This window comes from Somniosus microcephalus, chromosome 6 (genome assembly GCF_052327205.1).
Source record: "Somniosus microcephalus isolate GS21.2 chromosome 6, FLI_Smic_1.0, whole genome shotgun sequence".
NCBI classification, from domain to species: Eukaryota; Metazoa; Chordata; class Chondrichthyes; order Squaliformes; family Somniosidae; genus Somniosus; species Somniosus microcephalus.
The window spans coordinates 266,723,466-266,795,554 of record NC_140992.1 but is presented as its reverse complement, the minus strand read 5'-3'; positions in this window follow the sequence as shown (position 1 = coordinate 266,795,554).

The window sequence follows — 72,089 nt, the reverse complement described above, 5'->3', positions numbered from 1 at the left end:
AGGGACTGGGAACACTGAAAGGAATTACGGCAAACATCAAGGTTGAAGAACATGCAAACCCAAAATTTTTCAAAGCCAGACCGGTACCTTATGCGATACGACCTGCTGTGGAAGCAGAGCTGGAAGGGCTAGAACGTTCAGGAGTACTGTCAAAGGTGGACTGGAGCGAATGGGCCACGCCCATTGTTCCCGTCATGAAGCGTTCGTTGAGCAACAAGCCGGGGGAACCTGGGAAGGTTCGCATCTGTGGAGATTTCAAGATCACTGTTAATCCGGTTCTTCACACGGTGCAATATCCGCTTCCGCGGATTGAGGATATCTTCGCTTCGCTGTCTGGCGGGAAACACTTCACCAAGATAGACCTGGCGCAGGCGTACTTACAGATGGAAGTTGATGAAGCGTCACGCCAGTATCTCACGATCAACACACATAAGGGCTTATATCGGTATAATAGACTGGTTTTTGGAGTGGCATCGGCTCCAGCGATTTGGCAAAGGGCCATGGAGCAGGTATTACAGGGAATTCCAGGCACACAATGCTACCTGGACAACATTCTGATTACAGGAGATGATGATAAGGAACACCTCGCGAATTTGGAGCAGGTGCTCACCAGATTGAAAGAATATGGACTCAGAGTTAATCGCCAGAAATGTGAGTTATTTCAGAAGCGAATCTCGTACTGCGGTCACGTCATTGACCAGGAGGGGCTTCATAAGTCACCTGACAAGATCGAAGCTGTTGTGAAAGCCCCCGCTCCAAAAAATGTATCCCAGTTGAGGTCGTTCCTTGGGTTGATTAACTATTACCACAAGTTTCTTCCAAATTTATCCACGGTGTTACACCCGCTGAACACTCTTTTGCAAATGGGAGTACCATGGAAGTGGAGCGAGGACTGTAAGCGGGCTTTTCAAAAAAGCAAGGCACTGATCACCTCTAAGGAAGTGTTGGCTCACTTTAACCCAACGCTGCCTATTCGTTTAGCTTGTGATGCTTCTCCATATGGTATCGGGGCAGTGCTATCACATAAGTTGCCAAATGGCTTGGAAAGGCCAGTCGCGTTCGCATCCAGGTCATTGACCTCCACTGAGCGCAACTATGCTCAGATAGATAGGAAGGCTCTCAGCCTCATGTGGGGAGTTAAGAAATTTAACCATTACCTGCAAGGCCAAAGGTTTACGCTGCTGACAGATCACCAGCCGTTGGTTTCCATTTTTAACCCTAAGAAGGGTGTTCTGGTTATGACGGCACAGAGGCTTCAGAGATGGTCCCTTTTCCTAGGGGCACATCAATATGATATTGAATTCCAAGGTACAAAGCAACATGGTAATGCTGATGGGCTGGCGCGCCTGCCACTACCTACAGCGGAAGAGGCACCGGCAGTTGAGCCTGTCGAGATATTTCACTCGGCCATCATCGAATGCTTACCAGTCACCAATGCGAGTATTGAGAGAGAGACCAGAAACGACCCGACACTGTCTCGGGTCTACGATTTGACAGTGAAGGGATGGCCAACACATGGCGAACCACTATTACCTGCATTCTCAGCCAGACGAGAACAGCTGTCCGTCTGTCAAGGAACATTGATGTATGGAACAAGGGTGATTATTCCTCCTAAATTAAGGGAGAGAGTTCTGAAGGAACTGCATGAAGGTCATCTGGGGGGAGTCAAGATGAAAGGCCTTGCTAGGGCTTATGTGTGGTGGCCAGGTATCGACAAACAAATAGAGGATCTGACTAAAAGCTGCTCAGGGTGCCAAAAAGTTCAAAATGCACCTCCAATTGCACCGCTGCATCTGTGGGAATGGCCTTCAACCCCATGGCAACGTGTGCATATTGACTTTGCAGGCCCATTCATGGATTCCATGTTTTTGATAGCGGTAGACGCACATTCTAAATGGCCAGAAGTGATTAAGATGTCGACCACTACCTCTGAAAAGACGATCGCAGTTCTAAGAACCATATTTGCAAGGAATGGATTGCCGGAACAAATATGTTCAGACAACGGACCACAGTTCATGTCAGAAGAATTCCAGAAATTCATGAAGAAGAATGGGGTGAAACACTATACATCTGCCCCATATCATCCGGCTACAAATGGGTTGGCCGAGAGATTTGTACAAACGTTCAAAAAGGCGATAAAGGCCATGAGCGAAGACCATATTCCACTACAACACAAGGTGGACAATTTCCTGATGGCATATCGAAATGCCACGCATGCAGTGACAAATCAAAGCCCTGCCATAATGTTCTATAACAGGAGGTTGCGGTCCCGGTTGGACTTGTTAAAACCCAATTTGCGTAGGGAAGTCGAAAACAAACAATTCCAGCACGTAAATAACAAGGCCACTCGGAGTTTCGAAATAGGACAACCAGTGTTGGCCAGGGACTATAGGAATGATAAATGGCAATCCGGAACAATTCGTGCCCGACAAGGACCCTTGATGTACACGGTAGACGTTGGTGAGAACGTAATACGACGTCATGCTGACCAACTTGTGGAATCGAGAACAAGGGTCGACCCCATGTCTACGGCAGAGACACCAGTTGAAGAAGTTATTGAGCCTGTAGCATCTACCTCAGACTCGAACGTACATGATGATGTTCAATCCATAAGAGATCAAATGGATGAGTCACCCCAGCAACGAGAACCAGAGACCCCTGAAAGGCGTTATCCGGCCCGGATCAGGAGGCCTCCTCAGAGACTGAATCTTTGAACAGTTTTGTATGAAAGTTGTATATATGTTATCCATGTTATGTTTAAATTGGGGTGTACACTGTTAAGCTAAAAGGGGAGGAATTGTAGTGTATGTAACCTGTACCACCTTAAGAGACTACCTTAAGGTGATGAACTACTTTCTGATGGCTCCTGTATATTGTAGTACCGGTGGTGACCACACCGGTATATAAACCCTGTGGAGCAGTTTGTATTTCAGTTCAGCCCTGACCCTCAGTTACTAAAGACCTGTTGAAGTATTCTGTTGTCTGTGTCCAGTTATTCAGCATTACTACACTTGGGAAACACAGACTCAACAAATTTACCAATGATGTCCTTGCACAACTGTGACCAGGGCTCACTGTGCCTCTCCCTCTCTCAGATTCAGCTGTGTGGCACCTGTGACTCAATGAGTAGCACCCTCGCCTCTGAGTCAGAAGGTTGTGAGTTAAAGACCAGCTCCAGAGACTTGAGCACAAAAATCTAGGCCGACACTCCAGTGCAGTGCTGAGGGAGTGCTGCACTGCCGGAGGTGCCGTCTTTCAGATGAGACGTTAAACTGAGGCCCCGTCTGCTCTCTCAGGTGGACGTAAAAGATCCCACGGCACTATTTTGAAGAAGAGCGGGGGGAGTTCTCCCCGGTGTCCTGGCCAATATTTATCCCTCAAACAACATCACTAAAGCAGATTATCTGGTCATTCTCACATTGCTGTTTGTGGGAGCTTGCTGTGTGCAAATTGGCTCCCGCATTTCCTATTTTACAACAGTTACTACACTTCAAGAAGTACTTCATTGGCTGTAAAGCGCTTTGGGATGTCCAGTGGGTGTGAAAGGTGCTATATAAATGCAAGTCTTTCTTTCTTTCTATTCGAGCCCAGAGCTTCTAAGTGAAGTAACTTTCACTCAGTAAGCAATAATGACGAATTACGTGTCCAATTCCCAAGTTTGTCACTGTAAATCAATATTATAGGGACTCTTCACAAGTAGTCAGATGCATGTTAATGAGGTGGAGGGGAAGGGGGTTCCTGGCCTCCTTCCTCCTTCCCCTTTTTGACCATTTGCTTGTCACTCAAAGAGCATGGCACTTTGGCCTTCCCCAGGCCCACCACTAAAGGGCGTGTGAGGATTCAAGGAGAAATCCGAAGACTTCCACGTGAGGGCTTTATTCTTTTTTTAAATTGCCTCCAACCCACAAATTTTTCAGTTCAATCAGGACGCCATCGGCAGCCAGAAGGCCCCGATATCCCAGGAATGAGAGGCCTGAGCTGTGCCCTGCTTTCCTGCCCCTTCCGCCAGCGCTGGCCTTCAAGGACCTGGGGTCTGTATCGGAGTGTCCCTTGGGCCACATAAATGGACTGGGACAGGAATTCCCAGCGATCCTGGTTTGGATGGCAGCAGCAGACTTCAGTGGTGGACAGAGCGGGGCGTGAACGGTGACAAAAATATACCCTCATCATTTTAAAGTAGAATCGTAGAATCATAGAATGGGTACAGCACAGAAGGAGGCCTTTCAGCCCGTCGAGCCCGTGCCGGCTCTCTGCAAGAGCACTTCAGCTAGTCCCTGAAAATGTTTTCCCCTCAGATACTTATCCAATTCCCTTTTGAAAGCCATGATTGAGTCTGCCTCCACCATCCTTTCAGGCAGCGCATTCCAGATCTTAACCACTCGCTGCGTTCCCTCATGTCGCCTTTGGTTTTTCTGCCAATCACCTTGAATCTGTGTCCTCTGGTTCTCGACCCTTTCGCCAATGGGAACAGTTTCTCTCTATCTACTCTGTCTAGACCCCTCATGATTTTGAATACCTCTATCCAGCTTCTCCAGTCTATCCAGGTAACTGAAGTCCCTCATCCCTGGAGCCATTCTTGTAAATTTTTTCTGCACCCTCTCTAAGGCCATAACATCCTTCCTAAAGTGCGGTGCCCAGAGTTGGACACAATACTCCAGTTGAGGCTAAACCAGTGTTTTATAAAGGTTCATCATAACTTCCTTGCTCTTGGACTCTATGCCTCTATTTATGAAGCCCAGGATCCCGTATGCGTTTTTTAACTGCTTTCACAACCTGCCCTGCCACCTTCAATGATTTGTGCACATATACCCCCAGGTCTCTCTGTTCATGCACCCACTTTAGGATCGTACCCTTTAGTTAATATTGCCTCTCCTCATTCTTCCTACCAAAATGTATCACTTCGCACTTTTCTGCATTAAATTTCATCTGCCACGTGTCCGCCCATTCCACCAGCCTGTCTATGTCCTCTTGAAGTCTATCACTCTCCTCCTCACTGTTCACGATACCTCCAAGTTTAGCGTCATCTGCAAATTTTGGAATTGTGCCCTGTACACCCAAGTCCAAGTCATTAATATATATCAAGAAACGCAGTGGTCCCAGTACCGACCATTGGGAACACCACTGTATACCTTCCTCCAGTCTGATAAACAACCGTTCACCAATACTCTCTGTTTCCTGTCACTTAGCCAATTTCGTATCCATGCTGCCATTGTCCCTTTTATTCCATGGGCTTCAACTTTGCTGGTAAGCCTATTATGTGGCACTTTATCAAACGCCTTTTGGAAATCCATACACACCACATCAACTGCATTGCCCTCATCAACCCTCTCTGTTATCTCATCAAAAAACTCGATCAAGTTAGTTAAGCACAATTTGCCTTTAACAAATCCTGGCTGGCTTTGCTTAATTAATCCGCACTTGTCCAAGTGACTGTTAATTTTGTCCATGATTATCATTTCCTAAAGCTTCCCCACTTCCGAGTTTAAACTGATTGGCCTATAGCTGCTGGGTTTATCTTTACACCCTTTTTTGAACAAGGGTGTAACATTTGCAATTCTCCAGTCCTCTGGCACCTATCTAAGGAGGATTGGAAGATTATGGCCAGTACCTCCGCGATTTCCTCCTTAACCTCCCTCGGCATCCTAGGATGCATCCCATCTGATCCTGGTGACTTATCAACTTTAAGTACAGCCAGCCTTTCTAGTACCTCCTCTTTAGCAATTTTTATCTCACCCAGTAACTCCACTACCCCCTCTTTCACTATGACTTTGGCAGCATCTTCTTCCTTGGTGTAGATAGATGCAAAGTACTCATTTAGTACCTCAGCTATACCCTCTGCCTCCATGCGTAGGTCTCCATTTTGGTCCCTAATCGGCCCCACCCCTCCTCTTACTACCTAATTATTATTTATAAGCTTATAGAAATAAGTTAAAACCAATGTACTTGTGAGTTTCCTGCTCATGAGTTATTCAATAAGGTTTAGAACTGTGATATCTTCCGTCGAGATCTCCCGTGCCCCAGCATACTCCCCATCTATAACACACTTATACTCACTGGACAGTTAAAGAAGTGAATTTTAGGTAGTGCTCCAGTATGGGATGTTGTCAACAACAACAACTTACATTTATATAGTGCATTTAACCTGGCAAAACGTCCCAAGGCACCAACAAGAGCAATATCAAAAAAACATTTTGACACCGAGCCACTGAAGAGATCGCAAAGTGTCTATTTGAAGAATGGACTCAGTTGAGAATATTTTTGTGGACTTTAGGAGCTGAGGGTGTTTTCCCTGTGGTGGGATCGCCCTGTGCAGATGCGTGGGGGGCTGGTTTGTTAAAACTCCAGAGAACGCATGGCAGTTGGCTGTGACAAAAGAACTGTCAGTCATCCAGAATGTATGGGTTCGCCCGACAGTCCTGGAAAAGGGACGGGGGCCATTGAACTTGAACTTATTAAAAGGTCACTCTAATATGCAAAAGCACTTCTCACCTCCATCTCAGAAGAGAAGCAGAACAATGAACCCACTGGCCTCTGCCAGCCGAAGAGGAGCCAGTTTTTCCCAACACAAAGACCAAAGATATGTCCCAGACTTAGGGCCATTAATCCAATTACGGAATACTCATGGGCCCGATGATGACCCATCACTGATTAAGCACCGGAGTGCTTAGAAACAAAAGGATTTTAAAGATTGGCGGGAAAGATAGGGGTAGCCAGACTCCTATAAAGATACGATAGCAAAATACTGCGGATGCTGGAAATCCAAAATAACAACAGAAAATGCAGGAAAAACTCAGCAGGCCAGGCAACATCCGTGGAGAGAAAATAGAGTCAACGTTTCGGGTGAAAACAAAGTCCACCATAGCAACAAGGGAATTACTGCATGTTATAGTCCCCAGTTTTGTACTGTATGTATGATATTTGTAACCTGGATTTTATTCTCCACAGAGACAGTGATTTCGTTCAGTAGTGCATGTTTTAGCCAGTGTATGTTAGACCAAATAAATATAAATTTGATTTTTCACTGAAGCATTCCTGTCCATGACTTATTTCATTTACACTCTGAATAATAATTCCTGGGTATAGAACTTTCGTAAAGCGGGGGGCGATTCAAACCGTCCGTCTAGCAATTGGGCTAGGATCAAAAACCGCTTACACCACATAAGGAGATATTAGGGCAGGTGACCAAAAGCTTGGTCAAAGAGGTAGGTTTTAAGGAGCGTCTTAAAGGAGGAAAGAGAGGTGGAGAGGCGGAGAGGTTCAGGGAGGGAATTCCAGAGCTTAGGGCCCAGGCAGCTGAAGGCACGGCCACCAATGGTGGAGCGATGAAAATCAGGGATGCCCAAGAGGCCAGCATTGGAAGAGCGCAGAGATCTCGGAGGGTTGCGGGGCTGGGAGAGATTATGGAGGCAGGGAGCGCTGAGGCCATGGAGGGGCTTGAAAACAAGGACGAGGATTGTCGGTGAATTCGTCATTTTCAGGCTGGTTTCGATAATGTGGCCCACTATACTATGAATTCCCCACTGGACCAGGGTGCTTTTTGTTTCAATTCTGACAGCGAATAAATCACGTAATAGAATCTGATCAAGAAATATAATAACAAATATCCAGCGTTTCTGTGCCAAGGGTATGTCACCACTTTCTCTTTCTTTCTCCATTTCACTGGATGATGTTGTAGGTTGAACAGCTAACATCAGGATCGTGGCTGAGATTCAATCCCTCATATCCTTACGACGTCCCAAAGTGCTCACAGCCAATGAGTTACTTCTGAAGTGTAATCACTGTTGTTTTGTAGGCAAATATGTCAGCCAATTTTGTAAAAGGGGATTGAGGGGTGATCTGATGAAGATGTTTAAAATGTTAATAGGATTTGATAGGGTAGACACAGAGAAACGATTTCCTCTGGTGGGGGAATTAGGAACGAGGGGAAATAATCTTAAAAATAGAGCCAGGCCGTTCAGGAGTGAAATCAGGAAGAACTTTTCACACAAAGGGTAGTAAAAGGTTTGGAACTCTCTCTTCCAAAAGGCTGTGGATGCTGGATCAATTGAAGCTTTCAAGACTGAGATTGATCGATTTTTGTTAGGTAAGGGTATTGAGGGATATGGAGCAAAGGTGGGTAACTGGAGTTAAGGTGCAGATCAGCCATGTTCTAATTGAACGGCGGAGCAGGCAAAACAAGTAATTTGTTTTGGTGGTATTGGCCAGGAGGCACATAGATCACCCCTGCTCTTATTTGAATAGTGCCATGAGATCTTTTACATCCACTTGATCAGGCAGAGGGGACCTCCGTTTAATGTCTAATCTGAAAGGCGATGCCTCCAACAATACTCCCTCAGTACTGCACTGGAGTGTCATCCAAGATTTACCTGGAGGGGAGGTTTGAACGCACAACTGTCTAACTCAGAGGCAAGAGTGAGACCATTGAGCCAGGGCTGACACTGTGGCCTAGAAATTCACTGCCCTTAGCACCGATTTTGCGGCGCTAGAGGGCCTAGCGCTGCAATTGGCGCCGGTTCCTAAATTGCCTGGGGCCCTTCCGCGGCGGTAGACCGGTAGCGCTGCGCCGGCACCGATGACGTCATCGGTGTGCGCAGCGTCCCGGTTGCCATGGTAACCCGGCCCCAAGCCGAAATTCAGTTGCGGCCGCCTCGCCAGTGGCAGCCGCAACTAAGACTCCGGCAAACGAGTGTTGCCGGAGCCTGCGCTGGCGCTTTAAGGAGGCGCGGCGGCCGGCCGCTTTCCCGCCGGCCGCCTGCCCGCAGCTCCCTCCCCAGACTTCCCCGCCCCCCCCCCCAGAACAGATGCAAGCCCGGCACTTGTCCGAGGTGCCGGGCTCATTTTTGAAGAGATTTGCGCGGGCCGTGGCCGGGTGCAGGCAGCTCCTCCTTAACGGAAGGAGGAGGCCTGCACTTCCCGAGCCTGCCGCACCGCAGCGGGCGCCGCAGCGCTGGAATAGCGCCGCAATGCGGCGCGTTGTGCCAGTTTTCAGGCGCTAAAACCCTTCAGTAGCGCCGGCAGCCGTTTGGGCGCGGCGCTACTGAATTTTTGGCGCGCGCAAAGGGACTTAGCGCCGGCGCTAACTTCCGGCGCTAAAGCCCTGGCGCAGCGCAAACTCAATTTCTAGGCCTGTGGGCCAGAATTTGCGGTGGGTAATAACGGCAAACTAACAGCGTTCGCCATTATCATAATCATAATCATAATCATAATCAACTTTATTGTCATTGTGCAGTACAATGAAATGTAGGCTTGCGGCTCCTGAGATTGTACATTTAGATTAAGACATTTAAACATTCAACATACATTTGGCTTGTAATACATTAACATAAACATAACCATAATAAAGTGCATTGGCAGATGTGCAGGCTTTAGAGTTTATTTGTGGAGTTCAGTAGGATGACAGCCCTGGGAAAGAAGCTGTTCCTAAATCTGGTCGTTCGGGTGCAAATGCATCTGTAGCATCTCCCAGATGGCAGGAGGGCGAACAGACTGCGTGATGCGCTATCAATTACTCATAAAAGACTGAGAGTTAAGAGAGTAACTAAAGGCTTTTATTAACAAAAGAATGAAGGTCTGCCTCGAGTGGTCGACCGGTCCAGAAATACAAAGGGCTGGGGAGCAGTCACCTTTATACTAGGACTTGTGGGAGGAGTCAGCCGAGGCATGTCCAGGCATGTACACAGTGGAATACAAACAGTGGTTTACCACATTCACCCCTTGTTTAAAATTGAGTCCGGCGGGGTGAAGTGTATTAAAAGTTAGTGTATTGGAGTCTCTCCGGAGGTCTTGTCTGCCGCTGTGATCGGCGTGGCGACAGCAGGGGTAGTGAAGCTTCCGGCATCGAGTCCTGCGTGGGCTGTGGCACAGGCGTGTCGTCCTCGTAGATGTCGAGCGGGTCGCGGGGCCCAGGCCTGCCGTCTGCTGGGGCTGGATATCGGATCGTGGGGGGGGGTGGTAGTGAGTAGTGGGTTACTGCGGCCCCCGAGGGTGCAAGGTCTCTTATGGAGACTGTGTCCTCCCGCCCGTCCGGGTATGCAATGTAAGCATACTGGGGGTTGGCGTGGAGGAGGCCGACCCTCTCGACCAGGGGGTCCGTTTTATGGGTCCTCACGTGTCTTCTCAGTAGGACCGGCCCTGGGGACGTCAGCCATGGCAGTAGCGATGTCCCCGATGTGGACTTCCTTGGGAAGACAAACATTTTCTCATGAGGGGTGGCGTTAGTGGCAGTGCAGAGCAGTGACCGAATAGAGTGGAGCGCATCGGGGAGCACATCCTGCCAGCGGGAGGTTGGAAGGCCCCTAGACTTTAAGGCTAGCAGGGCGGCCTTCCAAACTGTCGCATTTTCTCTTTCCACCTGTCCGTTCCCCCGGGGGTTGTAACTGGTGGTCCTGCTTGTGGCAATACCCCTAGTTAGCAGGTACTGACGGAGTTCGTCGCTCATAAACGATGAGCCCCGGTCGCTATGGATATAGCTGGGGAAACCGAACAGGGTGAAGAGGTCATTCAGACATTTAATGACCGTGGCACTGGTCATGTCCGGGCAGGGGATGGCGAACGGGAAACGGGAGTACTCATCAATAATATTGAGGAAGTACACATTGCGGTCGGAGGAGGGGAGAGGCCCTTTAAAATCAACGCTCAGGCGCTCGAAGGGGCGAGTGGCTTTTATCAGGTGGGCCCTGTCTGGTCTATAAAAGTGCGGTTTGCACTCAGCGCAGACTTGGCAGTTCCTGGTCATGGTCCTGACCTCCTCAATAGAGTAAGGCAGGTTGCGGGCCTTGATGAAGTGGAAGAACCTGGTGACCCCCGGGTGGCAGAGGTCATTGTGGAGGGCCCGCAGTCTATCGATCTGCACGCTGGCGCAGGTGCCACGCGATAGCGCATCCGGGGGTTCATTGAGCTTCCCGGGCCGGTACAAGATCTCGTAATTGTAGGTGGAAAGTTCGATTCTCCACCTCAAGATCTTGTCATTTTTGATTTTGCCCCTCTGCTTGTTGTTAAACATGAAAGCAACTGAACGCTGGTCAGTGAGCAGGGTAAATCGTTTTCCGGCCAGGTAGTGCCTCCAATGACGCACAGCCTCCACAATCGCCTGGGCCTCCTTCTCAACAGCGGAGTGTCTGGTCTCCGGGCCTTGGAGGGTTCGTGAAAAGAAGGCCACGGGTCTCCCCGCCTGATTGAGGGTAGCGGCCAGGGCAAAGTCGGACGCGTCGCTTTCCACCTGGAAGGGGATGGATTCGTCCACTGCGTGCATGGTGGCTTTGGCAATGTCCTCCTTGATACGGTGGAAGGCTAAGCGGGCCTCTGCCGTCAAGGGAAAAGAGGTGGACTTGATCAGCGGACGGGCCTTGTCCGCATAGTAGGGGACCCACTGGGAGTAATAGGAGAAAAACCCTAGGCACCTCTTCAGGGCCTTGAGGCAGTGGGGCAGTGGGAGTTCCATAAGGGGACACATCCGGTCGGGGTCGGGGCCGATGACTCCGTGTTCCACAACACAGCCAAGGATGGCGAGGCGGTTTGTGCAGAATATGCACTTCTCCTTGTTATATGTCAGGTTCAGGAGTTGGGCGGTGCGGAGGAATTTTTCGAGGTTTGCGTCATGCTCCTGCAAGTCACGGCCGCAGATGGTCACATTGTCCAGATATGGGAAAGTGGCCTGCAACGCATTTTGATCTACCATCCGGTCCATCTCCCTTTGGAAGATGGAGACCCCGTTGGTGACGCCAAAGGGAACCCTAAGGAAGTGATAGAGGCGGCCGTTTGCCTCAAAGGCAGTATACTGGCGGTCCTCAGGGCGGATAGGGAGCTGGTGGTACGCTGATTTCAGGTCAATGGTCGAGAAGACGCGGTACTGCACGATCTGGTTGACCATATCAGCTATGCGGGGGAGTGGGTAGGCGTCCAGCAGGGTGTAGCGATTTATTGTCTGGCTGTAGTCGATGACCAGGCGCTGCTTCTCGCCGGTCTTAACGACCACAACCTGGGCTCGCCAGGGGCTGGTGCTGCCCTCAATAATCCCTTCCTTCAGGAGCCGCTCTACTTCGGTTTTAATGAAAACCCTGTCCCCGGCACTGTATCGCCTGCTCTTTGTGGCGATGGGCTTACAGTCGGGGGTGAGGTTAGCAAACAGTGGGGGGGGGTGACTCTGAGTGTGGAGAGGTTGCACCTGGTGCGCGGCGGGCAATTTGGAAGCTGCTGGCTGCGGACTGTGAGTGGGGGTAGGGGTCCACCGTACGCCATCGTAACACTTTTAAGGTGGCACTGAAAATCTAACCCCAGCAGGACGGCAGCGCAGAGGTCGGGCAGGACCAGAAGTTTAAAATGATCGTACACAGTCCCGTCTACTACGAGTGTCACCACGCAGTAGCCGCCGATGTCCGCCGACTGGGACTCGGAGGCCATAGAAATCCGCTGGTGCGCAGGCAGGACTGGGAGAGAGCAACGCCGCACCGTGTCGGGGTGGATGAAGCTCTCCGTGCTCCCAGAGTCAAAAAGGCAGATTGTATCGTGACCATTTACCTTAATGTCCATTGTGGAACTGGCCAGCTGGTGCGGTCTCGCTTGGTCCAGTGTAACGGATGCCAGCGTAGGGGTCGGTGTGTCGCTGCGGGTATCAGATGAGGCGGTGTTGGGGGCCTGCTGCATTCCGGCTGTCGTCCAAGATGGCGGCGTCCATGATCCCCATGTGGCTGGAGGCGTCCAAAATTGCTGCTGTACCGGTGGTTCGCACATGGCCGGGGAGGCCCAAGATGGCGGCCCGCATGGCCCACACACGGCGCTGCTGGGGTTCGGGGTGGCTTTGACCCTGCAGACGCTAGCGTAGTGTCCCTTCTTCCCGCAGCCCGAGCAGATCGCGTTTTTCGCCGGGCAGCGCGCTCTGGGGTGTTTTGCCTGGCCACAGAAGTAGCATTTCTGGCCTTGGGGCACTGCTGTCTGGCCTTGGGACACTGCTGCGGTATTTGGGCCGTTGCTGGGGTGTGGCTGGGGTGGCACGGCGCTATGAGGCGGTCCTACCGTGTCCCAGGCTGTCATTCCCCGCGGCGTCCATGGTGCAGAGGAGTAGGCATCCATGCCCCGGTAGGCTGCATCCAATGATAGTGCGAGTTCAGAGGCCTTGTTGAGGTCGAGGTCACTCTGCTCCAACAGTCGCTGTCAGGTGTAATTGGATCTGTGGCCCGCTACAAAAGCGTCCCGGATAAGTTCCTCTGTGTACATGGCGGTCTTTACATCCTTACAACCACAGGCCCGGCCAAGCACAGACAGTGCCTGAAGGTATTCCACGGTCGATTCCCCAGGTTGTTGTTTACGACTCCCCAGAAGGTGCCTGGCGTACACTTCGTTCACTGGGCGCGTGTACTGGTCCTTGAGGAGCTTGATAGCGTCCGCGTACGAGGTCGCGTCTTGGATGACCGAGTACACTCGGTGGTTCATTTGGAGGTCAGGACATCTAGTTTGTCCTCGTCCGATTTGATTGCTGCGGAGGCGGTCAGGAATTTTTCGAAACATTTAAGCCAGTGAGTAAACTTGATGGATGAGTCCGCCTCCCGAGGATCTAAGTCCAGGCATGCTGGTGTGAGGATCTTCTCCATTATAAAAATTTTGTTAATAAAATTGATGCGCTATCAATTACTCATAAAAGACTGAGAGTTAAGAGAGTAACTAAAGGCTTTTATTAACAAAAGAATGAAGGTCTGCCTCGAGTGGTCGACCGGTCCAGAAATACAAAGGGCTGGGGAGCAGTCACCTTTATACTAGGACTTGTGGGAGGAGTCAGCCGAGGCATGTCCAGGCATGTACACAGTGGAATACAAACAGTGGTTTACCACACTGTGGCTGGGGTGGGTAGGGTCTTTGATGATGGACCGTGACCTCCGTAAACAGCGTTTCTGGTATATGTGCTCTATGGTCGGCAGCCGGGTGCCAGTAATGCGTTGGGCAGTTTTGACTACCCGCTGCAGGGCTTTCCGGTCATAGGAGCTACAGCTGCCATACCATACTGTGATACAGTTCGTCAGGATGCTCTCTATTGTGCAGCGGTAAAAGTTAGAGAGGATCAGGGGTGACAGGTTACATCCCTTCAGCCTCCTTAGGAAATATAGGCGCTGCTGGGCCTTCTTCACCAGAGAGGAGGTATTGAGGGACCAGGAGAGGTCTTCCGTGATGTGGACTCCGAGGAACTTAAAGCTGTCCACCCTTTCCATCACAGCCCCATTGATGTGGATGGGGGTGTGACTTCCGCCTTTAGATTTCCTGAAGTCCACAATGATTTCTTTGGTTTTCTTGATGTTAAGGGCCAGGTTGTTATTGCCCCTTTGAAACTGACCGCAACTTCACGATGCAGCGTATGCGCATCTAAACGCGGAAATCCTGAGTTGCGGTCAGTCATTCACCGGCTGCGCTATAGCAACAACATTTTTACAGCACGTTCATGATCTTTCAGCTTCCACCTTATCCCATGTGAGAACCCCAATCTTTGTTTCGCTCTCTGTAACGTTTCGCTCTCTGTAACATTTTTAAAAAGTCCGGATAAAAGCAGCTTCTCATTTCCTGATTCCCTGTCTGTGAGAATTTTTGCAATGTGATTGGCTGCTTCGACAGCTTGTGGACGTCACAGCAGCTTGCACTAGGGAATCCCCACTACACTGCACTGAAATCACTTACGCGTCGAACAAGGCAAGCCTCTCGCCACAGAGGTCGCGAGATCTTTGTGGGCAGCTTTCTTCGGGACCAGCGGCAAATACGTCTGCTTCGCCACTGACTGCAAATTATGGGCGATTGTATTGTTTCTGGAACAGCCCAAGGAGAGCAGAGGGAGCAAAAATAAATATGACAATTAAAGTGAAGGTGCATTTTTTTCAAATTTGAAACCTAAACATGCCCGTTCTTTTTTTTAATTATTCATTCCTGGGATGTGGGCGTCGCTGGCAAGGCCAGCATATATTGCCCCTCTCTAATTGCCCTCGAGAAGGAGGTGGTGAGCCACCTTCTTGAACCACTGCAGTCCGTGTGGTGAAGGTGCTCACACAATGCTGTTAGGGAGGGAGTTCCAGGATTTTGACCCAGCAACGATGAAGGAATTTCCAAGTCAGGATGGTGTGTGACTTGGAGGGGAACTTGGAGGTGGTGGTGTTCCCATGCGTCTTGCTGTCCTTGTCCCTCTAGGTGGGTTTGTGGGTTTGGGAGGTGGTGCTGAAGAAGCCTTGACGAGTTGCTGTAGTACATCTTGTAAACACTGCAACCACGGTACGCCGGTGGTGGAGGGAGTGAATGTTTAAGGTGGTGGATGGGGTGCCAATCAAACGGGCTGCTTTGTCCTGGATGGTGTCGAGCTTCTTGAGTGTTGTTGGAGCTGCACTCATCCAGGCAAGTGGAGAATATTCCATCACAGTCCTTACTTGTGCCTTGTAGAATGGTGGAAAGGCTTTGGGGAGTCAGGAGGTGAGACACTCGTCGCAGAACACCTGGCCTCTGACCTGCTCTTGTTGCCACAGTATTTATGTGGCTGGTCCAGTTAAGCTTCTGGTCAATGGTGACCCTCAGGATGTTGATGGTGGGGGATTCGGCGATGGTAATGCCATTGAATGTCAAGGGGAGGTGGTTAGAGTCTCGCTTGTTGGAGATAGTCATTGTCTGGCACCTCTGTGGCGCAAATGTTACCTGCCACTTATCAGCCCAAGCCTGAACGTCGTCCAGGTCTTGTTGCATGCTGGCATGGACTGCTTCATTATCTGAGGATGTGGGGCTACACAGTGAGTGTTGAAAAGAAATTTAACAATAGCCGCATCATAGCAAAGAAAGAAAGACTTGCATTTATATAGCGCCTTTCACGACCACCGGACATCCCAAGGCGCTTTACAGCCAATGCAGTACTTTTGAAGTGTAGTCACTGTTGTAATGTGGGAAACGTGGCAGCCAATTTGCGCACAGCAAGCTCCCACAAACAGCAATCTGGTAATGACCGGATAATCTGTTTTTGTTATGTTGATTGAGGGATAAATATTGGCCAGATTGTGTCCTCACCTGATGTACATACACGTAGGAATATAGGAACAAGAGTAGGCCATTCAGCCCTTCGAGCCTGTTCCACTATTCAATGAGATCATGGCTGATCTGTATCTTAACTCCATCTACCTGCCTTGGCTCCATATCCTTTTATACCCTAGGCTAGCAAAAACCTATCGCTCTCAGATTTAAAATTATGTATTGAGCCCCAGCATCTACTGCTTTTTGTGGAAGAGAGTTCCACACTTCTACCACCCGTTGCATGACGAAGTGTTTCCTAACTTCTTTCCTGAACCCCCTGGCTCTGATTTTAAGGTTATATTCACCTTGTCCCACTCCCCCAACCAGCGGTGAAAGATTCTCTCTATCTACCCTATCAATTCCTTCCAAAATCCTAAAAAAAATCTCAAACAAATCATCCCTTAACCTGCACATCAAGTTTGCAGACGACACAAAGCTGGGTGGGCATGTGTGATGTGAGGAGGATACCAAGAAACTCCAGGATGATTTGGACAGGTTGGGTGATTGGGCAGAAGCGTGGCAGATGAAATACAACGTGGATAAATGTGAGGTTATCCACTTTGGTGTCAAAAACAGAAAGGCAGATTATTATCTGAATGGCAATAGATTGGGAGAAGGGGAAGTGCAACGAGACCTGGGTGTCCTTGTGCACCAGTCGCTGAAGGTAAGCATGCAGGTGCAGCAGGCGGTGAAGAAGGCAAATGGTATGTTGGCCTTCGTAGCAAAAGGGTTTGAGTACAGGAGCAAGGATGTCCTGCTGCACTTGTACAGGGCCTTGGTGAGACCACACCTTGAGTACTGTGTGCAGTTTTGGTCACCTTATCTGAGGAAGGATGTTCTTGCCATGGAAGGAGTTCAGCGAAGATTCACAAGGCTGATCCCTGGGATGGCAGGAATGACGTATGAGGAGAGATTGGGTCGATTGGGTTTATACTCGCTGGAGTTTAGAAGAATGAGAGGGGATCTCATCGAAACTTATAAAATTCTGACAGGTCTGGACAAACTAGATGCAGGTAGAATGTTCCCGATGGTCGGAGAGTCCAGAACCAGGGGTTATAGTCTAAGGATAAGGGGTAAGCCATTTAGGACAGAGATGAGGAAGAATTTCTTCACCCAGAGAGTGGTGAACCTGTGGAATTCTCTGCCACAGAAGGCGGTTGAGGCCAAGTCTTTAAATATATTCAAGAAGGAGTTAGATATATTTCTTAGAGCTAAAGGTATCAAGGGATATGGGGAGAAGGCAGGTACGGGGTACTGAGTTTGGATGATCAGCCAGGATCTCATCGAATGGCGGAGCAGGCTCGAGGGGCCGAATGGCCTACTCCTGCTCCTATCTTCTATGTTTCTATGTTTCTATGGTCATCAGATAGCGATCAGGAGCACGGACTGTGGCTAATATTTTCCCCTTTTCCTACGCCAAGGATTCTGCAGTCCAGTTTTAGCAACCCTATCACCATCCCAGCGGAAACCATCTGACTCAGCACATGGCCAGGGATCGAACCGGGGGCTTCCTGATCTGCAGTGCTCAGTTCCACGCTGGGGAAATGTTCTCATTTTGCGAAAGGATTCATTTCTTTCCAGATTGAAAACCACCCTGTAATTTTCACTTGCAGTGTAGAAATCCTGTCACAGCGCCAAAGAGGAAAATTGACATCCCCAAACTAAATAAATGATGGCAAACTCCTTCAGAGGATCAAGCACAATGGACAGAGTAGGTTGTGTATAGTTATTTGGAGGCAGCAGACTCCACAGATAGAATATCAGTTTCTTGTGCTATGCGTTGAAAGAGAAAATGTGGGGAGCATTTGAAAAATTCATTCTTGGGATGTGGGCATCGCTGGCAAGGCCAGCATTCATTGCCCATCCCTAGTTGCCCTCGAGAAAGCGGTGGTGAGCCGCCTTCTTGAACCGCTGCAGTCCGTGCGGTGAAGGTACTCCCACCGTGCTGTTAGGTTTGGCAGTTCCAGCATTTTGACCCAGCCACGATGAAGGATCGGCCGATATATCTCCGAGTCGGGGTGGTGCGTGACTTGGCAGGAAACTTAGGAGGTGATGGTGTTCCCACGCACCTGATGCCCTTGTTCTTCTAGGTGGTGGAGTTCGTGTGTTTGGGTGTCACTGCCGAAGAAATACTGCGGGTTTGTTAGCATCTGAAAAGGGTAAATTTTTGTGTGGCTCCCGACACAGATCAGCTTTAATTAATTCTTTGATCCACTCCACCCCCATCAAGCGACTTCTATTCCAGGAGCCTTGTCTCACAAAGGTTACTCCTACATCTCCACTCGGAATGTTGACCTATCTTTCAGTTTTTCAGATGTTAATGGGCCTGCTGGGACCTTCGTGCTAAGTGTGGCAAAATCGTCAACATGTTCTTTATGAATGGGATTTCATGTTAGCCATGGCCCAGTGGGTGGCACACCCGCCTCTGAGTCAGAAGGTCTCTGGGTTCAGATCCCACTCCAGAGACTAGAGCGTCAAAATATCCAGGCTGACACATCAGCGCAATACCGAGGGAGTGCTGCACTGTCAGAGGTGCCGCCTTTCGGATGACGCGTTAAACCGGGGCCCCGTCTTCCCGCTGAGATGCACGTGAAATATCCCACGGTACTGTTCAATAGAAGAGTAGGGGAGTTCTCTTGGTGTCCTGGCCAACATTTATCCCTCAACTAACACCACTAATCATCTGGTCATCCAACAGTGCAGTCATTCCCTAAGTACTGCCTAGGTTACGTGTTCAAGTCTCTGGAGTGGGTCTTGAACGCAAAGGGTTAAGGCAGGATTCCCTGAGCCGAGAGCACCCATATTGCAAGACAGCATTCATCAACATGAACTAAGGTCTTATAACCAGATTTGCTCTGAAGTTTATTATTCTATAATAATTGATGCTTTCATGGCTGGACGCTGTAAATTTTAAAAGATTAAAGTAGAGCCAAGTTGTGTCTGCCTTTTACTTGCATAACGTAATGTTCTCAGTCAGAGTATCAATGTAAAGGGGAAAAAATGCCAGTTTCATAGGAATATGAAACGTGAAAGGAGAAGCCAGAATTACTTCTTACAGCTGCTGAGCAGAATTGCTAAATGCCTGGAGACTGCACTCACACCTGTCCTTGTTTTCAAAGGCTTGCTGTTATAGTTCCTTGTCTGAACTGTTGCCTAGACAGTCATTAAAAAAATCAGAAGCAATTCACTCTTTAATTAGTCAACCCAATCTAGAGGAAAATCGTGGTACTTTCAGAATTGTGTTGTGTTGTACTCAATGAACTATTTGTTCTCGCTAAGTTTTTCACCATAAATCAAAGGCAACAAGCACACGTTACAAATTATGTTATAAACTATATGGGGTTTTGGGGCAAAGCATATTACAGTGTAAATTGTGATTTTACAATCAGTATAATTTCAATGGACTCAGCAGCTCGGTATTCTGTTGCCTGGGCCCTAAGCGGTGGAATTCCCTCCCTAAACCTTTCTGCCTCTCCGCCTCGCTCTCCTCCTTTAAGACGCTCCTTAAAACCTACCTCTTTGACCAAGCTGTTCGCCATGTGCCCAAATTTCTCTTTATGCGGCTCGGTGTCAATTTTCTTTGTCTCATAAAACTTCTGTGAAGCGCCTTGGAACGTTTTACTACGTTAAAGGTGCTATATAAATACAAGTTGTTGTTGTTGTTGGTATTCTATAGAGGGCAGGGTGGTGGGAGGTCAAAGGGTTAGAGCATGTGCATTTGGGGGATTTTATAATCTTGGAGAATGTTGTCCTGGAAACCGTTTAAAAAAAATTTTTTATTCGTTTGTGGGATTTGAGCATCGCTGGCAAGGCTAGCATATATTGCCCATCCCTAACTGCCCTTGAGAAGGTGGTGGTGAGCCGCTTTCTTGAACTGCTGCAGTCCGTGTGGTGAAGGTACTCCCACAGTGCTGTTAGGGAGGGAGTTCCAGGATTTTGACCCAGCGATGATGAAGGATCGGCGATATACTTCCAAGTCAGGATGGTGTGTGACTTGGAGGTGGTGCTGTTCCCATGCGCCTGCTGCCCTTGTCCTTCTAGGTGGTAAAGGTCGCAGGTTTGGAAGGTGCTGCCAAAGAAGCCTTGGCGAGTTGCTGCAGTGCATCTTGTAGATGGTACACACTGCAGCCACGGTACGCCGGTGGTGGAGGGAGTGAATGTTTAAGGTGGTGGATGGGGTGCCAATCAAGCAGGCTGCTTTGTCCTGTATGGTGTTGAGCTTCTTGAGTGTTGTTGGAGCTGCACTCATCCAGGCAAGTGGAGAGTATTCCATCACACTTCTTACTTGTGCCTTGTAGATGATAGAAAGGCTTTGGGGAGTCAGGAGGTGAGACACTCGCTGCAGAATACCTTGCCTCTGACCTGCTCTTGTTGCCACAGTATTTATGTGGCTGGTCCAGTTAAGTTTCTGGTTAATGGTGAACCCCAGGATGTTGATGGTGGGGGAATCGGTGATGGTAAGGCCATTGAATGTCAAGGGGCGGTGGTTAGACTCTCGCTTGTTGGAGATAGTCATTGCCTGGCACTTTTGTGGCACGAATGTTACTTACCACTTATCGGCCCAAGCCTGAACGATATCCAGGTCTTATTGCATGTGGGCATGGACTGCTTCTTTATCTGAGGAGTTGTGAATGGCGCTGAACACTGTGCAGTCATCAGCGAATATCCCCATTTCTGACCTTATGTTGCACCCATTGTCAACTTCAACACTTGTGGGTTATAGTGGACTCAGGGGGCTGCAGCTTGGATTCACTTAGAAAGCATCTTATCTCGTCCTTAAGATGTCCCAAAGCGCTTTCCCGTAAAATGAATTACTTTTGAAGTGCAGTCACTTGTTTTGCAGTCAATTCGCATACAGCCAGGTCCACAAACAGCAAATGAGACAAATGACCAATTAACCTGTTTTTACATCGAATTACATTGTAGTTTACAGTGCAGTAACAGGCCATTCGGCCCAACTGGTCCATGCCGGTGTTTATGCCCTACACGGAATGGAGCTTGGACCTTCTGAAGCAGAGGTAAGAGTGTTGCCAACTGAGCCAAGCTGACGTTAAGAAATAGGACTAAACGTAAGAGTAGGTCCGAGTTACCTCATCCAGGAACTCTCAGTTTTCAAGTGCAAAGCAGAAGGGAATAAAAAAGGGACAAAGACCCATTAGGCTGGGGGGGGAGGGGGAGGTGAGGGGGGAAGAGTTATACCCGGTGTCAGAATCAGGGGAACTTATAATGGGAAACAAGGAAATGGCAGACCAACTAAATACATACTTTGGTTCTGTCTTCACAAAGAAGGACACAAATAACCTCCCAGAGATGCCGGGGAACGTAGGGTCTGATGAAAGAGAGGAACTGAAAGAAATCAGTATTTGTAGGAAAATGGTGTTAGGAAAATTGATGGGACTGAAGGCCGATAAATCCACAGGGCCTGATGGTCTACATCCCAGGGTACTTAGGGCGTGGCCCTAGAGATAGCAGATGCATTGCTGGTCATCTTCCAGAACTCGATAGACTCTGGAACGGTACCCATGGATTGGAGGGTAGCTAATGTTACCCCACTATTCAAAAAAGGTGGTAGAGAAAAAGCAGGGAATTATAGACTGGTAAGCCTGACATCGGTAGTGGGGATAATGCTAGAGTCTATTATAAAAGATGTAATAGCAGAGCACTTGGAAAGCAGTGACAGGATCGGACAAAGTCAACATGGATTTACAAAAGGTAAATCATGCTTGGCTAATCTACTGGAATTTTTTGAGGATGTAACTGGTAAAAAAGATAAGGGAGAACCAGTGGATGTGGTGTATTTGGACTTTCAGAAGGCTTTCGATAAGGTCCCACATAAGAGATTAGCGTGCAAAATTAAGGCACATGGGATTGGGGGCAAGGTATGGACTTGGATAGAGAACTGGTTGGCAGACAGAAAGCAAAGAGTTGGAATAAACGGGTCATTTTCCGAGTGGCAGGCAGTGACTAGTGGGGTACCGCAAGGATCGGTCCTAGGACCCCAGCTGTTCACAATATATATTAATGATCTGGACGAGGGAATTGGATGTAATATCTCCAAATTTGCAGATGACACAAAGCTGGGTGGGAGGGTAAGCTGTGAGGAGGATGCCGTGAAACTCCAGTACGATTTGGACAGGTTGGGTGATTGGGCAGAAACATGGCAAATAGTGTGGATAAATGTGAGGTTATCCACTTTGGTGGCAAAAACAGGAAGGCAGATTATTATTTGAATGGCAATAGATTGGGAGAAGGGGAAGTGCAACGAGACCTGGGTGTCCTTGTGCACCAGTCGCTGAAGGTAAGCATGCCGGTGCAGCAGGCGGTTAAGGAGGCAAATGGTATGTTGGCCTTCGTAGCAAGAGGGTTCGAGTACAGGAACAAGGATGTCTTGCTACAGTTGTACAGGGCCTTGGTGAGACCACACCTTGAGTATTGTGTGCAGTTTTGGTCACCTTACCCGAGGAAGGACATTCTTGCCATGGAGGGAGTGCAGCGAAGATTTACCAGGCTGATACCTGGGATGGCAGGAATGACGTATGAGGAGAGATTGTGTCAATTGGACTTATACTCACTGGAGTTTAGAAGATTGAGAGGGGATCTCATCGAAACCTATAAAATTCTGTCAGGCCTGGACAGACTAGATGCAGGAAGGATGTTTCTGATGGCCGGGGAGGCCAGAACCAGGGGTCACAGTCTAAGGATAAGGGGTAAGCCATTTAGGACTGAAATGAGGAGGAATTTCTTCACCCAGAGAGTGGTGAGCCTGTGGAATTCTCTGCCACAGAGGGCGGTGGAGGCCAGTTCATTAACTATATTCAAGAAAGAGTTGGATATATTTCTTGAGGCTAAAGGGATCAAGGGATATGGGGAAAAGGCAGGGACAGGGTACTGAATTTGGATGATCAGCCATGATCACATTGAATGGCGGAGCAGGCTCGAAGGGCCGAATGGCCTACTCCTGCTCCTATCTTCTATGTTTCTATGTTTCTATGTGTCATAAATCGCAACTTCTACAAGAAGTAACTCAGGAAGTACTACTGAATGGCCAGCTGAGGGCGCCGTCCGAGGAGTATAAATACTCGGGCGTGGGCCGAACTTGGCCAGAGACAATCTGGAAACAGGAAGCTAGTGACTACTAACTAGACCTCCATGTTTTGTTGCAAGTCGATTAAAGCCTTGCTTTATGTACAACCAAGTGCGTAGTGAGTCTTTATTACATCACCCAGCACTGCTGCTGCCTTGTCTTCCTGTTTGGTTGATGGGTAGGTGCCTGTTTGGATGGTGCCCAGAAGAAGTAGGCCCCAGGCTCTAAGGGTTTGAGGGGACAGGCAGCAAGATGGATATCCAGAAAAGGGCAAGCATTTTTTCCCCACATTTTACCAGACACATTCTTTATGGTTTGTGGTCCAAAAGTAGTAGGCCGAAAGCCCCGACGGCGGTGGCCATTATAGCTGCTGCAGAGTGGGTGGGAGTGGGCAAGCACTGAAGCAACATCTGGCCCAGGTCCAGGCTACTGACTGTTACGTTCATTAATAAATATACATTCTTATTATGAACACAGCTAGCTTTTGCTAGTTACTTTATTGAGCCATGTGGACTAGGTACAGCATCTTGTAGAGGCTTCCATCTTGACTGCTGCCTTGTGGGTAGCCTAGCCTCATGGGTAGTGTAGTCTTATACATACAGCTATATACAGCTCTACTGCTCCACCTAGTGTCCACCACAGAATGACATGTTATTGATCACTACATCCCCCTTTCTTTGGAGGTTTAACAAAATCAATATCACTCAACTTTCAAGAAAACAATAAAGATAATATCAGTAACACTTTTGTTAGTGCTCTATAAACATAAACATTTTCAAAACAGTCAACACATTTTCAAAGCTTTACATTGTATTCAAAGATTAAGTCTATCAGGCTCTTTTACTTCACGTGTGGAACTTTTCAACACAGGTAAGTCTGATGTGACTTCATGAGATTGTTCTGGCGGTGAATGACAAGATGCAGTTACGGCATTGTAAGTATCCACCGGAACTGCTTCCTGCTCTGGTGCAGGCTTCTTCTTTTTCTTTTTCTCTTTCCACTGCTTAACAACATCTGCTGCGGTTATATCTTTGGACTTTTTCTCCTTGTGTTTTTTCTCTTTGTGCTTTCCTTTGACCTTAAAGTCTTTTTCTTTCTTCTTGGAGAAACTAGGCTTTTTGAAGACATGGATACCCTTTGGCCTTTTCATCCTTGATGGGCTCTCTGCTTCATCACCTGAGTCATCTGGTCTGCTTATGGCACAGTTTATACGGTAGACTCTCTTGACCAGTTCTAAGTCTTCACAAGCTTTGTCACCTAGTATCGAATCAAGTCTTTCAGCCACAACAGAAAACATGAGATGATGCACTTTGTCTTTGACTGTCACTTTAAGTCTGCATACACCTAAGCTATCTATTTTCTGTCCATTATAGTCCTTCAGTAGTACTGACTTTTTCTGTATTTTGGGCTTTTCTTTGATATTGTTAATGTCACTCATACTGATTAAGTTTGCTTTTGCCCCAGTGTCCAGTTTCAATGTAACTAATGCTCCATTGATCTGCAGTGGGATCATCCATTTGTCCTCTTTTACTGCATTAACTTTATGTTCAGCATTGTCTATTTCTGAGGGCTGCACATTTTCTGTATCTTTTTTGATATCGTCACATGACACCATTCCTACAAAAAATGTCTCACTTACATCAGTGTCCTCAATCACATTAACTCGTTGCCCTTTCGTTGTTTTTACTTTTGAAAAGCATTGTTTGGCAAAGTGATTCTTTCCATTACACTTTGTGCACATTTTTCCAAATGCTGGGCATTGTCTTAACTGGTGTTTGTAACCACAGCGTTTACAATTAAAAATTTCATCCTCCGATTGCTTTTCATTTCTGTTCTGCCCACGTTTCTTCCCCTTGTAGGACACAGCACCGACAGCAGCATTATCACTCATTACATTCGCACCATTATTGATTTCACTGAAAGTCTTCGCGTGATTTCGAGCTAGCTCGCTGGCTTTGCATATTGTCACAGCATTTTCCAATGTTAGTTCGGTTTCTCTCAACAGACGTTCCCTGACTTTTTTATCATGAATACCAAACACAATCTGGTCACGAATCATGGATGCTTTGAGCTCAGAGAAATTACATGTCTGTGCTTTCAGTTTCAGATCAGTTATAAAGCTATCAAAAGTCTCATTTTGTTGCTGTGTCCGAGAACAGAAGATGTATCTTTCATAGGTCTCATTCTTTTTGGGAGAGCAATGTGCATCAAATTTTTTTAGCACATCTTCTAATTTTTTTCTGTTTTCCGCTGGATTAAATACAAATGTATTAAATACCTCTATCGCCTGTGGGCCTGCAACCATAAGCAGCAACGCTATCTTCCTTGCGTCTGGCTTCGTACCAAATCCGATGGCTGCAATGTAGAGTTCGAATTGCTGTTTAAAAGTCTGCCAGTTGTAGTCAATTTTTTCTGTGAGATTCAAACGCTCTGGTGGCTTCAAATTCTCCATTTCGCTTTTCACAATTTTCAGCAGATCTTCACCACCCTGGTACCATGTTACGTTCATTAATAAATATACATTCTTATTATGAAAACAGCTAGTTTTTGCTAGTTACTTTATTGAGCCATGTGGACTAGGTACAGCATCTTGTAGAGGCTTCCATCTTGACTGCTGCCTTGTGGGTAGCCTAGCCTCATGGGTAGTGTAGTCTTATACATACAGCTATATACAGCTCTACTGCTCCACCTAGTGTCCACCACAGAATGACATGTTATTGATCACTACACTGACCTGAACCCAGAAATACAGGCGGATTCAGATCGTGTCAGGCGGAACGCACTTTGGGTGTGCTCTGCCTCACTAGAGTCACAACTGGGGTAAGGGGGGCAGACATGGTGCGGTTGGCGGGTGGGGCGGGGGGGTGGAAATCAGCTCCAACTTCTCCTTGTTTATAAATGGTTCACTAAACTCCAAGAACATAATTCACAATAAAGCATTATCCGGTTGGCAAGGGGTCATCCAGTAAAAGTGTTATTTGCTGCGAGACATCAGATTTTTGCTGAGAGTTTTTTTTGTCGATGAAGAACGGAACGGCGGTCTAAAAACCAATGAAAACAGCCTGCTTCACACGTGCAGTTTGTTTACAGATCATAAAAGTGATTGTCTGGGCTTGAAGTGGCAGTCATACAAAGAATACCATTATTTACTGGCAATAAACCTTTTACGCATAATCCTTCTAACTCTATAATGCCTTCCAAATGTCTGCACCTGGGTTTGTTTTGAACAACATGTGCAGAATGTGGTTAACTTCCAAGTAAATTATGGGGCATATTTTACGCCCTAGGGCTGATTTTCTGGTTACTATGCCTGGTGGCACTGGGGGGGGGGCGGGGGGCGGAAATGGGTAATCAGGGAAGTTCAACTTTTACCCATTGTGTACCAGACGTCCCAAAATATCAAGGACCTCATCATTCTGTAATAAATTTGCTGTGTATTGACTATTCCAATACTCTCCTGGCCGACCTCCCATCTTCCACCCCACATCAACTTGCGCTCATCCCAAACTCTGCTGCCCGCATCTTAGCTCACTCCAAGTCTTGTTCGCCCATCATCCCTGTGCTCACTGACCTACACTGGCTCCCGGTCTGACAACACCTCAGATTTAAAATCCTCATCCTTGTTTTCCAATCCCTCCACGTTCTCGCCCCCCGCCCTAGCTTTGTAATCTCCTCCAGCTCTAAAAGCATTCGAGATCGCTGCGCTCCTCCAATTCTGGCCTCTTATATATCCCTGATTTTAATCGCTCCACACTTGTCAGCTGTGCTTTCAGCTGCCTAAACCCTATGCTCTGGAATTTCCTCTCTGAACCTCTCCACCTCTCCACCTCTCTCTCCTCCTTTAAGATGCTCCTTAAAACCTACCTCTTTGACCATGCTTTTGGTCATCTGTCCTGATATCCTCTTAAGTGGTTCAGTGTCAAAAATGTTTATATAGATATCGCTCTTGTTAAGTGTCTTGGGACATTTTGCCACTTTAAATGCGCTCTATAAATGTAAGTTGTTGTGTAGATCACGTACTCTTCACTCGTCTGTCGCCATTCTTTCAAGCTTCTAGGTGGCATCGCGACAGGATTTTCCCATTACACAGCTCCCTGTCACGCCTGCAACTACACACATCTACCACTAGATGGAGCTTCATCAGCGCCTGAAGATCCAATTCACCATGCTGCTATCCGAAGCAGCTATAATAAACTGAGGGCAGTTTCTTTGGTCCTGTCTTTCCATGGGCAATGCCATGAGTGATCCATTAGTTTAAACATGAAAATCAATAGAAATTATGTGATTTTCTTGTCGGATTGTGGCGTGCACTCTGCTTGTCCATAAAGAGTCATAGATAGAGTCATAGGGCTGGATTTTGATACTGGAGGTGTGTAGGAGGCGGGACTACAACATTTGGGGCTGTAGTCCCGCCTCCATCGAGTTGTGGCCAACCCACTCGATTTTCACTTGAGTGACCCGGGCTCAGCAGGCCAATTAAAGGCGACCCGGCAACAGATGACGTCACAGATTGACATTTCATCTGTCAAGAGCTTTTGACAGGTAAGTAAAGTTATGTAAAACTTCTTTAAACACTTTACACACACCAAACACACTTACCTCTGCACTCATGCACCCATCACTCACCTGAACACCGGACATCTCGACCCCTCCAAGTCCTTCAGCCCGACGGTCCGCCTCGCTAACTTGGCGTGGTTTGGAGCCATCGGGAATCCCACACTTCAGGGATAAAAATAGGGATTAGGCTAAAAACTGCCTGTTAACTACCTGTTAACAGGCAGTTAATTGGCACTAATCCCTTTCCCGGCTCGGGGAGGCGGCTTCCAGCACAGGTCGGGTATCCACCTCCTTTGAAACTGGCATGGAGGCGGGTTGGGGGCGGGATGGGTTCGTGCCCTCCGATTTCGCGATTTTAAACCCCCACACGCCTCCAATCCCGCCTCCACGGCCCAATGAAAATCCTGCCCATAGAGTTATACAGCACAGAAAGAGGCCCTTTGGCCCATCGTGTCCACGCCGGCCATCAAGCCCTGTCTATTCTAATCCCATTTTCCAGCACTTGGTCCGTAGCTTTGTATGCTATGGTATTTCAAGTGCTCATCTAAATGCTTCTTGAATGTTGTGACGGTTCCTGCCTCTACCACCCTTTCAGGCAGTGAGTTCCAGATTCCAACCAACCTCTGGGTCTAAAAGTTTTCCCTCAAATCCCCTCTAAACCTCCTGCCCTTTACCTTGAAACTATGCCCCCTGGCTACTGACCCCTCTACTAAGGGGAAAAGTTCATTTCTATCTACCCTATCTATGCCCCTCATAATTTTGTACACCTCAATCAGGTCCCCCCTCAGCCTTCTCTGCTCTAAGGAAAACAACCCCAGCCTGTCCAGTCTCTCTTCAAAGCTGAAGCGCTGCAGCCCAGGTAACATCCTGGTGAATCTCCTATGCACCCTCTCCAAAGCAATCACATCCTTCCTATAGTGAGGTGACCAGAACTGCACACAGTACTCCAGCTGTGGCCTAACTAGCGTTTTGTACAGCTCCATCATAACCTCCCTGCTCTTATATTCTATGCCTTGGCTAATGAAGGCAAGTGTCCCATATGCCTTTTTAAGCACCTTATCTACCTGTCCTGCTGCCTTCAGGGATCTATGTTCATGCACACCAAGGTCCCTCTGATCCTCTGTCCTTCCTAGGGCCCTACCATTCATTGTGTATTCCCTTGCCTTGTTAATCCTCCCAAAATGCATCTTCTCACACTTTTCAGGGTTAAATTCCATTTGCCACTGTTCTGCCCATCTGACCAACCTGTCTATATCGCCCTGTAGCCTGAGGCTTCCCTCCTCGCTATTTACCACCCCACCAATTTTCGTGTCTGAAGAAAGAAAGAAAGAAAAGAAAGGAAAATAACCTATATTTATATAATGTCTGAAAAAGTAGAATCTGGAGAAAATACTTGTAATATCTCTGATGATGCTGGTTCATCATAAGAACACTGATTTAAGGTGATTGGCAAAAGAACCAGAGGCGACATGAGGAAAAACTTTTTTTACGCAGCGAGTGGTGAGGAGCTGGAATGCACTGCCTGAAAGAGTAGTGGAGGCAGACCCAATCGTGGCTTTCAAAATGGAATTGGATAAGTACCTGAAGGAAAAGAAATTGCAGGGCTACGGGGAAAGGGCGGGGGAGTGGAACCAGCTGAAGTGCTCTTGCAGAGAGCCGGCACGGGCTCGACGGGCCGAATGGCCTCCTTCTGTGCTGTAACCATACTATGATTCTATGATTCTATGATAAGAGATAGGAGCAGGAGTAGGCCATACGGCCCCTTGAGCCTGCTCTGCCATTCAATAAGATCGTGGCTTATTTTCTGCATCAGCTCCACTTTTACGCCCGATCCCCAATGACACCCTTATCTTGTTATTTTTCTCATATAGTAATCTCTCACTCCTAATTTTTCTTCACGCTCAATAATCCTTACAGGCTGAACTCAGAGCTTCAAGCCTGGGTCGTTTCTAAGGGGAAAACCCTCAGGTGCTTGAACATTACAGAGGAGTGCGGCCATCCGAGAAACCAACAGCACGGTGGGCCCGTGAAAAGGTGAGTCTTTCGATGTGGGACAAAAATGTATCTTTTATTGCGAACCTGCAAAAATCTTGATCTGCCTTCCTTCTGATGAAATAATAATTAGACAGATTGCAATTTTAACTTGCTGGCTGTGCTGGGCTCAATGAGCAAAGCAGTAACCCAATCTCTGCCTCAGTGGAAAGATGCTCTGCTCACTTCGACCAATGACGCATTTGAAGAGCCATCTTATCGTGGGCCCTCGCTGCTGTTGGTTCTCCGATGGCCGCACCCCTCCATAATATTGAAAGTACCTGAGGGATTTCCCCTTAGAAACGACCCAGGCTTGAAGTTCTGCGTTCAGCCTGTCAGGATTATTGAGCGTGAAGAAAAACTAGGAGTCAGAGACTACCATTTGAGAAAAATAACAAGATAAGGTTTCATTCTTTAGCCAGTGAGATTAAGCAATGACACAGTGATGTATTATTCAAGTCTTACAATGTCAAGGTTGACATGCTGAAAAGAAAATGTTGGAAATCCTCATTTTTCTTCCATACTTCTCTGAGACCTGTGTATAATCAAACAAATTTGATGATCTTGGGAAAACCTTTGCTACCTTTAGCTTGTGGATGACGAGCTCAGTGAAAAGGGATTACATTGTAGAGAAGCTCTTAAAGGCCTGCCGTGTAATATAATGCAATGCTTTAGAGGGAGATAGCGCTTTGGGATAACAACAGAAAACGCTGGAAAAACCCAGCAGCATCCGTGGAGAGAGAAACAGAGTTAACGTTTCAGGTCAAAGACCCTTCGTCAGAACTGAAAAAAAACAGGAAAAGGGATAGATTTTAAAGCAAGTGGGGGCTGGGAAAAGGGGGAGGGGATGAAAAAACAAAAGGGAAGGTCAGAGATAGGATAGAAAGCAGGAGAGATTAAGAGGCACTGAGAGACATTAAGAGATATTCAAGGAATAAAGGATGGCTCTAGATGAAGTGTGAATGGCGCTGGCAGAATGAAGGACCATGTGGGAGGGAAGAAAAAAGCCCAGACGAAAGTGTTGATTAATAAAAAAGAGAAAATATATATATGATAGGGGCCGAGGTTATGATCTGAAATTGTTGAACTCTATGTTGAGTTCAGAGGGCTGTAAAGTGCCTAATCGAAAGATGAGGTGCTGTTCCTTGAGCTTTCACTGAGCTTCCGTGGAACAATGCAAGAGGCCGAGGACGATGAGGTCTGAGTGGGAATGGGGCGGTGAATTAAAGTGACAGGCCACCGGGAGCTCGGGTCCCCCTTACGGACTGAACGGAGGTGTTCCGCAAAGCGGTCACCCAATGGCCTTTTGCGAAATGGATCCATTGGGGTTGAAATGAGAATGGGTCTGTTTCTCAGGCCCGGACTCGGCACTGCCATCGCGAACAGCATCCTCCACGGATGATGGAGGCCCGGGGGATCGATAGAAATTGCTCCTCGGAACCTCACCTACAAACTCGGGGCCAGCTTTGGGCATGAGTCGCACCTTCACAAGCGGCTCGCCCAATGGGAGAAAGCAATTTAGGATCTCTTGCCTCACTGGCAGCGAATCTCAGGTAAATCATGTGGGTGAGGAAGGGCGGGGGTTGGCGCGAGCTACCGGGGCTGCGGGTGGGGGCTGGCGATCGTGACGCCTGCGGAAGCGACGGTGCACTCCTGCTCCTCCTGGCTCCATAGGAAGATTTTGTTAAAAATAATTTTTAACACTTACTTTTGGTTACGGGAGGGGCTGCTGAAGAATGCTGAGCTTAGCGTCAACTAATTTTATAGAGGGGGGGCGGTCCATCAACAGGCACTAGGACCCTAATTAACATAGCCAAGGGGCCTAACGCCTGTTTTAGGCATCTGCCTGGGATGCCCGAAAAATGGGCAACACGAGTTTAGAAAGACTCGCATTTCTATAGCGCCTTTCATGGCCACCGGATGTCCCAAAGTGCTTTACAGCCAATGAAGCACTTTTTGGAGTGCAGTCACTGTTGTAATGTGGGAAACGCAGTGGCCAATTTGCACACAACAAGCTCCCACAAACAGCAACCTGATAATGACCAGATAATCTGTTTTAGTGATGTTGATTGAGGGTCAGCGGAGATAACTCTCCTGCTCTTCTTCAAAACAGTGCCGCAGGATCTTTTACATCCACCTGAGAGAGCAGACGTCAGTTTAACGTCTACATCCGAAAGACGCCCCGCCCCCGGACAGTGCAGCGCTCCCTCAGTACAGCACTGGGAGTGCCAGCCTAAATTTTTTGTGCTGCAAGTCTCTGGAGTGGGACTTGAATCCACAACCTGCTGATTCAGAGAGCGAGAGTGCTGCCCACTGAGCCACAGCTAACACTCAGGCCCAAAGCTGCACAGATTGGGAGCAGGCCTTTCCAACTGCTAAATTGGCATGCTTTGTGATGGGTTTTATGCCTGAAAAACAGGTGCAACGCGTACCAATTTCTGCTCCATTGCATTTTGTTTGTCATGCCCTGTCCCTCATCTCCTTTTACAGGCTTCTCGTCGTAGTGCTATCCTTATGAATCAGGAGGGATCGGACCACTTGACTCGTGGGTTTCTCCATAAGCCAGACCCAATGCAGCTATCACTGAATGCAGCTAAGAGATGGAAACAAAGGCAGGCGATGAGAGCGGGGGCGGGGATGGGGGAGGGGCTGCCTATAGATTGTGCCTCACTATGCTTCAAATACTCAGCGCATCACCACTGACAGAGAACCTTCCAAAATCCTGCCATAGAAGGGGCGAGAAGTTCTACTGTCAAATCTCGGGCCCTCTACGCGGGAGTCCAACGACAAATTGCTTAAAGTGGATCAAATTCACAAGCTATATGGTTCAAGAATGTTTTTAGCCTCCTATGCTCTGTGTAGCTCACAGGAGCCTCTCCCCATCAGGGAGTGGAGCTGACATTAAGTATCAGAATACCACATTTCACTGCCCAACCTCAAGGACACCACAAAGACATCTGTCCCGGGCTGAAGGGAAGTTCCCTGCCAAGATTCACTTAGCTCATTGGATTTTGTACAGATGCCCTGCCAAGCACTTAACCCATGAATCTGTGAGGTTGAATCCTTCGTGGACCCTTTATCGTGAAGCGTACCTTTAATCACTGCCCGAGGTTTACGTAAACTTGAGGTCATCCAAAACTCGGCTGTCCGTGTCCTAACTCGCACCAAGTCCCGTTCGTCCAGCACTCCTGTGCTCGCTGACCTACATTGGCTCCCGGTTAAGCAATGCCTCGATTTCAAAATCCTCATCCTTGTTTTCAAATCCCTCCATGTCCTCGCCCCTCCCTACCTCTGTAATCTCCTTCAGCCCCACAACCCCCCGAGATATCTGCGCTCCTCTAATTCTGCCCTCTTGAGCATCCATGATTAAAATCGCTCAAACTTTGGTGGTTGTACCTTCTGTTGCCAAGGCCCCAAGCTCTGGAATTCCCTGCCTAAACCTCTCCGCCTCGCTACCTCTCTTTCCTCCTTTAAGACGCTCCTTAAAACCTACCTCTTTGACCAAGCTTTTGGTCACCTGCCCTAATTTATCCTTATGTGGATCGGTGTCAAATTTGTTGTCTTAAAATACTCCTGTGCAGCGCCTTGGGACGTTTTACTACGTTAAAGGCGCTATATAAATACAAGTTGTTGTTGTTGTTATTCCTTTCTGAATGATCACAAGAATGTTGTGAATAGTTGCTCTGTAGCTGTAGCAGAAAATGTGAGTCAATAGAAAAGAAAGAACTTGCTTTTAAAAAGCACTGTATCACATCTCTCAGAAACATGCCAAAGCACTTCACTTGGGGTGTATTACAATGCAGCCATTTTGCACACAGCAAGATCCCACAACCAGCAATGAGATGATTTTTTTTTTGTTAGTTGATGTTGACCAGAACACCAAAAGAACTCGCTGCTTTTCTTCAATCAGTAACATGGGATCTTCAACACCAACCTGAACAGGCAGGTGGGTCTGCATCTCATCTGTGGAAAGGCACCACTAACAGTGTAGCACTGCCACAGTGTTGCACTGAAGAATCAACGTAGAGTATGTGCTGAGATCATGAAAGATGTGGGGGTGGGGTTTGAATACACAATCATTTCATTGGAGGCAGCATTACTACCAGTGAACCAATCCAGTAGTTTACGGGTAGATTTTTTTTGGCCATTCATAGTTAAGGGTCAATGTACCCACAACAAGGCGTAGATTTTTGTCTTCATTGCCTAGACAGTAACCTTACAGAACGGGTTTCACATCCAACAACAACAACAACTTGCAATTATATAATGCCTTTAACATAGTAAAACTTCCCAAGGTGCTTCACAGGAGCCGTATCAAACAAAATTTGACACCGAGCCACATAAGTAGATATTAGAACAGACTTGGTCAAAGAGGTAGGTTTTAAGGAGCATCTTAAAGGAGGAGAGAGAGGTAAGGAGGCAGAAAGGTTTAGGGAGGGAATTCCAGAGCTTCAGGCTGTTGAAGGCATGGCCGCCAATGGTGGAGCGATTAAAATCCGGGATGCGCAAGAGGCCAGAATTGGAGAAGCCAGAGATCTCGGAGTGCTGTAAGGCTGGAAAAAGTTACAGAGGTAGGGAGGGGCAAGACCATGGAGGGATTTGAAAACAAGGATGAGAATTTTAAAATTGAGGCGTTGCCGAACCAGAAGCCAATGTAGGTCAGTGAGCACAGGGGGCGATGGGTGAATGGGACTTGGTGCAAGTTAGGACACGGGCAGCAGAGTTTTGGATGAGCTCAAGTTTACATAGGATGGAAGCAGACCCATTATGGAACTCGTCCAATTTTCATCCCGTCGATTTGTAAAAAATAGTGGGGGAAAATTCAGTTGGTTAGTGCCTGGCACTGATGCAGTACCGCTGGGGCAAGGCAAATCCAGCTTGGCTTGCAACAGAAAGGAAAGTGTGTGAGTGAGTGTGGAGCAATGTGTTTGGGTGATGTGGTTGCCATAGTTGAATAGCTGTCATTGTGTGCAAGGTATGAGACGTGGGTGTGAGTGTTGGTAGGTAGAGATTGTTGGTGGGTGAGCGCTGGGAGTGTGGTGCTTTGGGCAGTGTGTGCAGACTGTGATTCAGACGGTGGTATGTAGCATTTGTTGAATCACTGACTCACCCTGACCACCCGAGTGAGGCCATTAAATTTCATCCTGCACTGTGTGTGGGTCCTGGGGATGACAGTGCCTGAGACGTGCTGGGCTACCTCCCTCTACATGGTGCGGAAGATTTGCAGCGAGGGCCTCCTGCCTCCTGTTGGGTAGAGCACCAGCCTCCGTCTCTCCACAGCAAACACCAACGCCGCCAATGCTTCATCGCAGAATCTGTGGGCTCTCTCCCTGGGTTGTGGATCTGCCCTGAGTATAGCTGCTTGAATCATCCGGCTCCTTCAACTTGACCTGCTGCTGCTGGCTGAGGCAGCTGCACAGCCAGCAATGATGAGAATGAGGTTCTGCAGCATCAATGAACCTCCCCTTTAAGGACTGGAAAGAGCCTGTGGCAATGATGACTTGTGATTAGACTGCACCTGATATTGGTCAGCGCTTCAAGTTTAACGCCACTGAGCTAGGCCATTAGCGCTTGATTTAGTGCTCCAATCCTTTCTTTGTGCAATGAGACTGAATTTTGCGTGCAGTATGAAGCATTAGCGCCTAGCGCCAATTCTCCAACTTTTCAAAAGTTACCGCCCATTCCTGGGCTATAATGAATTTCTAGCCCTTTAAAATCTACAGCATTAAAAATGAGCTTTTTGTCTGGTCCATTTTCTCTAAATAAATATCTTGTTTGTGCTGAACTTGCCTTTTGGTCATGCGAATTTTCTCCAACTATTGCTAAAATTAAATTATTTTTTCTTCACATTCCTGGAGAGACTCCAAGAGGCAAGGCTTTTAGATTCTTTCAGTGAGTAATTATCAGGAGGCTGTGTTTGTCCACCACAGTATTTTTTGTGTTAACCTCGCCACGTAGTATTGCTCCAATTCATCGTCTCCACCCACTCCGCCCAATGGAATACTACTTCTCTTAAAGGGAAATATAACTCTATGCGGTAGTCCCATAATTCCTAAAAATTAGCGAGAGAGAGCGATGTCTACAGTCACCCCTGTCTCTCACTCACTCCCCGTTATTGTACTTTATGACTATAAGTACTTTTAAGAACAGAAAGTAGCCATTAGACCCATGAATTCCATTCCCCATTGAGAGATTTGCACCACTTTAACCATCTTACATAGAAACATAGACGATAGGAGCAGGAGAAGGCCATTCGGCCCCTCGGGCCTGTTCCACTATTTAATGAGATCATGGCTGATCATCTAAATTCAGTACCCTGTCCCTGCTTTCTCCCCATATCCCTTGATCCCTTTAGCCTTAAGAAATATATCTAACTCCTTCTTGAATATATTTAATGAATTGGCCTCAACTGCCTTGTGTGGTAGAGAATTCCACAGGTTCACCACTCTCTGGGTGAAGAAATTCCTCCTCATCTCTGTCCTAAATGGCCTACCCCTTATCCTTAGACTGTGACCCCTGGTTCTGGACTCCCCGACCATCGGGAACATTCTTCCTGCATCTAGTCTGTCTAGTCCTGTTAGAATTTTATAAGTTTCAATGAGATCCCCTCTCATTCTTCTAAACTCTAGCGAATACAAGCCCAATCGACCCAATCTCTCTTCATACGTCATTCCTGCCATCCCAGGTATCAGCCTGGTGAATCTTCGCTGCACTCCCTCCATGGCAAGAACATCCTCCTACATCTCTCAGTCCCTTCTCCCTCGATATGTAATTGCCTCTTGAACCCACTCTCTGCTTCAAAGGACATTTCTGATCATTTGTTCCGCAACTCTTTGGTTGAAAAACTTTTGCCTGATGTGATAGCCGAGTAGTAAGGTCAGAAACTGAGAGAAGCGAGATATTAGGAACAAAACCCAACTGTTTAATACACTGTGTAGCAGAGAGACATAGCTCTTACAAGCTGTAGGCAAAGCACATTTCTTACTGCACGATGGCAAGATGGAGGATTCACCTCTGAGTCATACCCATAATGCAATGCCACAATACCTTAATAACTGGTGTACCAGGACATTGACTACATGACCCATTACCTTAAACACTGGTGAATGTGATCCCATAATATTTGGCTTCATCTGGTGGATAACTTAAACATTACATCCCAGATTACTATATCCCTCCCCTCTTAAGATGAACATTAATTTCTTAACAACATTCTTAAAAAGTCCCATAAGGAAACTCCTTTAACGATAGTCCATACTGAACGAATCTAGCAGGTCGTTATCAATCTCTCTGGCGGCTTGTGAGCCCTTGGTGAACGTCTTACAGTCAAGTCCCTGCTTGTTTGTGGTAGAGCCACCTGCTGCTCCTGAGCAGTACTCAGCGTATCTGACTCTGCTACGATGGTTTCCTCTTGACTAAGGGGTCCAGGTGGAACTGGCTCTGTTCGTGGTGGTGGTACCACCGATGCATTTGGATAACTGGGGGCCAACTTGTCCTCCGACATCTCCTCTGGAACCTCCATTTCGATTTCCCCTTGTCTGGTCAGTATCTGATCTACATGTCTGCGTACTACCTGACCAGTTCCCACCATGACCGTATATGATGCTGGACCGGTCATTGAGTCTATGACGCCAGGAATCCCTTTTGGACAATAACTGAAATTCCTGGTAAGGACCGCATCTCCTTCTCCAAAACTGCAGCTCTTTGTCCTTCTGTCATGGTTCTCCTTTTGTTTGACTTGTCGGTTTTCCACCTTTCTTTTTAGGTCTGGGTGAACCAGGTCAAGAGTGGAGCGTAGTCGACGTCCTAACAACAGCTCAGCAGGAGAGAGTCCTGTGGTAGATTGAGGTGTTATTCTGTAGCTGAACAGAACTCGTGACACCTTTGTTGCCAAACTCCCTTCCGCACTTTTTTTCATCATCTCCTTAAATGTTTGTATGGCTCTCTCCGCAAGTCCATTTGAAGACGGATGATATGGAGCTCAGGTCACGTGCACTATGCCATTGTTTCTCATGAACTCTTTTGTTTCTGTACTCACAAAACACGTGGCATTGTCACTTACTATGATCTCCGGTAGCCCTTGATTACTAAAACTCCTACGCAGGCAGTCTATAGTAACAGTAGATGAAGCAGAATTTACAGGATACACATCCATCCATTTGGAATGTGCATCAATGATTATGAGGAACATCTTTCCCATGAATGGACCCGCATAATCTACATGTAATCTTCTCCATGGTTTATCCGGCCACTCCCAGGGGTGGAGAGGAGCCGCTGCTGGTGCCTTCCTGTGTACTTGACAAGTGCTGCATGTCTTGACTAGATTTTCTATCTCCTCATCTAGCTTTGGCCACCACAAGTAACTCCTTGCCAAGGCTTTCATACGCGAAACTCCAGGATGACACTGATGTAGTTGCCCTAGGATAGACTGTCGTGCTGGCTGTGGAATAATCACTCGTGCTCCCCACAACACGCAACCATCCTGCACACTCAGCTCTGTCTTCCTGACACTGTAAGGTATGAAATCAGTCCCTTCCGGATGCTGTGGTCAACCCCTCATCACATATTCTCGGACTCTAGACAGTACTGGATCTTTACCGGTCCATGTCCTTACTTGTTCTGCGGTCACAATTGCCATGTCCGTGTCCTCCAACATCAAAACTCAGTCCTCTGGAGCTGCACGGATAGGTGTACCTGGCAGTGGAAGACGGCTCAAAGCATCTGCGTTCCCATGGTACTTGCCCGCCTTGTAAATGATGACACACTCATATGCCCTCAACGTCACTGCCCAACTCTGGATCCGGGGTGACACCATCTGTGGTACTGCTTTCATTTCATTAAAAAGAGATAGAAGAGGTTTATGATCGGTGCATATGGTGAATTTCCTGCCATATATGTACTTGTGAAACCTCTGTAACCCAAACATTACTGCTACCCCCTCTTTATCTAACTGGGAATAGTTTTTTTCCGCTGGGGTCAGAGTTCGAGACATAAACCCTATTGGTCTTTCTGTTCCATCTTCCAAGCTGTGTGAAAGAACCGCCCCCACCCCGTAAGGTGAAGCATCACAAGAGAGAATTATGTCTTTCTCTGCATTGTAGTGAACCAGCACATCCGAGGACAGCATCAGTTTCTTGGACTGTTCAAATGAAACCCTCTGTTCCTCTTCCCACTGCCACTGTGTCTCCTTATGCAGAAGTTTGTGAAGGCTAACACTGTTGACAAGTTTGGTAAAAACCTGTTATAATAGTTTAGCAGTCCCAGGTAAGCTTTTAACTCAGTCACATTGGTAGGAGCTGGGGCCTCCTGCAGTGCTTGTACCTTCTCCTTGATTGGATGGAACCTGGTGGTGTCCACTCTGTGTCCCAGGAACCCGGCCTCATTCCCCAGGAAAGTGCACTTACTCCTCTTGAGCCATAACCCAGCCTTATCCAATCTTTGTAGCACCTCTCTCAGAGTGCTCAGATGCTCCTGGCCGGTTCTTCCCATCACCAGAATGTCATCCAGCTAGATTGAAACATGTGGGATCCCTTGCAGTACACCCTCGATAGTCCTCTGGAAAATAGCTGGACTAGATGAGACACCGAATGGTAAGCGGTTATAGGTAAACAAACCCTTGTGTGTATTTATGGTTACATACTTCTTGGATTCCTCATCTAGTGTAATCTGCAAGTATGCATGACTCATAACCAGCTTCATGAATTTCTTCCCTCCAGCCAGGTTTGCAAAGAGATCCTCTGTTTTGGGAATAGGATACTGTTCTAGTTTAGACAACCTATTTACTGTCAATTTATAATCTCCACAGAGTCTTACCGAATTGTTCGGTTTTAAAACAGGTACAATGGGAGCTGCCCATTCTGAACATTTCACGGGTTCCAGAATGTTCTCTCTCAAAAGACGGTCAAGCTCAGCCTCTACCTTCGGTTTCATGGCATACGGCACAGGTCGTTGTATAAAAAACCTTGGCAGTGCCTCCTTGTCTACATAAATCTTAGCTGGGGGGCCATTAAATGTGCCAAGTTCTTCCTTGAACACGTTCTCATGTTCAATCAACACTTCTTGCAAAGACAACTGTTTGCCTCCCTCTATTTGATTTATTGCTCCCCAATCTAATTTAATTTCTTGTATCCAGCCTCGACCTAACAAGTTTGGTCCAGAACCCGATACTACAACTACAGGTAGCTGTTCCACGGTGTCCCTGTGTTGCACAGTTACAGTAGCTGTAGCCAATGTCGCCACTCGTTCACCGGTATATGTTTTAAGCTGCATAGAGCAAGACTTTAACTCTGGAGCTTTTGCACGGTTCCACAATTTTGAGTACTCCTCCCTGTTCATTATGGTTACGCCGCATCCTGTATCCACCTCAAAGTTGACCTTAGAGCCATTTACTGTCAGTTGCAAAGTGATAGGATCCACTTTTGGAATGTTCTCTACCATACCATGCATTATGAACATGTCGTCTTCTTTCTCAGCTTCTCCGCTGATGTGATGTGCTCCCTGTCTTTTCACTTCTCTTCCTAGGTTTTGCTTTCCTCCCGCTTTTGGTTTGTATTCCTCCACGATTGCTTTTGCCCTGCATGCACGTTTTATATGTCCTTTTTTCCCACACTTGTGGCACTTTTCCTCAAGAAACCTGCATTCCCTCGCCAGGTGATCGCCATTACATCTATAACATGCCTTTACATGCTCACGTTGTGGTTTCTGATGCATATTTAACTTGTGCACAACAACCTGACCTGCAACTTGCTTTGTAGTAGCCCAGTCGGAACCTTGTATTTCTTTTACATCTCAGTTCGCTGTCTCTATGGCTTGAGCAAGTTCCAATGCTTTTTCATACGTAAGCCCAGCCTCGGACAATAATCTCCTCTGCATTCGATTATCCAGTATTTCGCAAACTAGCCTATCTCTCAGCATGTCTTTCAGGCTGTCGCCGTAATTGCAATCGTGTGCCAATTTTCGCAACACCGCTACATAATCCAATACAGTCTTTCCTGGTTTCCTGTTCCGTGAATTAAATTTGAAACGCTGTACAATCTCACTCGGTCTGGGATTGAAATGGTCCTTCAGCAAGGCCACTAAGTTAGCAAATGTTCTGTCTCCAGGCTTTTCAGGACTGCATAAGTTTCTCATTAAACTATACGTCTGACTTCCCACGGAAGTGAGCAAAATAGCTCTCCTTTTTCCGACATCATTTATATCATTTGCTTCAAAGAAATGCATCAGTACCTCGCAGTATTCATCCCAGGTCTGTGTCTGAACATCAAAAGCAGAGATCTTTCCTGCCGTAGCAGCCATGATCCTCTATTCAGTGCTCTTTTCTTTTTTTCTTCAAGATGTGATCTGTTGATCATCGTTGCCAATATGTGATATCCGAGTAGTAATGTCAGAAACTGAAAGAAGCGAGATATTAGGAACAAAACCCAACTGTTTATTACACGGTGTAGCAGAGAGACATAGCTCTTACAAGCTCTAGGCGAAGCACATTTCTTACTGCACAATGGCAAGATGGAGGATTCACCTCTGAGTCATACCCATAATGCAATGCCACATTACCTTAATAACTGGTGTACCAGGACATTGACTACATGACCCATTACCTTAAACACTGGTGAATGTGATCCCTTAATATTTGGCTCCATCTGGTGGATAACTTAAACATTACATCCCAGATTACTATACCTGATGTGCCTTATTAGTCCTAATTTCATTGAATCATGGAATATTACAGCACAGAGCCAGGCCATCTGGCCCATCAAATCTGTGCTGCTGTTTTTCTCCACATGAGCCATCTAGTCTAATGCCACTCTCCTGCTCAACCCCCAAACCATAAACATTCACTCCCTCCACCACCGGCATACCATGGCTGCAGTGTGTACCATCTACAAGACGCACTGCAGCAACTTGCCAAAGCTTCTACCTGAGCACCTCCAAAACCCGTGACCCCTTCCGCCTAGAAGGACAAGGGCAGCAGGCGCATGGGAACACCACCACCGCCAGGTTCCAAGTCACACTTCATCCTGAGTTGGAAATATATCGCCAATCCTTCATCGTCGCTGGGTCAAAATCCTGGAACTCCCTCCCTAACAGCACTGTGGGAGTACCTTCACCACACGGACTGCAGCGGTTCAAGAAGGCAGCTCACCACCACCTGCTCGAGGATATTTAGAGATGGGCAATAAATGCTGGCCTGCCAGCGACACCCACATCTCATGAATGAATAAAAAATGTCTCTGTTTTAAGCATGTATCAAATATCCATTTAAAAGATTTTTCTGATTGAACAATGGTTTGTGGTAGAGAATTCTAAACTCTAGCCACGTTAATTCTTAAATTGATTCCCCTGGTATTTAACAACAACTTGTATTTATACAGCGCCTGTAACGTAATAAAACATCCCAAGGTGCTTCACAGGAGCGATTATCAGACAGGATTTGACACCGAACCACATAAGCAGATATTAGGGCCGATGACCAAAAGCTTTGTCAAAGAGGTAGGTTTTAAGGGGCATCTTAAAGGAGGAGAGAGAGGTGGTGAGGTTTAGGGGGGGAATTCCAGAACTTGGGGCCCAGGCAGCTGAATACACGGCCGCCGATGGTGGAGCGATTAAAATCGGGGGATGTTCAAAAGGCCAGAATTGGAGGAGCGCAGATATTGCAGAGGGTTGTCAGAGATAGGGAGGGGGCGGGGCCATGGAGGGATTTGAAAACAAGGATGAGAATTTTTAAATCAAGGCGGTGCCGGACACCTTCAAAATAGTGAACAATTTGCATGGATCAACCTTTGCTAATCGTCCTCTTAATCTACAAAATTTCAATCAGGTCCCCTCTCTTCCAAACAAAACAAGCCCAACTTCCTTAATCCTTCATCGCAATTTACATTCCCGAAACCTGGAATTATCTTTATTGCTGGTTACAGGGAGGCAGGGAACAGGTATTTTAAGGGAGGGAATATTAACTTCCTCGGCCCGGCAGAAACCTGGCTGAACGGGAGTTAATTTGTTTGCGGTGCAGTTGCCCGCTTTGAGACTTCGTGGGTGATTTTGCCAATGGGGACGTGACGGAGGCGGGGCTGCCGCTTGGCGGGTTTTAGTCCCGCCTCCATTGACGTCCGGCCAACCCACGCTATTTTCCCTTGATTGACCTTGTTAAGCCCGCCCAGCGGGCTTAGCAGGCCAATTAAGGGAAAGCCGGTTACTGGTGACGTCAGCGAGTGACGTTTCATCTGTCAAGAGCTTTTGACAGATGAATTGTCATCGTTTGACAGCTCTGTGAAGCTGTCAAACACGGAGGGCAGGATTTTCATTGGGCCGTGGAGGCGGGATTGGAGGCGTGTGGGGGGTTAAAATCCCAAAATCGGGGGGCACGAACCCATCCCGCCCCCAACCCGCCTCCATGCCAGTTTCAAAGGAGGCGGGAACCCGACCCGCACTGGGAGCCGCCTCCCCGAGGCGGGAAGGGGATTAGTGCCAATTAACTGCCTGTTAACAGGTAGTTAACTGGCAGTTTTTATCCTAATCCCTATTTTCATTGTTGAAATGTGGGATTCCCAATGGCTCCGAACCACGCCAAGTTAGCGAGGCGGGCCGTCGGGATGAAGGGCTTGGAGGGGTCGAGATGTCTGGTGTTCAGGTGAGTGATGGGTGCATGAGTGCAGAGGTAAGTGTGTTTGGTCTGTGTAAAGTGTTTAAAGAAGTTCTACTAACCTTTACATACCTTTACAGCCTTCCTTCCTTCAAGTCTCGGGAGTCCCTCATCTCACCAGCACAGAAAGCAGAATGGCCGCGAACTGTCAAAAGTTCCAGCATTCAGCTTTCTATTCCAGGGAGATCTCTAAATCATCCTGAGAGGAAGGAATTAACTTAGAATACAGATTGTCAGTGTTTGACAGCTTCAAACAGCTGTGAAATGCTGATATTTCATCTGTCAAATGGTCTTGACAGATGAAATTTCAATCTGTGACGTCACCTGTTGCCAGGTGGCCCTTAATTAGCCTGCTGAGCCCACTGGGCGGGCTCAACAAGGTCAATCAAGTCAAAATCGCGTGGGTTGGCTAGAACTCGATGGAGGTGGGACTACAACCCTGAAAGTTGTAGTCCCGCCTCCTACCCGCCTCCTCAATGAAAATCCAGCCCTGACAATCTGTCTTCTAAGTTGAGTCCTGGGACACAGGCTCAGTTAGAGATCTCTCCTGAGCAGAAAGCAGAAGGCTGATGTATTTGAGAATGCAGCGGCCATTCTGCTTTCTCTGCCGGTGAGATGAGAGACTCCCGAGACCTGAAAGGTTGAAGCCTGGAGGAAGAAGCAAAGTTAAGTAAAGCTTTTAAAACACTTAAGACTCACCTCACACACTTACCTCTGCACACATGCACCCATCACTCACCTGCACACCGGACATCTCGGCTCCTCCGACCACCGCAGACCCACGGCCCACCTCGCTGACCCTGGTGAGGTTCAGAGCCGTCGGGAAGCCCGCACATTAGGGCTCAAAATAGGGATTATCCAAAAAACTGCCTGTTAACTACCTGTTAACAGGCAGTTAATTGGCACAAATCCCCTTCCTGCCTCGAGGAGACGGGACCCGGTGCGGGTCGGCTAGCCGCCTCCTGGGAAGATGGCACGGAGACAGGTCGGGGGCGGGATAGGTACCCGCCCCCAGATTCTGCCATTTTCCCAGCAGTCCCGCCTCCATACCCGCCTCCCCAGGGCTGGCAAAATTGCCCCCTCAGACTAGGGGGCATAGTCTAAAATTTAGAGCCAGACCTTTCAGGAATGAAATTAGAAAACACTTCTACACACAAAGGGTGATAGAAGTTTGGAACTCTCTTCCGCAAATGGCAATTGATGCTGGATCAATTGTTAATTTTAAATCTGAGATTGATAGATTTTTTTAACCAAAGGTATTAAGGGATATGGGGCAATGGGTATATAGAGTTCGGTCACAGATCAGCCATGATCTCATTGAATGGCGAAACAGGCTAGAGAGGCTAAATGGCCTCCTCCTGTTCCTATGTTCCTGTGCTTCCGCCCCTGTTTTCCTGGGTGTTGGATGGAGGCACCTTGCATGACTTAGGTGATCGCATTGTAAGTATATGCAAATCGGGGTCCTAATGAAGCACCGTTAACTTCCATCTTTTTTTAAAACTTCGTTCATGGGATGTGGGCGTCGCTGGCAGGGCCAGCATTTATTGTCCATCCCTAATTGCCCTCGAGAAGGTGGTGGTGAGCTGCCTTCTTGAACTGCTGCAGTCTGTGTGGTGAAGGTACTCCCACAGTGCTGTTAGGGAGGGAGTGCCAGGATTTTGACCCAGCGACGATGAAGGATCGGCGATATACTTCCAAGTCAGGATGGTGTGTAATTTGGAGGGGAACTTGGAGGTGGTGGTGTTCCCCTGCGCCTGCTGCCCTTGTCCTTCTAGGTGGTAGAGGTCGCGGGTTTAGGAGGTGCTGCCGAAGAAGCCTTGGCAAGTTGCTGCAGTGCATCTTGTAGATGGTACACACTGCAGCCACGGTGCGCCGGTGGTGGAGTGAGTTATTGTTTAAGGTGGTGGATGGGGTGCCAATCTGATTTAGTTTTGTTCTATTTGAGTTCATTTTATTTGAGGGGGGTGGTGGGGCCAGAATATTTTTCTTTAAACTTCTAGTGATATCATCGGTTGAACAGCTTGGACAAACAACGGAGAATGAGACTGAATTGGCAACAAGAGACACTACCCTCACAGGGGAGGGTTTAGTACCAGGATTGGAAGAGTACGGGACTTTCAGTAAGAGTATCCCATTAAAGCTTTTCTGTTCCTTTTTTTTACTTTTAACACGTTCTTCGTATCCTTAGGGATACAAAATGCTGTAATGGAAATTGAATAATTGGGAGCCTTTACATTAAGCTTTAAGTTCTTGGCTATTCAGATTACCTCACCAAGTTCCCAACGTGTGCGGATAAGCTTCTATTAAAAAAATGACGCATTCTTGCACAAAGAAATGCAGGCAGCCCGATTCCTGCTGGTCTCGTGCACCCTGAGCAAAAATATCAAAGCTGTATGGATCGTGAATTCTACCATCTACTGGGGGTATCTGCCGCTGACACTGCTGGACCAGGAACCTGGAGTCTGTCAAAAATAGGTAGCTGCACGGGCTTAATGGGTTTTTGCAAACATTGAGATGCTCACGGGAACAAGAATTGAGGCCCTACTCCCTCAAAAGTTAAGGCAGCACTCCCTTAATAATTGAGGCCCCACTCCCTCAGTAATTGAGGCCCCACTCCCTCAGTAATTGAGGCCCCACTCCCTCAGTAATTGAGGCCCCACTCCCTCAGTAATTGAGGCTCCACTCCCTCAGTAATTGAGGCCCCACTCCCTCAGTAATTGAGGCCCCACTCCCTCAGTAATTGAGGCCCCACTCCCTCAGTAATTGAGGCCCCACTCCCTCAGTAATTGAGGCGCCACTCCCTCAGTAATTGAGGTCCCACTCCCTCAGTAATTGAGGCCTCACTCCCTCAGTAATTGAGGCCACATTCCCTCAGTAATTGAGGCCCCACTCCATCAGTAATTGAGGTTCCACTCCCTCAATAATTGAGGCCCCACTCCCTCAGTAATTGAGGCCACATTCCCTCAGTAATTGAGGCCCCACTCCCTCAATAATTGAGGCCCCACTCCCTCAGTAATTGAGGCCACATTCCCTCAGTAATTGAGGCCCCACTCCCTCAGTAATTGAGGCCCCACTCCCTCAGTAATTGAGGCCCCACTCCCTCAGTAATTGAGGCCCCACTCCCTCAGTAATTGAGGCCCCACTCCCTCAGTAATTGAGGCCCCACTCCCTCAGTAATTGAGGCCCCACTCCCTCAGTAATTGAGGCCCCACTCTCTCAGTAATTGAGGCCCCACTCCCTCAGTAATTGAGGCCCCACTCCCTCAGTAATTGAGGCCCCACTCCCTCAGTAATTGAGGCCCCAGTCCCTCAGTAATTGAGGCCCCACTCCCTCAGTAATTGAGGCACCACTCCCTCAGTAATTGAGGTCCCACTCCCTCAGTAATTGAGGCCTCACTCCCTCAGTAATTGAGGCCACATTCCCTCAGTAATTGAGGCCCCACTCCATCAGTAATTGAGGTTCTACTCCCTCAATAATTGAGGCCCCACTCCCTCAGTAATTGAGGCCACATTCCCTCAGTAATTGAGGCCCCACTCCCTCAGTAATTGAGGCCCCAGTCCCTCAGTAATTGAGGCCCCACTCCCTCAGTAATTGAGGCCCCACTCCCTCAGTAATTGAGGCCCCACTCCCTCAGTAATTGAGGCCCCACTCCCTCAGTAATTGAGGCCACATTCCCTCAGTAATTGAGGCCCCACTCCCTCAGTAATTGAGGCCCCACTCCCTCAGTAATTGAGGCCCCACTCCCTCAGTAATTGAGGCCTCACTCCCTCAGTAATTGAGGCCCCACTCCCTCAGTAATTGAGGCCTCACTCCCTCAGTAATTGAGGCCCCACTCCCTCAGTAATTGAGGCCCCACTCCCTCAGTAATTGAGGCCCCACTCCCTCAGTAATTGAGGCTCCACTCCCTCAGTAATTAAAATTCTGGAGAATAATATAGAATGTGAATAATGGGAATTAAGAGAATCAAGGGATGTTGATGTTTCAGCTGCAACCCTTCATCAGAGTGGAAATGTTCTGACAAAGACTCTCCACCTAATATATTAACACCGCTGTATTTTTCTATTTTGATTTCAGATTCTCAGTGGTGAGGTTTTAATTTTTAACTCTAAATATTCTTCTGAATCACACTGAAATGAAAGAAAGACTTGCATTTCTATAGCGCCTTTCTCGACTTCAGGATGTCCCAAAGCGCTTTACAATCAATTAAGTACTTTTTGAAGTGGAGTCACTGTTGTAATGTAAGAAACACGGCAGCCAATTCGCGCACAGCAAGCTCCCATAAACAGCAATGTGATAATGACCAGATAATCCGTTTTAGTGATACTGGTTAAGGGATAAATATTGGCCAGGAGACCGGGAAAATATTTTTCATTGAATATTGCCATGGGATCTTTTACATCCACCTGAGAGAGCAGACGGGGCCTCAGTTTAATGTTCCATCTGAAAGTCGGAACCTCTGACAGTGCAGCACTCCCTCAGCACTGCACTGGGAGTGTCAGCCTGGATTGTTGTGCTCGAATCCCTGGCGTGAACCACACAATCTTCAGACTCAGAAGCGAAAGTGCTGCCCTTTGCGCCAAGCCTGACCTCTCTGTTGGGTTGGGCACAGGGAGAACTCCCTGTTCCTCCTTAAATAGTGCCATGTGATCTTTTACCTCCAGCTGAATGGACAAAAAGGGGGAACCTGGTTTGATTGTCGCACCCAAAAGACGGCATCTTCGACAATGCAGCGCTCCTTCAGTATTACATTGCAGTGTGTTGTAAGAAGTTTCAGATCCCCAGATTAACGTGATTTATCTGGTGTCCAAATCCCAATGAAAGGAACTCGGGCCCTGTAAAGTTGGACTGAGATTACTATGGTGACTTCTAGTTTCATGCTTAAAATTGTGTGCAGCTTTGGTCACCTTATCTGAGGAAGGATGTTCTTGCCATGGAAGGAGTGCAGCAAAAATTCACCAGGCTGATACCTGGGATGGCAGGAATGACGTATGAGGAGAGTTTGGGTTGATTGGGCTTATACTCGCTGGAGTTTAGAAGAATGAGAGGGGATCTCATTGAAACTTATAAAATTCTAACAGGACTGGACAGACTAGATGCAGGAAGGATGTTCCCGATGGTCGGGGAGTCCAGAACCAGGGGTCACAGTCTAATGATAAGGGGTAAGCCATTTAGGACAGAAATGAGGAGGAATTTCTTCACCCAGAGAGTGGTGAACCTGTGGAATTCTCTACCACAGAAGGCAGTAGAAGCCAATTCATTAAATATATTCATGAAGGAGTTAGATATATTTCTTACGGCTAAAGGGATCAAGCGATATGGGGAGAAGGCAGGGACAGGGTACTGAATTTGGATGATCAGCCGTGATCTCATTGAATGGCGGAGCAGGCTCAAGGGGCCGAATGGCCTACTCCTGCTCCTATCTTCTATATTTCTATGTTTAAAATGTCAAGTAACGCTTCCAGAAAGTGTTTTTAAATTGAAAGGCAGAATTACAGTAAGCTCTGACATGCAGGAAAAAGCATCAGATATATCATCAAAAAACAATTTTAGGCCTGGGGTGGATAGCACATTTCCCTAAATTCCCCCAACAAAATAAATCTCATGCCTTCAGTGCTCATGTTCCCAGCCCCTGTAAATTTTAAACTCACCACTGCTGAAAAATGTGCTCATGTGTAGATTACGGGGGGGGTTCCCCCTGCAATGAAAGTGATTAAATGTTGAGCATATCTGCAGCTTAAGTTGTGACAAGCCTTGATCCCACTGCACTTGCAGTCTAACACCCTTGGCCCGGATTTTGCAGTGGTGATGATGGGGAAACTGTCAGCGCTTCCCGTCATTACCCCCTCGGAAACTGACAGTGAGCTCTGGAGATAGCGCGAGCGCATAAAAGCGGATATCCAGAAGTTCCTGTCAGTGGTTCTGAGCTTCTCCATAAGGTGCGATATTGAACTCCCTAAAGGAGCTGGCAATCTTTGAGAAATCACTGAACTGACGAGAACTTAAGCCTTCACCCTGTGTAGTAACGCTCTTAAAAGACCCAGCAACATTTAAGCCTTGTTGAATGAGGTGTAACTGGGTTTTTAATGGCGTACGGAGTCAAAGGGCTGGATTTTACCAACCTCGGCAGGTCCGTGGTGGGCGACGTCAGTGGCGTGTCCCGACCCCACTGTCGGCTCCAGCCCGCTCTGTAGAATGAATTTACTGTGATTGGGCTTGTTAAGCCCACCCAGTGTGTTTCCCGGCCAATTGAAAGAAGCGGGTCTGGTGACGTCATTTGATGACATGTTATCAGCCGGTTTCCTTAAAGGGACCACGGCAAACTTTAATTTGACATTTGAGCTGTCAGTGTTCTACAGCATTGAGGTGCTGCAAACACTGACAATCACTGCACGGAGGTGCACGGCTGCACCCAGGCTCTCCCATGACTCCCTCCATATGCTTATGGAGGGAGTCACAGCACGCAGGGAGACCCTCTTTCCTTCCAATGGGCGGAGAAGACCTCTATAGGAGATCAACACAGCCTGGTTGCACATTGCAGAGGAGGGCACAAGCAGGGATGTGGTCAGGAGGAACTGGGTGCAGTGCCGCAAACCTTTCAATGATCTCAGTAGATCACGAAATGTTAGTACAAAGCCACACTCAACCTCATCCTGCTGTGCCCCTCATCACATCCCCATCACTCTGCCTTCCCTACCCTACTCCTGCATATCCTCACTCACACCAACATGCCTTGCACCTCCACCCAACCCTCTGTATCTACATTATCACATCCCCATTTCACTAGCCCCCCTCACACTCACCCTCATCTTAGTGCAATCATACCAACGAACAACACACAAGGGTTGGCACTTGGGTGTTTTATCCAATGTTCATGTAAAGATTCTGTTAATGTGGTGTTAAACATTGAAAACTTTATTTTCAACACTTTGCGTTCTTGGACAGAGTTGTGTGCACCTTTGGAAGTGGCTTAGTGAGTTGCAGTGAATGGTGAGACATAACGGTACTGTAGTGTATGTACCCATCTACCTTTAAGGAAACTATTGTATGTAACCGTTCACCTTTAAGAGAACTACTTTAGGTGTGGCACTACTTGTTTGGCTTCTGTATACTGTAATACCGACAGTGACCACACCAGTATATAAGTGTTGTGGCAGGATTGCTGGGGCAGATTCGCCCTGACCTTCGAATAGTAAAGACCTGTTTGTTTGTTACTCCTGAAGTCTGTGTCGTTATTAACAGTACAACCCACAGACTTTACAATGGCGACGAGTCCAATCGTACCCTGCGGCAAGACTACCAAAGCAACTAAAGAGCGTCGAAGAGAGGCAACCGCCCTCGTCGTTCTGCTGGAAGAAAACACGAGGCTGCAGCAATAGAAAGGAGGAAGACTTTAGCAACAAAAGCTTCCATCAGCAACAGGCACTGACTACCCTTCTACCACGGTGCGGAGTGAGCCGATCAGCAGGAAACAAGGCGGCCGCGGAGACTGTGAGTAGGGAAAAGTGTAACAAAATCCGGAGGATAAGGGCTGTGCACTCGACCACGGTCGAGGGGGAGCAGAGCTGGTCAGGAAGGCGGGTCCAATGGCGTCATGAGATAGCCGGACCGCGATCGGCGGGAAAAGCCGGGCAGCGACCGAAGCCACGAAGCGCTGAGACCGGGAGCAGGCGCGGGAAGAGAGAAACTCAGCCGCAGCCGGGGAGGGAAGCACCGGACTGCGTGAGGGCTGGGAGGCGAACGGGAGCCGGGCGTGTGGGAGAGGCAGAGCCGACCAAAGGAGGCTGCGCGAGAGCCAGTCCAGCGGCTGAACTGTTCTCCACCAACGGGGTACCCAGCGCCGGTAGAGCCGAACGTGGGGGAGAGAGAGACAGAGCCGAGCAAGGGGAGAGAGACTGCGCGAGAGCCAGTCCAGCGGCTGAACTGTTCTCCGTGAACGGGGTACCCAGCGCCGGTAGAGCCGTGCGAGCGGGAGAGAAAGACAGAGCCGAGTAAGGGGAGCTGTGCGGAAGCCAGCCCAGCGGCTGAACCTGTCCGCTGTGGGGAAAGCGTACCCCTCCCACCAGGGAAGAAACGCGGGAAGCCGCCATTAGGCGGAGAAGACGACAGACGCGGGAGACCGCCATTGAAGGGGCGGGGAGAGAAGGAAAGAGCGGGAAACCGCCATTTTCGCGGGAAAAACCGCCATCTTAGAAATAAATAAATAATAAATAAGAATTTAAAGAAATACTTGTGCTGCTCCCAAGGAAAGGAAGATGCCTAAGCGAGGGAATATTAACGATTTTAATTCTGAGATAGAAGACTGGGCCACGTACGTGGAACGCATCGAGATCTATTGTGAAGCCAACAAAATAGTGGAAGACGACAAAGCGATAACATTGCTAAACTCGATGGGCGCAAAGACATACGGGCTCTTGAAGGATTTACTAGCACCAGCTAAACCGGCGGATCAGTCTTTCGAAGAGATTGTGGTTGTTCTGAAGGACCACTTGAACCCCACACCGTTGATGTTGGCTGAACGATTCAAATTCTATGCAAGAACGCAACGGAAAGACGAAAGCAACGCGGAATATTTGGTCGAACTGCGTAGGCTAGCGAAATGCTGCCAGTTCGGAGGGAATCTGACAGAGGCACTGCGAGACAAGTTCGTAGGCGGATTGTCCAAAGAAGGGACGCAAAAGCGACTACTGGAAGAGAACGACCTCACACTAGACAGGGCTGTTCTTATAGCTGCATCGCACGAAGCCGCAGTGAAAGGAACGGCAGAAATGCAGCTGAAGGCGGCGGCACTCGGGGTGGACCAAATTACCTCGAATACAACAAAATGCTATCGTTGTGGGAAGACAACGCACGACCAGAATCAATGCTGGTTTAAGAACCAAGAATGTAGGAAATGTGGCAAACTGGGTCACATCGCAAAGGTATGCCGGTCAGGGAAGAAGACCAACAACCAAAGGAAGCCACCACAAGAAAAATACAGCAAGGTACACAAGGTGGCTGAGAAGAGTTCAGACGAACAGAATTCAGACTCAGACCCAAACAACCAGGAGCTGGGTAGTCTGAGAATTCACAATGTGGGGAGGGAAGCTGATCTACAAACTATCTGGGTCATGCTAAGAATAGCTGGAGTCCAAGTAAGAATGGAGTTGGACACTGGATCAGCTCTATCAGTCATCAATCGAAGGGACTACCACCGGCTATTCTCTCACATACCCTTAAGGAATACCAAGTTCGTATTACAGACATACACGGGGCATAAGGCATACCCCATGGGGAAGATAAGAGTCAAGGTGAGAGATAGGGGTAAAGAACACCCAAGAATGAACTTGTACGTATTATCTGAGGGAGGACCACCACTTCTAGGACGAGAGTGGATCAAGAAAATAGACATGGAATGGCACTATCTAAAAGCCATAATGAGTGAGGACTCGGTGCAAGCTATCAGCTCAGATTCTGAAACGGATGACGATAAGACCAACTCAAATATGGAAGACAAGGCTAAAATGAACTTGCCGACTATGGTGGAGAAAACGAAGACATGCATAAAGGCTTATGCTACCGAGAAGAATAAAGCTTCAGAGCAGAACTCCAGTTTGACAGAGAATTCTGAGCCTGTTCAAGTTAAGGACTTATCCACGACGGAAAAACACCGAACTCGGACTCAAACTTATTTCAAAGTACGACAACAATTAGAACAGTTGAGTTACCGTCTCGTACAAGAGATGAAAACAATGGAAAAGTTCTGGGACACCGAATGGGAGAACCTGGAAAGACAGCAGAGGCAGCTAGCTCAAGCAAAGAGCGACCATAGAGCCATCGTGACCAATTACCGATCACATCTCCCTTATGATGTTCAGGAGTTAGAATATTTGCATGATCTAGAGATACAGCATAAAGGCAAACCACGCTACACTGAGGATTTTGTTCTGCAATTGGAGACGGAGCTAGTGCAAGCAAGGTTAAGAGAAGCTGAATCGCAGTGTGCACTTAAAGATATGCAGAAAAAAATCTTGGACATGGAAAAGAGAAACGCTTCTTTACCTGATGTGAATAATGTGGCCATGTTGCAAGAGGAGCTTATAGGGGCGAAACTGAAAGAAGCTAAGCAAAGGATGTTGGAACTTGAAACACAGAACCAAATCAGCAGTAACCAGCTATGTCGAGCAGAGAAGGAGTGCTATGGTCTACATGAGAAGGTGCAATATCTCTCAGCCCAGAATAAGGGACTACTCACTCAGTTAAATGAAAGTAATTGGAAAATGGCTGAGATAGACTGCAAGAATAAAGAAGATTTGATGGCAGTGAGACTTCGAGAGGCAGATAGCATAGCAGCCTTGGCTGAACTCCAACAGGAAATTGCGAAAGAAGCAAATGAAGAGGAATCTTCAGGAAGCCAGGATGTTATTCCAGTTCTTCTCTATGACTCCTTACAAGCAGAGTGTGAGAAGTTGAAAGAACAGTATGAACAGGCCCAGGCTACAATTCTGGAGGGGGTTAACTCGGCAACCTCCGAAAAGCTAGTTTCAGTAGAAGCATATGAACAACTAAAGGTTGAACATGAGCAAGAAGTCCAAAGGCTGCAGGAAATTCTTGATGAGCTCAAGGCCAAGACAGACTCATCGGTAGAAGTTCCATCCATAGATGAGAAATTAGAGGTGAAAGACATGGCAGAACATGAAAGACAAGGGGCTAGATTTTCAGTATAGACAGTTTTGGGGCGCTAACCTTAGCGCCCGCCCGAAGTTAGCGCCCGCCCCAAAGTAGCGCCCCGTTGCCGGAAATTCAGTGGCTTCGCCCTAAGAGGTTGGTGGAGCGCTAAAAGAGGCGTTCCACTACTATCTTTAGGCGCTAAGCCGGCGGTGCAGAGCGCAGCGCCCGAGCTCGGGCGCAGCGCACGGCAGACACTCTGGTGCCAGGGAGCTCTTAAAGGGGAAGGGTGCATGTGTTATAGGAGGAGGAGGAGGAGGAGGAGGAGGAGGAGGAGGAGGCGGAGGAGGAGGAGGTGGTGGTGGTGGTGGTGGTGGTGGTGGTGGTGGTGGTGGCCGGAAACATAAATACACCGTTCACAACAACACACTGGATCCTTCCACACAACACATGCAGACTGCCGTTTATAGTGCAGGAGGAGTGCCCTTTAATTTGCGCTCCCCAGGGTGTGTTGCGTTCCATTTTACAAACGCTCTGGACGCCAGCCGCAGAATGGGGCGGTCCGACTGAAGTTTGCAATCGGGGCGGCCAAAGGGCGTTGCACGAGGATGTGACGTCATTTTCTGCGCGCGCATCCGGGCGGGCGCTAAACTTTGCGCCGGCGCTAACGGGCAACTTAATCTGGGGCGGGGCGCAAACTGCGCTGCGCCCGGGCGCTACACGCATAGCGCCCGGAAATCACTTCTCTTAAGGCGCTAACTGCTGGCGCAAGCGACTGAAAATCTAGCCCATAGAGAGTTGGTGGCGCTACAGCTGGCAGCCGAGAAAGGAGCCCCGAGAGTCTCAAAAAGGCAGAAAAGAAAAAGAAGAGGCAGAAGACAATAACTATCTAAAATATTATCACTTCTACCAGCTCAGGAGGGGACCTACGAAAGGAGCTAAATTAGTTGAAAAGTGGGAAATTATCAAGACAGCCAGTTGGTTATAAAAGTCGGCACTGCCGGTTCAACAGGACGAAAGTTCAAGCTGTTACGTCAAGGAAAAGGCTATGGAGGAGTCACACTATCCATGTGAACCGGCTACACCAAAGAGATGTTGTTCGGACCAAGTCAAGATCGGAGACTGAATCTGTGAACTGTTCCCGCAGAGACTGACTTTGTGAACTGTTTCCCACCGAGATTATATCTGTAAAGTGTTTTATATGAAGTTGAAGATATGTATGTTAATGGGACTCTGTAAGTAATAAGCTAAAAAGGGAGGATTGTAGTGTATGTACCCGTCTACCTTTAAGGAAACTATTGTATGTAACCGTTCACCTTTAAGAGAACTACTTTAGGTGTGGCACTACTTGTTTGGCTTCTGTATACTGTAATACCGACAGTGACCACACCAGTATATAAGTGTTGTGGCAGGATTGCTGGGGCAGATTCGCCCTGACCTTCGAATAGTAAAGACCCGTTTGTTTGTTACTCCTGAAGTCTGTGTCGTTATTAACAGTACAACCCACAGACTTTACAGGTACCCTCCACAATGGTGATGAGTGTGAAAGGAATGGCTTGGGCATTTTAAGGTTGCTTTCTGATGTTGGTGTGGGAGGTGCCAACCTGGTGCATCACGTGGCAGCCAGGGTGTACAGCGTCAAGTGAAATAAATCTGGCCATGGTGAGGCCATCCCTAGCATCCCGGGCAGCAATGTGGTCGAGTGCTGAAGCCCTCTGCTGTTCGAAATAGTACCATGGGATCTTTTACATCCACCTGAGGAAGCAGACTGGGCCTAGGTTTAACGTCGCATCTGAAAGATGGCACCTACGACAGTGCAATGCTCCCTTAGTCCTGCACTGGGAGCGTCAGCTGGATTATGGGCTCAGGTCTCTGGGGTGGGGCTTTGAACCCATAACCTTCTGACTCAGAGGAGAACAGGTGCTGAGCCATGAAGGGGGAGATCAGGAGGTGTTTTGACTGAAAGTTTGGTTGAAGAGGTGAGTTTTGAGAAGGTTGTGGAGTTGAAGAATAAACGCTGCCCACAATGGGCGGGGGAAGGAGGAGGATATGCACAGGCTGAGTGTGGAGGTACAGAGGGTTTGTGGGGTGGGTATAGAGCTGCAACAGATTGCAAACCTAGAGTGGAGCACGTCGATGGAGGAATTTATAGACGAGGGGTAGGATTTTGAAATGAATGTGTTGGGGTGTGTAGGACCAAGTGATGGGTGAGCTGGGCTTAATGTAGGACTGGATAAGTGCAGAAAGAATTGGACTTATGGACTGGACCAATGCAAGGGCAGTCTCCATGGAGCAAAATCCTGGAACTCCCTCCCTAACAGCACTGTGGGAGTACCTTCACCACACGGACTGCAGCAGTTCAAGAAGGCAGCTCACCAGCACCTTCTCAAGGGCAATTAGGGATGGACAATAAATGCTGGTCTTGCCAGTGACGCCCACATTCCATGTACAAATAATAAAAAATATATTCTTAGGATTAGGGGCTGTCCTTTTTTGACTGAGATGAGGAGGAATTTCTTCACTCAGAGGGTTGTGAATCTTTGGAATTTTCTGCCCCAAAGTGCCATGGATGCTCAGTCGTTGAGTATATTCAAGGCTGAGATCGATAGATTTTTGGACTCCAAGAATGAGAGGTGATCTCATTGAAACAGATAACATTTTTAGAGGGCTTGAAAGGGTAGATGCTGAGAGGCTGTTTCCGCTGGCTGAAGAGTCTAGAACTAGGGGTCAGAGGACAAGGGGTCGGCCATTTAGGACTGAGATGAGGAGAAATTTCTTCACTCAGAGGGTTGTGAATCTTTGGAATTCTCTACCCCAGAAGGGTATGTTCAAGTATATTCAAGACTGAGATTGTTAGATTTTTGGGAATTAAGGGTTATGGGCATTGGGCAGGAAAGTGGAGTTGAGGTCGAAGATCAGCCATGATCTTATTGAATGGCAGAGCAGGCACAAAGGGCCGTATGGCCTACTCCTGCTCCTAATTGTTATGTTCTTATGTACAGTGAGAGGCGTTCTGTGTTCAACCCCTGGGCTCGCTACATTATTATTTCCTACATTACAACAGTGACCACACTTGAAAAGCACTTCATTGGCTGTAAAGCGCTTTGGGACGACCTGAGCTCATGAAAGGCACTGTATAAATGCAAGTCTTTCTTTATGGTCTTTATGGTCTAGATATGATCTATATAGACTGTTGGGTTCAGTGTCTCTGGTCACTGTTGGGAATGTTTCTCTATCTCAGCCTCTCACACTGGCTTTATGTCAGTGTTTGTGTTGTGACTCTTCCTCATGAAGATCAGATTTGAACATTAAACAGGACGTACACTACCCACAGGAGACAGATCGTGGCACTCTCTCCGCATCAGTGTCATTTCCTGGAACTCTGGCCCTTTTATAAACCACGCATTGAGATCTTCCCTGATATACTATTTTCATCAGGTCCTTTGAGACACACCCTGAAGTATTGCGTACCTCAGGTAACTTGCATGAGATACTCTCCAAGGATTCTCTGTTCCCTGAAGTCCTGCTTCTGTCAGGTAGATGAAAGCTAGAGCAGCTGCCTCAGTGTGTAGGCAAACACAGCAAGTTTTTTATTCATTCTCGGGATGTGCGCATCGCTGGCAAGGCCGGCATTTATTGCAAAAGCAAAATACTGCGGATGCTGGAAATCTGAAATAAAAACAGAAAATGCTGGAGATACTCAGCAGGTCACAGAAATCACAGAAACCCCACAGTGCAGATAGAGGCCATTTTGGCCCATCGAGCCTGCACCAACACATATCCCACCTGATCCCCGTAACCCCATGTATTTAATCCCCCTAACACTAAGGGTCAATTTATCATAGCCAATCAACCTAACCCGCACATCTTTGGACTGTGGGAGGAAACCGGAGCACCCGGAGGAAACCTACGCAAACACGGGGAGAATGTGCAAACTCCACACAGACAGTCGCCCGAGGCCGGATTCGAACCCGGGTCCCTGGCGCTGTGAGGCAACAGTGCTAACCACTATGCCACCGTGCAGGTCAGGCAACATCTGTGGAGAGAGAAACAGAGTTAATGTTTCAGGTCGATGACCCTTCGTCAGAACTGGCATTTATTGCCCATCTCTCATTTCCGTTGAGAAGGTGATGGTGAGCCGCATTCTTGAACAACAATAACTTGTATTTATATAGCACTGCAGTCCGTGTGGTGAAGGTGCTCCCACAGTGCTGTTAGGGAGGGTGTTCCAGGATTTTGACCCAGCGATGATGAAGGAATGGCGATATATTTCCAAATCAGGACGGTGTGTAACTTGGAGGGGAACCTGCAGGTGGTGGTGTTCACATGCGCCTGCTGCCCTTATCCTTGTAGAAGTTGCGGGTTTGGGAGGTGCTGCCGAAGAAGCCTTGGCGAGTTGCTGCAGTGCATCTTGTAGATGGTACACACTGCAGACACGGTGTGCCGTTGGTGGAGGGAGTGAATGTTTAGGTTAGTGTTTCGGAATACCATCCATCAGATATTCCAACAGGGTGGGGAGGAGGGGGAAGGTGGTTCGGGTAGGTGAGAGGAGATGTGGGGGGCTACCGCAGGCCCTTGCCCATGAACTCCCAGCCCCATCATCCTCTACAATTGGGCTGCCCTGAATATAGTTCAGGCACAGTCCACACTGCGGGTCCTGGACTATCCAAGCACACTCATTGTTTCACAGCACAGCCGCAGTACGATAAGCTGCCTCTACTTCCTCAAAGGGATGGTTAGTGACAGAATTCATCACAACAACAACAACTTGTATTTATATAGCGCCTTTAACATAGTAACATGTCCCAAGACGCTTCACAGGACTGTTATAAGACAAAAAATTGACACAGAGCCACATAAGAAATTAGGGCAGATGATCAAAAACTTGGTCAAAGAGGTAAGTTTTAAGGAGCGTCTTAAAGGAGGAAAGAGAGGTAGAGAGGTTCAGGGAGGCAGTTCCTAGAGCTTAGGGCCTAGGCAACAGAAGGCACAACCACCAATGGTTGAGCGATTATAATCAGGGATGCTCAAGAGGGCATAATTTGAGGAGTGCAGATATCTCAGGGGGTTGTGGGGTTGAAGGAGATTACAGAGATAGGGAGGGGTGAGGCCATGGAGGGATTTGAAAACAAGGATAAGAATTTTGAAATTGAGACGTTGCTTAACCAGGAGCCAATGTAGGTCAACGAGCACAGTGGTGATGGTTGAACGGGACTTGCTGCGAGTTAGGACACGGGCAGCCGAGTTTTGCATGACCTCAAGTTTACGTAGGGTAGAATGTGGGAGGCCAGCCAGGAGTGGGTTGGGATAGTCAAGTCTAGAGGTAATAAAGGTATGGATAAAGGTTTCAGCAGCAGAATAGCTGAGGCAAGGGCGGAGACGGGCGATGTTATGGAGGTGGAAAAGGGCGGTCTTAGTTATGCCATGGCTATGTGGTCGGAAGCTCATTTTAGGGTCAAATATGACACCAAGGTTGCGAACAGTTTGGTTCAGCCTCAGACAGATGTTAGGGAGAGAGATGGAGTCAGTGACTAGGGAACAGAGTTTCTGCCGGGGCCTGAAGACAATGGCTTCGTTCTTCCCAATATTCAATTGGAGAAAATTTCCGCTCATCCAGTACTGGATGTCGGACAAGCAATGTGTCAACTTAGACACCGTGGAGGGGTCGAGAGAAGTGGTGGTGAGGTAGAGCTGGGTGTCATCAGCATACATGTGGAAACTGATGCTGTGTTTTCGGATGATGTCACCAAGGGGCCGCATATAGATGAGAAATAGGAGGGGGTCAAGGATAGATCCTTGGGAGACACCAGAAGTAACGATGTGGGAGTGGGAAGAGAAGCCTTTGCAGGTGATTCTCTGGCTATGATTAGATAGATAAGAATGGAAACAGGCGAGTGCAGTCCCACCCAGCTGGACAACGGTGGAAAGGCGTTGGAGGAGGTTGGAGTGGTCAACAGTGTCAAAAGCTGCAGACAGATCGAGAAGGAAGAGGAGGGATAGTTTATCTTTGTCACAGTCACAAAGGATATTGTTTGTGAATTTGATGAGAGCCGTTTCGGTACTGTGGCAGGGACAGAAACCATATTGGAGGGATTCAAACATGGAGTTCCGGGAAAGATGGGCATGGATTTGGGAGGCGACAACATGTTCAAGGACTTTGGAGAGGAAAGGGAGGTTGGAGATGGGGTGGTAGTTTGCAAGGACGGAGGGGTCAAGGGTTGTTTTTTTGAGGAGGGGTGATGACGGCAGATTTGAAGGAGAGGGGAATAGTACCTGAGGAGAATGAACCATTAGCAATGTCAGCCAACATGGGAGCCAGAAAAAGAAGCTGGGTGCTCAGCAGTTTAGTGGGAATAGGGTCAAGGGAGCAGGAAGTGGGTCTCATGGACAAGATGAGCAGGGAGAGGTCAAGAGGGGAGATTGAAGAGAAACTGCAGAAAGATGCGAGTTCAGGGCTAGAGCAGGGAGAACCTTAAAGGAAGTTTGGCCTGGTGGGCATGGGGAAGGAAGGGAAGTGGCAAAGGCAGCTGATCAGATAGTCTCAATCTTAGAGGCAAAGAAGTCCATGAGTTCCTCACACTTGTTGTTGGAGGGGAGTGTGGAGGAGACAGGGGAGAGGGGTTTAAGAAGGCTAGCGGTAGAAAATAGTAGCTGGGGGTTATCTTTGCAATCCAGAATGATCCTGGAATAGTGAGCAGTTTTGGCAGACAAGAGTAGGACCCGATAATGCTTTATGTGGTCCAGTCAGATCTGGCGGTGAATGGCTAAACCAGTTGTCCACCATATCCGTTCAAGTCTGCGTCCCTTGGACTTCAGGGAGCGAAGATGTGGGCAGAATCAGGGGGAATGGCCAGTGTGAGAGAGAGTAATGGTTTTAACAGGGACTACGGCATCAAAGGTGGTGGTGAGGGTGTGGCTGCAGAAATGTCATGATGAATGGAGGGCCAAAGGCTGGAGAGTTGGGATTTCGTAAATGCAGTTGTAAGAGAGTTGGTAAATTTTTTTCCAGGGGCGGACACAGAAGGAAGTAGGGTTGGGTGGGGGAAGGGGGATGTGGGTGGAAAGCGATACAAAGAAGTGGTCAGAGATGGCCTTATCTTCGCTTGACACGGCGGGAGTAGCGAGGCCTTGAGAAATGGCAAGGTCAAAGGGGTGACCTTAAATATGGGTTGGGGAGTTCACATGGAGGGAGAAATTAAGGGAGGATAGGTTGGTTTTCATGGTGAAAACCAACCCTCCTGCCTCCCCTGGACTACAGCAGTTGAGCGGTGGGGGTGTGGGTGGTGGGGGATGTCCTCAGTGCTGGATTCCAAAGTAAATGCAGGCTCGTTCGGCTTACATGGAAACGGGCCACATGTCAAGCAGATTCAACTCTGGGAGTAGAGCCGCATTAAAAATTCCTGGGGCCTCAAGCACCAACATTCGAGCTCCTCTCCCCCACCCTGCCCACCTCCCCCACTTCACAACACTCTCCCCGCTGCCCCCTTCCCGCCCTCCACACAACACTCCTCCAGGGATGAGGGACTTCAGTTATGTGGAGAGACTGGAGAAACTGGGGTTGCTCTCCTCACAATAGTGTGGAGATGCCGGTGTTGGACTGGGGTGGACAAATGTAAGAAGTCACACAACACCAGGTTATGTCCAACAGCTTTATTTGAAATCACAAGCTTTCGGAGCGCTGCTTAAGGAGAAATTATATGGAGGTATTCAAAATTATGAATGGATTTGATACAGTAAATAATGTGAAACTGTTTCCCGTGGCAGAAGTGTCGGTAACCAGAGGATGCAGATTTAAGGTGATTGGCAAAAGAACGAGGCAATATGAGGAAACATTTTTTCCACAGCGAGTAGTTGTGATCTGGAATGCGCTGCCTGAAAGGGTGGTGGAAGCAGATTCAATAGTAACTTTCAAAAGGGAATTGGATAAACACTTGAAGTGGTGAAATTTTACAGGGCTAAGGGGACAGGGCAGGGGAGTGGGACCAGTTGGATAGCTCTTTCAAAGAGCAGGCACAGGGACAATGGGCGAATGGCCTCCTTCTGTGGTGTAAGATTCTATGATAGATGCAGACAAGTGAAAGGAGACACGGGCTCTATGCAAGATGGTAACTGCAGGTGTCCGTGCAGCAGACCCCACAGCTCAGCACCTCCCTGTATGCCAACCCACACCCTGACAAGACAGGTCCCCAGTGTCCTTGTCGGGTAGGCATGCTGGGGCCTGCAGAAATGGCTTGGTGGCTGTGAGCAACCAAGGCAATGATGACACCTACAGAATGGGGTGCTGGCTGCGATTGAGGTGGTTCGCACGGTTAGTCAGGGGCTCGCAGATCTTAGAGAAGCTGCCGCAGTTCCTTTGGGAAGAGCAGCTGTGCCATAGGGAGAGGGAAGAGCTCGTAAGATAGGAAATGGGCAGCGAGGGAAGACGGAAAGCAGGCTAAAGAAGAAATTATGGTAGTGGTCACCGATAAAATAGAGGTGTGAAAATCACAGCGAAAGAAAAAGGGAAATTTAAGGAAAAGATTTTGAAGTAAGGTTGGAAGGACAGCAGCAAAATTGATATATTTTTAAATTAACAATGAAATTCCAGTAATATTGGTCCCACCAAGTAATTATGGATTAACATTGCTCGGTGCTAGGGAACTGATATTGCGACTAAAATCTTTACCGAGGCCCCCGTTTTTGTACATACATTAAAAAATAAAATGAATCAGATTTCAGTGGAGTGGTGTTTAATTAAAAAAAACAAAAGGAATCAGGTCAGGTCTCGGAGGCTCGCTGTTTAATGAAAGCAGGACAGCAAGCATCCATCCAGAGGTGCACCTGTGTTGATCCAGGTGGCAGCCGAGTGTGCTGAGGGCAACATTCATCACAAATAGACGAGATACAGGGAGGAGGAAAACAGCAAGTGGGCACATTTTACATCAACATGGAGAATTCTAGCAACTTGCAGCAGTCCATGTCAGCATCTGAGAGAGAAGATCAATTATCGTTAGGTGAGAGGTTTCATCTTCAACAACTCCTTGCACTGATACAGCGCCTTTAACATAGTAAAACGTCCCAAGGTACTTCACAGGAGCCCCATAAGGAGATATTAGGGCAGGTGGCCAAAAGCTTGGTCAAAGAGATAGGTTTTAAGGAGCGTCTTAAAGGAGGAAAGAGAGGTAGAGAGGTTTAGGGAGAAAATTTCAGAGCTTAGGGACTCAGCAGCTGAAGGCACGGCCGCCAATGGTGGAGCGATTAAAATCAGGGATGCTCAAGAGGTGAGAATTTGAGGAGCGCAGAGATCTCGGAGGCTTGTAGGGCAGGAGGAGATTACAGAGATAGGGAGGGGTGAGGCCATAGAGGGATCTGAAAACAAGAATGAGAATTTTAAAATTGAGGTCAGCGAGCACAGGGGTGATGGGTGAACGGCACTTGGTGCGAGTTAGGACACGGGCAGCCGAGTTTTGGATGACCTCAAGTTAATGATAGGGTGGAACGTGGGAGGCTGGCCAGGAGTGCGTTCGAATAGTCAAGTCTAGAGGTAACAAAGGCATGGATGAGGGTTTCAGCAGCGGATGAGCTGAGGCGGGGCGGAGACGGGCGGTTACAGAGGTGGAAATAGGCGCTCTTAGTGATGGCGTGGATATGTGGTCGGACACCAAGGTTGCGGACAGCCTGGTTCAGCCTCAGATAGTTGCCAGGGATGGAGTCGGTGGCTAGGGAATGGAGTTTGTGGCGGGGACAGAAGACACTGGCTTCAGTCTTCCCAATATTTAGTTGGAGCAAATTTCTGCTCATCTAGTACTGGATGTCGGACAAGCAATCTGACAATTAAGAGATGGCGGAGGGGTCGAGAGAGGTGATGGTGAGGTAAAGCTGGGCGCTGTTAGCGTACATGTGCAACTTGACGACTTTTCGAATGAGTCCAATGGCAACATGTTCCCGTAAAGGTCAAGGGTGGGACCAACAAGTCTAGGGAACCCTGGATGTCAAGGGATATACGAGGCTTTTGGCAGATACAAAGGACTAAAAACAGTGGAAGCCCTAGAGGAGTATAGAACGTGCAGGGGGGTATTTAAAAAAGAAATTAGGAGAGTGAAGAGGGGGCATGAAATAACACTGGCGGGCAAAATAAAGGAAAATCCCAAGGTGTTTTATAAGTATATTAAGGGCATGAGGATAACCAGGGAAAGAGTAGGGCCCATTAGGGACTAAAGTGGCAATCTGTGTGTAGAGCCAGAAGATGTAGGTGGGGTTTTAAATGAATATTTTGCATCTGTGTTCACTATGGAGAAGGACAATGTAGGCATAGAAATCAGGCAGGGGGATTGTGATATACTTGAACAAATTAGTATTGAGAGGGAGGAGGTACTAGCGGTTTTAGTGGGCTTAAAAGTGGATAAATCCCCAGGCCCAGACGAGATGTATCCCAGGTTGCTGTGTAAGGCAAGGGAGGAGATTGCAGGGGCTCTGACACAAATTTTCAGAACCTCTCTGGCCACAGGGCAGCACGGTGGCATAGTGGTTAGCACTGTTGCCTCACAGCGCCAGGGACCCGGGTTCGAATCCGGCCTCGGGCGACTGTCTGTGTGGAGTTTGCACATTCTCCCCGTGTTTGCGTGGGTTTCCTCCGGGTGCTCCGGTTTCCTCCCACAGTCCAAAGATGTGTGAGTTAGGTTGATTGGCTATGATAAATTGACCCTTAGTGTTAGGGGGATTAAATACGTGGGGTTACGGGGATAGGGTGGGATATGTGTTGGTGTAGGGGTTACGGGGATCGGGTGGGATATGTGTCGGTGCAGGCTCGATGGGGTTTCTGTGATTCTGTGCCAGAGGACTGGAGAACAGCTAACATAGTACAGTACCATTATTCAAGAATGGTAGTAGGGATAAACCAGGGAATTACAGGCCAATGAGCCTAACATCAGTGGTAGGGAAATTATTGGAAAAAATTCTGAGGGACAGAATTAGTCTCCACTTGGGGAGGCAAGGATTAATCAAGGATAGTCAGCATGGCTTTGTCAGGGGGAAATCATGTCTGACCAAGTTGATTGAATTTTTCGAGGGGGTGACTAGGTGTATGGATGAGGGTAGTGCAGTTGATGTGGTCTACATGGACTTCAGTAAGGCTTTTGACAAAGTCCCGTATGGGAGACTGGTCAAGAAGGTAAGAGCCCATGCGATCCAGGGCAATTTGGCACATTGGATCCAAAATTGGCTTCGTGGCAGGAGGCAGAGGGTGATGGTCAAAGGTTGCTTTTGTGACTGGAAGCCTGTGTCCAGTGGTGTACCGCAGGGATCGGTGCTGGGTTCTTTGCTGTTTGTAGTGTACATTAATAATTTAGATATGAATGTAGGAGGTATGATCAGTAAGTTCGCAGATGACACGAAAATTGGTGGAGTGGTAAATAGCGAGGAGGGAAGCCTCAGGCTACAGGACGATATAGACGGGTTGGTCAGATGGGCAGAACAGTGGCAAATGGAATTTAACCCTGAAAAGTGTGAGGTGATGCATTTTGGGAGGACTAACAAGGCAAGGGAATACACAATGAATGGTAGGACCCTAGGATGGACAGAGGATCAGAGGGACCTTGGTGTGCATGTGTATAGATCCATGAAGGCAGCACGACAGGTAGATAAGGTGGTTAAAATGGGATACTTGCCTTCATTCGCCGAGGCATAGAATATAAGAGCAGGGAGGTTATGATGGAGCTGTACAAAACGCTGGTTAGGCCACAGCTGGAGTACTGTGTGCAGTTCTGGTCGCCTCACTACAGGAAGGATGTGATTGCATTGGAGAGGGTGCAGAGGAGATTTACCAGGATGTTACCTGGGCTGGAGCTCTTCAGCTATGAAGAGAGACTGGACAGGCTGGGATTGTTTTCCTTACAGCAGAGAAGGCTGAGGTGGGACCTGATTGAGGTGTACAAAATTATGAGGGGTAGATAGAAAGGAACTTTTCCCCTTAGTAGAAGGGTCAATAACCAGGGGGCATAGTTTCAAGGTAAGGGGCAGGAGGTTTAGAGGGGATTTGAGGAAAAACTTTTAGACCCAGAGGGTGGTTGGCATCTGGAACTCACTGTCTGAAAGGGTAGTAGAGGCAGGAACCCTCACAACATTCAAGAAGCATTTAGATGAGCACTTGAAATGCCATAGCATACAAGGCTACGGACCAAGAGCTGGAAAATGGGATTAGAATAGACAGGGCTTGATGGCTAGCGTGGAAACGATGGGCCGAAGTTTTATTTGAAATCACAAGCTTTCGGAGCGTTGCTCCTTATAAGCTGTGTCTTTATGCATCTCTCCACTTCACCTGACGAAGGAGCAGCGCTCCGAAAGCTTGTGATTTCAAATAAAACTGTTGGACCATAACCTGGTGTTGTGTGACCTCTTACATTTCTTTTCTTCAGCTTTGCAATCAGTTCCGATATACATTTCTTTCTTTTCTTCGGCTTTCCGGTCAGTTCAAATGTACTTTTCTTTCTTTTCTTCAGCTTTTCAATCAGTTCAAATGTACATTTCTTTAACAACATAACATAAGAAATAGGAGCAGGAGTAGGCCATACGGCCCCTCAGGCCTGCTCCGCCATTCAATAGGATCATGGCTGATCTGAATCTAGACTCACGTCCACTTCCCTGCCCTCTCCCCGTAACCCCTAATTCCCTTATCTACTAGGAAAATGTCTATCTCCATTTTAAATTTATTTAATGTTGCAGCTTCCACAGCTCTCTGGGGTAGCAAATTCCATAGGTTTACTACCCTCTGAGTGAAGAAGTTTCTCCTCGTCTCAGTTTTGAAAGGGCAGCCCCTTATTCTAAGATTATGCCCCCTAGTTCTAGTCTCACCCATCAGTGGAAACATCCTCACCGCATCCACCCGTTCAAGCCCCCTCACAATCTTATATGTTTCGATAAGATCGCCTCTCATTCTTCTGAACTCCAATGAGTAGAGTCCCAACCTACTCAACCTTTCCTCATACGTCCACCCCTCATCTCTGGAATCAACCGAGTGAACCTTCTCTGAACCGCCTCGAGAGCAAGTATATCTTTTCTTAAATATGGAAACCAAAACTGCACGCAGTATTCCAGGTGTGGCCTTACCAATACCCTGTATTACTGCAGCAAGACTTCCCTGCTTTTATACTCCATCCCCCTTGCAATAAAAGCCAAGATTCCATTGGCCTTCCTGATCACCTGCTGCACCTGCATACTAACCTTCTGTGTTTCATGCACCAGGACCCCCAGATCCCTTTGTACTGTAGCACTTTGCAGTTTCTCTCCATTTAGATAATAATTTGCTCTTTGATTTTTTCTGCCAAAGTGCATAACCTCACACTTTCCAACATTATATTGCATCTGCCAAATCTCTGTCCACTCACTTAGCCTGTCTATGTCCTTTTGCAGGTTTTTTATGTCCTCCTCCCTCACTGCTTTCCCTCCCATCTTTGTATCATCGGCAAACTTGGATATGTTGCACTCGGTCCCTTCCTCCAAATCGTTAATATAGATTGTAAAGAGTTGGTGTCCCAGCACTGACCCCTGCGGAACACCACTAGTTACTGATTGCCAGCCCGAGAACGAACCATTTATTCCAACTCTTTGTTTTCTGTTAGATAGCCAATCTTCCACCCATACCAGTATATTACCCCCAATCCCATGATTTTTTATCTTGATCAGTAATCTTTTGTGTGGAACCTTGTCAAATGCCTTTTGGAAGTCCAAATACACTACATCCACTGGTTCCCCTTTACCCATCCTGTATGTTACATCCTCAAAGAATTCGAGCAAATTTGTCAAACACGACTTCCCCTTCGTAAAACCATGCTGACTCTGTCCTACTAAATTATGTTTATCCAAATGCTCTGTTACTGTTTCCTTAATAATGGACTCCAACATTTTGCCAACCACAGATGTTAGGCTAACTGGTCCATAGTTTCCAGCTTTTTGTCTACTTCCCTTCTTAAATAAGGGTGTTACATTAGCAGTTTTCCAATCTGCCGGGACCTTTCCTGAGTCCAGGGAGTTCTGGAAAATGATCACCAATGCATCCACAATCCCTACCGCCACTTCTCTCAAGACCCTAGGATGTAGGCCATCAGGTCCGGGGGATTTATCCGCCTTAAGTCCCATTATTTTACTGAGTACCATCTCCTTAGTGATTTTAATCGTGTTTAGCTCCTCTCCCCCCGCATTGCCCCCTGTTTGTCCAGTGTTGGGATATTTTTAGTGTCCTCTACTGTAAAGACTGATACAAAATATTTGTTCAGCGTCTTTGCCATCTCCATGTTCCCCACCACTAGTTTCCCGGTCCCATCCTCTGAGGGACCAACATTCACTTTAGCCACCCTTTTTCTTTTTATATAGCTGTAGAAACTCTTGCTATCTGTTTTTATATTTTTTGCTAGTTTACTTTCATAATCTATCTTCCCTTTCTTCATTCATCTTTTAGTTATTGTTTGCTGGCTTTTAAATGCTTCCCAATCTTGTATCCTCCCACTAGATTTGGCTACTTTATATGCCCTTGTTTTCAGTCGAATACTATCCTTTATTACTTTACTAAGCCACGGATGTCCGTCTTTTTTTTTACTCCCCTTTTTCCTCAGTGGAATATATTTATCTTGAAAGATGTAAAATATCTCCTTGAATGTAGACCACTGCTCTTGTGCCGTCTTACACTTTAATGTTTTCCCAGTCTACTTTAGTCAATTCTACTCTCATACCTTCATCGTCTCCTTTATTTAAGCTTAGTACGCTGGTTTGAGATCCAACTCTCTCACCCTCAAACTGAATTTGGAATTCAACCATATTATGGTCACTCATTCCAAGGGGATCCTTTACTAGGACATTTTTTATTAATCCTGTCTCATTACACAGGACCAGATCTAAGATTGCCTGCCCCCTGGTTGGTTCAGTTACATACTGCTCAAGGAACCCGTCCCTAATACACTCTATGAACTCTTCCTCAATGCTGCCATGCCCAATTTGATTAGTCCAGTCAAGGTGAAAGTTAAAATCCCCCATGATTATAGCTGTTCCCTTATTACAAGCCCCAACTATTTCCTGATTTATACTCCGACCAACAGAGTTGCAACTGTTAGGAGGCCTATAGACTACACCCACTAGTGACTTTTTCCCCTTATTATTCCTTATCTTCACCCAAACTGTTTCACTATCCTGATCCTTTGACCCAATATCATTTCTGACTATTGCAGTGATTCCATCCTTGATTAATATAGCAACCCCACCTCCCTTTCCTTCCTGTCTGTCCTTCCTAATTGTCAAATACCCTTGTATGTTTAGTTCCCAGTCATGATTATCTTGCAGCCATGTTTCTGTAATGGCCACCAGATCATACCCATGTGTAGTTATTTGCACCATCAACTCGTCAATTTTGTTACGAATGCTGCATGCATTCAGTAAAGAACTTTCAAATATGTTTTCTGACAATTTATTCCTGCTTTTACCCCATTTACTACTTTACCTTTATCATTATACATTCTGTCCCTTCCTGACACGCTCTGGTTTTTAATTCCCCCACTGCTACCTTGCTCTATTGCCTTCTCCGCTGTCATTTTTATTTTTCGCTCTCTTAAAACCTCCCCCCCACTAATTAGTTAAAAGCCCTCGCTACAGCCCTAGTTATTCGATTCGCCAGGATTCTAGTCCCAGCACTGGCCAAGTGAAGTCCGTCCCAACGGAACAGCTCTCTCCTGTCCCAGTACTGGTGCCAGTGTCCCAGGAAACAAAACCCATTTCTCCCACACCAGTCTTTGAGCCACGCATTTAACTCTCTAATTTTATTTACCCTAGCCAAATTTGCACATGGCTCAGGTATAAACCAGAGATTATTACCCTTGTGGTTCTGCTTTATAATTTGGCTCCTAGCTGCTCAAACTCCCTCAGCAGAACCTCCTTCCTTGTCCTATCTATGTTGTTGGTACCAACATGGACCACGACAACTGGATCCTCCCCCTCCCACTCCAAGTTTCTCTCCAGCCCAGAGGAGATGTCCTTAACCCTGACACCGGGCAGGCAACACAGCCTTCGGGACTCTCGCTCTCGGCTGCAAAGAACTCTATCTATCCCCCTAACGATACTATCCCCTACCACTACAACATTTCTTTTAACTTCCCCCACTTGAATGGCCCCCCGCTCCACGGTGCTGTGGCCAGGTTGCTCATCCTCCCCGCAGTCCCTGTTCCCATCCTCACAGGGAGTAAGAGCCTCAAACCTGTTGGACAAGAGCAAGGGCTGCGGCTCCTCGTACCTGCCTCACTTCTAGTCACACCATCCTGACCCTGGCCACGGACTACATCTGAATTAATTAATCTAATTGGTGTGACTACCTCCTGATACACAGAGTCCAGGTAACTCTCCCCCTCCCTGATGTGTCTCAGTGTTTGAAGCTCGGACTCCAGCTCTTCAACACGGAGCCGGAATTCCTCGAGCAGCCAAAACTTACTGCAAATGTGATCACCGTGAGCATCAATGGTGTCCACCAGCTCCTACATATTGCAGCAGCAACACATCACCTGATCTCCCATTCTATGTAATTAATTAAATTTATTAATATTATTTTTAAATACCCTCTGCCCCGATTCTAGATGATGAATATCACACCTTAGAAACTATAAACCACAGAGTTTAAGCTTAAAAAAGAGAGAAATACTTACCAACCAATCACTTACCTGCTTTCTGGTGACGTCACACTTGGATTAATTTTTACCTCTCTCCTTCCCTCCGAGTTCCGAGTTCGGAGACTGGTACGCCTTACCTGGTCTCTCGGGCCTTTTATAGCCCCGCTCTGCCGCTCGAGATTCCCACCGATGCTGTGAGGCCTTACCTGGTCTCTTGGGCCTTTTATAGCCCCGCTCTGCCGCTCGAGATTCCCACCGATGCTGTGAGGCCTTACCTGGTCTCTCGGGCCTTTTATAGCCCCGCTCTGCCGCTCGAGATTCCCGCCGATGCTGTGAGGCCTTACCTGGTCTCTCGGGCCTTTTATAGCCCCGCTCTGCCGCTCGAGATTCCCGCCGATGCTGTGAGGCCTTACCTGGTCTCTGGGGCCTTTTATAGCCCCGCTCAGCCGCTCGAGTTTCCCGCCGATGCTGTGAGGCCTTACCTGGTCTCTTGGGCCTTTTCTAGCCCTGATCTGCCGCTCGAGATTCCCACCGACGCTGTGAGGCCTTACCTGATCTCTGGGGCCTTTTATAGCCCCGCTCTGCCGCTCGAGATTCCCGCCGACGCTGTGAGGCCTCACCTGGTCTCTGGGGCCTTTTATAGCCCCGCTCTGCCGCTCGAGATTCCCGCCAACGCTGTGAGGCCTTACCTGGTCTCTGGGGCCTTTTATAGCCCCGCTCTGCTGCTCGAGTTTCCCGCCGACGCTGTGAGGCCTTACCTGGTCTCTGGGGCGTTTTATAGCCCCGCTCTGCCGTTCGAGATTCCCACCGACGCTCTGATGCCTTACCCGGTCTCTGGGGCCTTTTATAGCCCCGCTCTGCCGCTCGAGTTTCCCGCCGACGCTCTGAGGCCTTACCTGGTCTCTGGGGCCTTTTATAGCCCCGCTCTGCCGCCCGAGATTCCCGCCGACGCTGTGAGGCCTTACCTGGTCTCTGGGGCCTTTTATAGCCCCGCTCTGCCACTCGAGATGCCCGCCGACGCTTTCTTCGACTTTGCAATCAGTTCGAATGTACATTTCTTTCTTTTCTTCAGCTTTGCAATCAGTTCTGATTTACTTTTCTTTCTTTTCTTCATGGTGTGGAGATGCCAGTGTTGGACTGGGGTGGACAAATGTAAGAGGTCACACAACACCAGGTTATAGTCCAACAGTTTTATTTGAAATCACAAGCTTTCGGAGCGCTGCTCCTTATAAGCTGTGTCTTTATGCATCTCTCCACTTCACCTGACGAAGGGGCAGCGCTCCGAAAGATTGTGATTTCAAATAAAACTGCTGGACTATAACCTGGTGTTGTGTGACCTCTTACATTTCTTTTCTTCGGCTTTGCAATCAGTTCCGATATACTTTTCTTCCTTTACTTCGGCTTTGCAATCAGTTCCGATATACTTATCTTCCTTTACTTCGGCTTTGCAATCAGTTCCGATATATTTTTCTCTCTTTTCTTCGGCTTTCTGGTA